The sequence below is a fragment of the Mizuhopecten yessoensis genome, unplaced genomic scaffold (genome assembly GCF_002113885.1).
Source record: "Mizuhopecten yessoensis strain PY_sf001 unplaced genomic scaffold, ASM211388v2 scaffold10237, whole genome shotgun sequence".
NCBI lineage: Eukaryota > Metazoa > Mollusca > Bivalvia > Pectinida > Pectinidae > Mizuhopecten > Mizuhopecten yessoensis.
In genome coordinates, this window is record NW_018408446.1 from 71,223 (window position 1) to 133,737 (window position 62,515).

Below are 62,515 nucleotides of genomic sequence, written 5' to 3' on the forward strand. Positions count from 1 at the left end.
GCGGCACATGGAGCCGAAACGCAATTTCTCACCCTTATCAAAGGCGCAGCTGACTGGTTTATCCCCTTTTAGAAAATGTTGATCCTTGTTAGTGGGAGTTACCCCCCTTTGACCTTTAGAATACTGGCCATGGGACCTTTGACTTTGATTATATGACTGATTCTGACTTGCGGACACAAACATTAGCCAAAGTTCATGATCCAAGACCCCCAAAGATGTGTGAGGGTGCCTAACTTTCCAGAGTCTGTATTGCTCGTCATACTTTGCCCACCCGAGACCAGAACCACGGTCAGCGGCAAGACGGATATCATGCATGTACTTGATACGTCCTTGAGCTTTATCTGGCCATTTTTCTAGCACAATGCTCATACAGAAAATAAAGGCTTTTGGCCAGTTATGAATATTAGTTATAAGTTTGCCTTTTTGTTTGACAACGGTTAAACAACTTACTTTTACCACCAAATCGCCATCATAATCAGACGCGTGCTGTACCAATTCATCCCCGGTTTTTACTAGCAGCCAAAAATCAATGTATTTACCGTTCCAAATGTTTTCCTTAATTTTGTGTGGCACGTGACCACCGACTGGGTTAAACATACTGGCCACTTCAACCGGATATGGCTGTATTTGAATGACCCAACACTCAATCCAACACTTGAGCCAGAGTTCAATTTCCCCGCCTTACCACCAGTAGACAAAGCTGATTTCCTGAGTTGTTCTAGCCCAGTCCGGACAGACACTGTTGAACTTTCCGGGAATATTATTGGGTCGCCCCTGTCATCCACGAGGTTCGCCGCATGGTTGTCTGCGCCGGCATAATCAGATAGGCCCAACTCGACTTGATCTGGAACAGACGACTGTCGACGCTGCTTTTTTCCCCCATCCTTCTTCTGTGCCTTCCTTGAAGGTTTTCCTTTTTTTTCTTGGGTGGCATACCCAGTGGAGAAAAAGGATGATTGTTGATTTTAAAATCAGTTCTAAATTGCTGCTAAATTGTTCAACAGGCTTCGAGCAGCCACATCCGGGACAGAGATATTCAGGGACATGGATACGCTTAAAATTCATAAGCGCAAAATTAGTAAATAAAGCGTCTAGCTGATGTTGACCGCAGAGGAAAGACCTGCACAAGACCAAAATGACAATTACCTAAACTCATTCAAGATTTTCACTTTAACTAAACTGGTGTTATCATACAATTTATAGACCTTATTAAATCTGTCAGTAGCAGATTTTGAGAGAATAAATAAATTATCATCAGTAGAAAGATAAGCATTACTAGATGTAAGTAGATCAACAGATGAATATCCAAAATGATTAGTGATGTCAGTTATGAAATGTCTATAGTCAGTATAAACAGAAGAAGAAATAGTGTTCAGCATTTTCACAAGTTGCGCCACAAGAGCAAGATGGATCAACTATCAAGTGATCATTGAAATTATCAAAATTTAAGTTGCTAGCATTATTACGTAATTGACACAATAATATATTTAATTTTCTTTGATTACAGGTGATGAATTCTTCAGAAATGTTCCTGTGAGGTGTTTGAATTTTGAATCAAATAAATGTGCTGAATAATTCCGGATTAGAGTAAATAAATCTTGATAAACAGGAAAATGCCAAATATTGTCCTAAAATAAACTTGATTAAAACTCATAATTGATTCTGAAAAATAAATAACAAAGGCATTCCAACAAACATTGCAGTCTGTTATTTCAGTAATAAGAAATGTAGCATATTAAACAGATAGAATGCTAATATGACCGCGTGGTGGCGTGAAAATGTTAAAATTATTTGGTTCTTTGCATCGACAGATTCCTTATAGCCGCTTCCTACTTTTGTATCTAGTAATTATTTAGCCGTCAGTTATAGATAGGCGAACAGCATTTCTACCGAAATCGGATTCGATGTTGTTCTACAGAAGACAGATAAACGCAAGATTTTTTATGAGAGTCAGTGAACGTTTCCGGCAGACATTCCTTAATATTTAACGAATTATACATGTTCATATTCATTATACCTTATTTAAATTCAAGGCAATTTTGACTTGTAATCGAGTTCTTGTATTGCAATTATGCTGTTTGAAGAGGTATTAACATATTTGGATTCATGTTTGATTTGAGTAGATGCATGCTTGTACCAACTAACGTAGGGGCTTATTTTGCGGTCACTTGCAATGTTAATTTCGCATCAAACGTCTACTTCTTATCAGATTATCTACGAGACAATGAAGCAATGATATCATAATATAGATAACTTGATCACCGGACACTATCTGACCACTGTATATCAGTTGAGAGTAAATAAAATGTCGAGTTAGACTGACCCCGCTATCTAACATTACTTAGCCTCCAAATGGTTAATGTCTCACTAAATCATGCTTTTTTATTCTCGGGAAATTTCTTACATACTGCATTTTGCGTCCAGGTAATGCTTTTGATACAATGTATTCACGAGATGAGATATACTATGCAAGATGAGAAGTGTTGTGGTCACTAAGATCAGCGGACGGTTGATTGACCAAGTGGACATTGACAGCGGCCTGATATTGACTCTGACATTGACTCAGTTAGGTACAAATAAAATGCTCATAAATAGCTCACCAAGATTAACATTTTCCAGCCGCGAGTATATGAAGTGTCTGTTTCAGCGCTCGGGGATCTCGGCTAAAGTATACAGGATTTATTTAGAAAAGATAACAGTTTGTTTCCATCATGTTAACTTCTCTTGGTGATGTGTTATACGAATTGGTCATCATTATGCTACCTATTCCGGAACAATGACTTAAGTGAAGAGCTTCCACTTTCAAGATAAAAGGATCAGCTACCTAGCATTCAAACAAGTAAGTCATATTTTACTGAAGTTTTAACAGATTTCTTTAATAAGAAAATTACATTTATATGAGAAAACAGCATTTCTTTTGACTTGTAAGATTACAGTGTAGTAGTTGACATGTTAAGTTTTCCTATAAAGGCTCATTTGCTGGTTTATTTAACCTAATTTGACCTAATTTTTAAAATTCGGAGAGAAGAACTAGAAATCGTTTTCGTCAATTCTAGAAATTTACAATAATCTTTATTGGCTATCTTACCTCAACAATTACAATTAAATCACTCGGTCAAAAACATTGTTAGAACATTTGTACCAATTTCATTTAAAATCGACGTACAGAAAACCAAAGTTAACCGCGAATTCCTCTGGCAGTTACAGATCAGCCATCCTCAATATCCAGGGGTGACGCTCACTTTCGCTCTCTGCACCCCTGGAATATGTCATAGCAAAATCGAAGGCTCGGTGTGCGCCACCTTGTTGATGAGACAAGAAGACTAGTTCGATCCTTTGATGTACATCAAAAGAATTCGCGGGCACGTAACGGTAAAAATTGACAGGCTTTGATGTCGGGCGTCTCTCCTTTGTAATCTTCAAAGGTCAAGTATCAGCCTAGCGATTGGTCAGTTTATTTTTACCTGAGACCAGAGGTGGAGAGAGCGACAGTGAGCGTAACCCCTGGATATAGAGGATGCAGATCAGCGTGACATCTCATACTTTGTAAGTTTGTGTACAAAAATACTTCATAATAAAAGCAATGTATCCAAGGAAATTTCAAATGTTATCAACCTAGTAAAATATTTTTGTGCGTTTTCTTAAGGTCCAATTCTATTACACCGAGTCTCGAAGTCTAACATATCCATGAACCGTCTCATATCTAGGTGTTACCCTTAACGTATATCTGATACAAATAACAAACACCAATCGTTCTATTGATCCTTCACTAGAGGGTGGTCGGGAGGCGCAGTGGATAACGAACTCGCCTTTCACCCAAGCGGCCGAGGTTCGATGCACGTATACTCATTTACTAATTTTTCTAACGAAGCCTCATTTATATATATGTAAATAAAATATTGTAAATAAATGTGTTATGCTTTCTACAAAACAACCATATGATAGGTAAATTGAGCCAATACTGAGTACGGGGGAAAAGAGTAGCAGGATATACTTCACGCATAAAATATGCTGACTATTTAAAAAAAAAATATGCCTGGCTTACTTTGAATAAAGCTATCGTAAGTATTTATATCTGTTTTCGCAGATTACAGTTTGGTCCTCTTAGACTGTAAAAAACTCAAATAGCGTTATTAACAGTTTACCATACACAGGGTTGGTCAATGTGGTTGTTATTGAAATCATGAAGACGTTACTAGTGAGGAATAAACTTCTGGCAATAACATATTCAACAGAAATACAAAATAAGGAAATACCCGTTAGAAACATTGAACGACAAGGAACCCATACAGAAAAATGAATAAATAAATAACCTGAAGACATGGCCATGTCTCAAGAGTTCCAAACCGAAAAAAATAGAGAAATGTACGATGGCCGACAAGAGCCTGACAAAAAGATATGAATTTTCATATCTTTTTGTACCATGGGACACAAAGATATGAAAGCAGAAATAAAATAAACCCGTTGCTTTTGTATCTTTCTGTGCCAAAATAACGGCCGAAAACAGCCATGGTACAGGAACATGTGAAACCATCAGACGTAAAGGTTACCAAGTATGACAAAGTATACCCTGATATGCTGTCATCACATACAATGAAATGTTATCGCACGGAATGTCTGTTATTTTGATTACACCAAATGAGCTACCAAACTATTACCTTCTCTTTTAAATTGAAATCAACTGTTCAATATCCTTTACCGAATTTTATAAAAGTTTTACGTTAAAAAAAAAAGTCATTATGGATTATTTTTCTAATACTTACATTTACAACGCCGACGGGTCCGTATGGGACAAGGGGTAAAGGGGACAATCAATTTAATTACTTCGAATGATAAATAGTGTACCCTTTTATATTTTTTGGGGGGAAATACGATGAGCTAGTTGTACGATTCTTTTATGAACTGGACATCTATCAAACCAGGGAAATGACAAAAATATACAGATGTTCTTTTTCCCTTTTGGAGACTTTCAAGGCCACAATACTTACACAATTGCAACTAACTCTGTTTTTCATCAGCAGTGATTAATGAACTTCACGACTTGTTTCGACGTTGTAATTAGGGCTTCACTATTCGGGGTCAGTTCTGGTTATAGTGTCCGATAACAACATTCCGATGCTCTGGTGGTACACTTTTTTCATATCTATTTGTATCGTAGGTGGTACAAAAAGAAATGAAAAAAGTGTAACACGGTACTAAAAGGAGAGAAGCTTTCATATCGTTTTGTACAGGGCAAAAGTGTACCACGGTACAGAAAGATGTGAAGAAAGTGTAACGCGTGATTTCATGGTACACTTTTTTCATATCTATTCGTACCGTAGGTGGTACAAAAAGAAATGAAAAAAGTATACGCTTTACTAAAAGGAGAGAAGCTTTCACATCTTTTTGTACCGGACAAAAGTGTACCACGGTATAGAAAGATATGAAAATTCAAATCATTTTGCCGGCTGATATCGGCTGTTGGTACATATACATGTGAAAGTAAAGAGTTTTTTGTAAAGTTAGTTATAATCTTTATGTATCATGGTGTACTTTTACATGGTACACAAAGATTTGAATTTTCATATCTTTGTGTCTTAATTTCTTAAATGATTAAACTTATGTTTCTAGTAAATGATGTCGGCTATTTGTGTTGTTGTTTATGGATATTGTAGTTGTGTAGCTACATTACAGGAAATCACAAATTATATTATCCACGACGGGGAACTAGAGTTTCCCCAACGAGAGGAGGGGAGGTGGGTTATCGTTTTTATCTCACTCGAGAAGGACGATTTTCAAACTGTATAAAAACACGAGGTTGACAGTTTAATTCTCCCACAACGATCAGATATTATGTCTAGAAAACCATATTTCTCTTGGGAATACATTATAGAGGGTGGTCCGGAGGCGCAGTTGATAACGAACTCGCCTTTCACCCAAGCGGCCGAGGTTCGATGTACGTATACTCATTTACTAATTTTTCTATTATTTCATATTTACTTGACGTCATAATTAGAATATTGACCAACGAAATAACGTCCAGGGTGTTACCGACTAGGGGTAACCACACATGTGTATTCATTCCAAACAGCTTTATTCAATAAGTCGGGACTGAGGAAACCTTTATAAATGGGAGAAATTACTTATTACTATATATTTGCATATACCTATATACCTTTTCAGTCAAATACTGCCAATCAGCTTTATTCACTATCAATCATTTTTATTATCTAAACGTTACATTGTACATGATATAAAACAGTACCTTTATTTCGACCTTACTTTTGATAAACATGAAATAACGACAAGTAAGCGGTGTACATCAGCGGTGTACATCACATGGCCTCGTATTAGTTTGGAATTGACAAATAGGTGGTGTATTTCTTTAAGACATGACTTCGTTATCACATGTCAGGGTACAATCTGTCAGTATCTTCCTACACTAAGTTCATCGTTCGTCATCAGTGGACTCTATTATTACGTTAACTAGGTGTCTGGAAAAGTGAACCGTCGAAAATAAGCTGGCATTGGAGTGGACATTTTATAGTTAATCGTCGTTATTCTGCATCAGTTTCAATACTAGTAAGTCACTTGACATTATACTGAACTTAAATTATCGCATGTAAAGATGATTATAGTCATTTGTTTTAATGTTAAAACGCTATTATAAGTATATGTCGTTTCAATATTGGCGCAGTCTTTTGTCATTCAAATATGTGCTAAAATGGTACCTTACAATTTCCCCCCGTTTGTAGTCTTACCAGTATCATAAACCCAGTCTTTAACTGTGTTATATCATACGTACATGTACATAGCATACTTAGCTATTATTCCTTACACTGAAGTTTAATTCTTGGCTACTGTACCTCATGTGTCATCTTAATGCTTAGCTACAGAGGTACTGATGAAGAGACAGGTGTACCTCAGGGATCAATAGCGGGACCACTCTTATTTGTCCTATATGTGAATGATTTACCCTTATATGTCAACTCATGTGATATGCACCTATACGCAGATGATAAATCAATGCACAAAGCTGACAAGGATATTTCTAAAATTGAAACGGCCTTAAATGACGATTTGGTGAATGTCTCGACTTGGTGCAAGGAAAATAAAATGGTTTTAAATGCGGAAAAAACAAAAGCTATGGTAATTTGTACAAGACAGAAAAGGAAAGCATGTGCTAACAAATTTAACGTTATTTTTAATGATACCACTCTGGAAAATGTAAAATCAGAAAAGCTTCTTGGAGTGTGCATTGATGAACATCTGTCGTAGGATATGCAAGTTCGAGAACTTATTAAGAAAGTTGTTTTTAAACTAAAACTTTAAACTTGATGCAGATTTTTTTTCACCATCTGAACGTTTATTTAAAAAGTGAAATTGGTTGCCCCTTCCTAAAAGAGTGGCATATAATGAATGTATATTAATGTACAAGGGTATCAATGATTATTTTACTCCCGCATATCTCAAAACACACACTTTAGTCCAGGAAAGTCACAACAGAATCACACGCACCGCAACAGCAGGAAATTACCGTATACCAAAACACAAAACAGAACTTTTCAAGCGGTCATTTTTATATCAAGGACCACATCTTTGGAACAGCCTATCCACTCAAACCAAATCCTCCAAATAACTTGCAGTATTTAAAACCAACTGCAGAAACGATTTTAAACTACTAGTATAAAGCAAAAAAAACCCACCTCTCTTTCGGCCTGAACTGGACATTACGACTTTCCCATTAAGCAATATTCACGATGTGTAATTATGTTTCAGCAGCGTGTGTTACTATAACAGAATGGTTGACATATGTGTTGTAATGAAATGTAGTTATATAATTAATTACTCAATTGAAAAGCAGTATAGCTTTATATATGTATACAATATATCTTTATAATGTATGTGTTTTGCATTATCTCTTATATTTGTAACGTATTATCCATGTTGTACATACTTGTATATATGTTCTCGGCCATGTGTGAGAAGAGTCTGTGACTCAACATGTTATTATCGAGTATAAATAAAGTCTATTATTATTATTATTATATTAGCTACTATACCTCACGATAAAGCTTAATTCTAAGTTACCATATTTCACACTTAAGTTTGATGCTTAGCTACTGTACATCATACTGATAGTGATACACCTCTTTTTAATGTGATACAAACTACTCCACTTGATGCAGCCAACAGTCTATCCAGTGATCTTAAAAATGTATATGAATGGTCTAAGAAATGGGACATTAATTTTAATCCTACTAAAACAGAATCTTTAACGTTTAGTCAGAAAAATTTCTCGTGATGTCATTTTTCAAAATGAAACTGTAGCAAATGTGTCAACTCATAAACATCTTGGTGTATTTTTTTCTCAAGACGGTATGTGGCATCACCATATCAACTCTATTTATAATAAAGAGTATAAACCTTGCTGCAAGTCGGAAAAACACAGACTTATTCTTCTAAACAAAATTCTTACAGGAACTGCCCCCACTTATTTAACTGAATTAATTGAACCCTTTTTCAACAATATGAACTCATATCTATAAAGAAATGAAAGACTCTTTTCAATTTCTGTGTGAAGAACAAATACTTATGCCAAAAGCTTTATTCCGTCTACACTTAAAGATTATAATGAACTTGCAGCAAGGTTTGACCTGACTAACATTACATCACTATATCAATTTAAACAACTTTTAAGAAGAGCTGTAGTTGACATCATGTTACTAGACACAAGTAGAATCTCTACCTATGTCAACGCAGGTGATAGAAAATACAACATCCTACTCTGCCAACTTAGAAATTATTCAAGTAACCTTAATTTTGATCTACACAGAGATCATCTTACTGAATCACCAACTTGTACCTGTGGTGATGCCCATGAAACAGTACATACATTTTTTCTCATTTGTAACAAGTAGGATGAACCACGTAAAACCCTGNTTCTATCTTGCTGTGGTGATTGTGATGAACAAACCAATGTAAATATATTTGAATGTACTGCTGAGTTTGTCAGAGCTACACATAGATTTCCACATATATAATACATTATATATTTCTTATTTGATATTATGTCTCATAAATATGAAGACGATCAGTTACGACTGTGCTTCTACATAATGAACATTGTGTGTCATCATCACCCTTTCCTTTTCCTATGGCCGCCTTCCTCCTTTTGATCTGATAGGCATATATTTTGTATGTTTTGTATGCTATGTATCATTCATTATAATTATTGCGTAGTATTTTGTTTTATGTGATTGAATATTTACTAAGAAAGGACAATCTTATAATGGTGGACCAATTCAAAACCTCAGTTTGCATCTTTCTGTTTATTCATTTTTGTCATTCATATAGTATAAAATTTTCTAAAGAGAATGTAAAATCCTTGATTTACATACTAATTAAAAAATCCCTACAAAATGCATGTTTAAAAAAAATTGATTTGAATCCACCAACACTTCAAAATCTGCTAAAGTCTTTCTTTCTTAATTATCTTAACTGTAAAAATCAGAATGCAGTATCCATGACTGGCCCCAAAACTCGTGGGTGGATACCAGTTGCTGATAAGGCAATGTGGACATTTTTGGTCTGTATCCCATGCGTAGAGGGAATCCTGTCATGGATGCTGGATTCGAGGCTCTCAAAAATCATACATTTTGGAAAACATAGTGAATACACTATCTTATATATCATAACAACTCTTAGATATTGTCCTTACTTCCAAACTCATATCTCATATTTAAACATTTTATGTTTCATACTTAAAATAATCAACTTTGAAATTTTAAAATAACAACATACTATTTTATATAGCGATAAATAGTTTTAAATGTCCATGTGACGGTAAAAATATAAATAAAACAAAACACGAAGACTAGTATGATTGGCTAGCGCTTTCGCCCATCTATATTATATCTATATATATATATTTATATACTTATTATTAACATTATTAGGAGATAACTCATATAGGCTATGCCTGTTTTTCAATCCTTTTTTCTAAATGAAATAAATTTTGTTTAAATTGAAATCATACTAGTATTTTACGCTTAGTTATTGAACCTCAAACTGATGCTTAGTACTTTACCATGTTACACTATACCATACACATACATGTAGTTTTACGAGACAGTTACTGTACTACAAACATTCTTTTGATGCTTAGCAACTGAATCATACACACAGACTTATACTTAGCTACCATTCGATACTGAGGTTTGATGCTCATTGACTTTACCTTACACATAACTGCTGTACAAGAGAATGAAGTTTAATGCTGATCTACTCTACCTCACACTTACGATTTATACTTAGCTAATTTACCCCACACTGAAGTTTAATGTTTAGATGCTATACATTACACGTACATATAATAATCAGCTAGTTTTCAATACACATATATAAAGGTTTAACACTAAGTTACTTACATTTAATGCTTAGTTAAGGTACCAAATATACGTGAAGGTTTAACGCACAGTTACTGTACCACAAAACTAAGTTTAATGTTTAATACTTAGCTAATGTAACTCACAATTATGTTTCATGCTTAACGACTGAACAACATATTTCAGTTTAACGTTAAGTATCTACTATATCTACAACTTATATTGAACACTTAGCTACTGTACCTTACCCTTAGACTTAACTCTCACATACTGTAAACAAATAACGGTTAGCTACAGTATCTCATACTTTGATTTTCTGCTTAGTTACTATATCTTAAACTTAGATGTAACGCTTAGCTACTTTACCTCACACATATATTTAACGCTTGGCTGCTGTATCTCATACCTAAATTGAACGCTACACTACTGTATTCCATACTTTGGTTGGACACTAAATCTGTTTGCACTTTAAATATGTAGAGTTGCAATCAGTAGTTATTTGTTTTGTATAATAACTCTTCTGAATTTTCATTGTAGAAATACCATTAGCAGTTTAAGCAAAACTCAATCATGGAGAAGCGTCAATCTCAGTATGGCACCTTGAGATGGTCTCACGGAATCCTTGGAATAGTGATTATGTTTCTATTATTTGGCATAATATTAACATCACTGGTGACATCACAATATACTTTTCATTACATGCTGACGCACATGTATCCGAATTCAAATCTTTCAACCTCGTACGGATCCTCCTGCAATGTAAACAGGTCAACAGAGGCTTACCGCGAAAGGACGGCAGCACAGAAGGCTGTCTCACAACTGAATATTTACAAAAAAGTGGCTGATGCTGTACCCGCTCTCATAACCACAGGTGTCATGGGCGGTCTCGGAGACCGGTTTGGAAGGACAAGGATTCTAATTTTTACCACATCGTTAACATTTCTTTCTATTTGTGTTTCTAGTACTTTCATTTATTTTGAGATAGACGTTTATTATTTCTTAATCAGCAGCACGCTGTATAGTTTAGGGGGTGGTTCATATGGTGCTCTTTCTATTGGTTTTGCCTACATCTTGGATGTAACAAGTCCTGGGAAGCAGCGAACCCTGATGATAACTCTTCTTGAAGCTTCAACTGGAATAGGTGCGGCGATATCTGGGTTAGTTTCCGGTTTCATTATTGAGGGTGTTGGCTACTTCTATTCAAATATATGCGCAGGCGCAGTGGCAGCCGGTTCCGTGTTGGTGGTTGTGTTGTTTCTGCCACCTTCACGTCCTCCTCATATTTCTGTATCAAGAAAATCAAATCTTGAAAATTCACTTGCAGCATTAGCATTTTATTTCAAAGCATCTCCTATTAGATACAAATATGTTATTGGAATAATTTCTTTTATGTTCGCTGCGTTTTCTTTTATAGGCAAACAATCAATAGAAATACTTTACCAGCTAAATGCACCGTTTTGTTGGACATCTGTCAAAGTTGGATATTTCTCGGCAACTACTTCTGTCAGCATTATTTTAGGTATAGCCAATATCAAAGTTCTTCAAATGTGTTTCGTTGAGGACGTCATCGCCATATTCAGCGGTATTTCTGGCGTGGCAGCTAGTATTGTGGAGGCATTTGCCGTGAATGACTTGACCCTGTTTGTAGGTAAGAACGAATTAATTCAGACGACTGAATGTTGTAATAATTACACTGTTACTGATATTTGACGATGAGAAATATGTTAAACGAGAATATGTTCAATCTGTAATACAAAGGAAATCAAAAAGGTCCCAAATCCGCTTACGTTCGCATATCATCACTATTTTAGTGTACACCGCTTTAATCGAGCTATAAACGTACCGGCACGTGCATAATAATTGATCGTATTAATCTTCAATATATATTTCCCTTTTAAAGTTACTGTGCCGTTAACTGCCATAAAACTTTTGTAAAGATTGAAGTCATAACATTGTATACCAAAACCAGGATTGCAGCGATATTTACATCATTGTTATGCGCACGCGAAATCATGAGATGTAATGGGAGCAGAATCCAACGAGTGGCGACTATGTCTTCTCCTGGGTCAGTGATAATGTTTAACCAATGAACGTGCTGAGTGTTAACTAAAAGCTTAACAACTCCATTGGTCAAAGACATCACCAATGTTTACTTTTGCTTGATTGCACTGCTGATTTCTTTTCTCGCCTATTCTGTTTGCCTGATTGGTCGATCACGTTTTAGCATGGACGTCGCCATTACATCGTACATTTCTGCGCAAACGTGACATTATGTAAAATTATTTAATTTTTTAAGGTACGGTGAAAATAATATAAAAATCCTTATTATTTCTTTCACACGTTTTACGTAATAAGTGAAGATAATAACATTTGTTATCTAAGAAAAAGAGGAAATTCCAGTTTTATCCTGCTGATAAGAAAAAAAGATCGAAGGTTAGCGGCACGGTATCTTAAAACAATAAAAGATGTTATCGATCACTTTATTTTTACCAATAGTTGCAATGATTAAACGTCTTATTAATCGTAAACGTCGGTCAAATTTTCAAAATTTACAAAATTAGTCTCGGGTTTTTTTGTAGCCGGTTTTTATGAGCGTATCGAAGTAAGAATCAGTGCCCGGTACACTGGAGCTCGCATGTAGCTACATTATTTTATAAATGCCCTTTCATTTTATTTTCTATGTTTGCATTTGTTACATTTTAATGCAACATTTCTTAAATATTCTAAACAACAAATTTGTTGTTCTGATATTTCCCATTAAGACGCTATTTTAGCCCTTGCACTGATTGCTCTGTTCATATTGACCTGGGGATTTGTGACAGAAGGTGTGTTTTGACTTTTTCTAACGTGCAGAGTTAAATACTAGACATATTCCATAGAGTTTTTAGGTGCTCCAGCAAGAATAGGCAAAAGGTGATACACTCAGATCTGCAATTTAAATTACAAGAAAGTTAGGTTGGGTCGACTTTTGACATCAATTCGTTCATGCCTTGTTTACAAGACCTAGTCGTTCGTAGCCTTAAGTGATAACTCTAAAAAGCATATATTTAGTTCTTACAGTATGTCCTAACTTTCTTTTATCTTCTCTAGTGTTTCTAATGTCTGTTATTTTTCAGTTCCTGTCATAGGATTCATGAGTGTGTTAGTATTCCCAATGATCAGATCAATGTTATCCAGGCTGACGCCCGCGGACAGACAAGGTATTTGGTTCATGACAATCCTGGATTAGATTGATTTAAACACATTTTATTCCTATTTGCAATGGGATTAGACACAAATTATCGCAACTTATGAAGCCTTCTCCCAGAAATATTTTACACAATGTACCTGGCAACATCAACAATAAAGTTTACACGCGCCATCAATGCGAGTGACAAAGAAGATAGTGAAGAACAAAAAGAGTTGAAGAGAAGAGAGAAGAGAGATAATTTAGAACCTCCCACTGTCTTTAATAAACTTCAGTATTATTTTAAAAACATGAATGTTTTCTCCAAGAGACAAATTTGGAATATCATTTAATAGCAAATCTAAGTTTATAATACCATCTACAGATAACGAACGTAATGCTAATCGACTTTTTCTTTCATATTCATTACACACGAAAAAAAGTGAAGTGAAGTGGCCAAGAAGGTTTATATATAGTTTATCAACTACAATTATATGTTACATAGAAAGAATAGTCGATCCGTCTTCCTCTGCTGGTGAAGATACATAGTGTTTCATTGAAAAGGTAACCATACATAGGGTTCCAATTAAAGCGGGAAAAAACCATCATGAGTTTGTGAACATGTTTCTCCAAAACATTAATATATACACAACTTAATTTTCATCACAGAAGACCACGACGTCAAGATTACTGTTAATCTTGTACGACGTCGCAAAGCATTAGAACTTAGCATTTTTGTGTTGTCAAAATTCATAATACGTTAAGGACTTGTGTATTAACAATAAAATTAATTATGAAATACCACCCAGAATTAGACAGCACAACATGTTTAATGAACACATATTCTTTATAACCAATGTCTCAGGAGCAAGTAGTAGGTAGGCAAAACTCTTTAACACCTTATTTGTCCATATGGATGCATCTCTATCACATTATATACCAGTACAGGTAAAACAAAATATGTATATACATTTCGAAGCAGATCTATTTCATGTCATCGGAAAACATTTATGCCACAAAATATGAAAGTAAATGATAGTAGAATTCTGCCTATCTGATTATTTGTACTAAACGTTCGTCTCTGCATATTTAAACATCACATTATTTGTCATCGTAGGTATCATATCTTTTCCATTCTAGGTGCTCTTTTCGCGGGAATAGCCGTGGTGGAAATAGCATCAAATCTGGGAGCAAGTTTGGGAGCATCGGTCATCTACATAGCTACTGTTGGCACCATGCGGGGTTTCGTCTTCCTGGTAATTGCCGGTCTGTGGTTTCTATCCACATGTCTATTACTGTAAGTATACAGGGTCCCTGTTAATGTTTATTCTATACCTGCTTTTCCTTTAACCAACTTCAATGTTGTCTCATGTTCTTGTTACATTTTGTATTTGTAAGTATGGTAGTTTTGCTTGACCAAATTCTATCATGTAGGTTTTTCAATCTATGGTATCGTTTCGGTATCGTATCTTGATAAATTCCATAAATTCCATTTAATTCCATCAAGTGTCGATATGAGTTTTTCCTGTTCTCTCGATAGTCTAATATACAATAATCTTGAAGTGAGTTCCTTTTAAACATGGTATCTGTTCTTCTTAAATTAAAAGTGTGCCGTGTTCATGTTTTATTTTTTCAAATTCAACTACGACAGAGGAAAGCATTATGAAGTTCTATATAAATCTGGTCGAAGCCAAACACTGTATTTATCAAATTGATATTAAGCGCGGATCAAAATTCAGTGCTTAGTTCAATTGGAATGTGATCTTCTAAATTTCCATCCCATTCATATAGTTGGTAAGTAATAAGCCGAAATATGAAATCAGCTGAAATATACATTATTTTACAGTATTCTTCCTTGCCTAATATTAAGTTCAATATTCTGTCACATTTACTGGAAAGTTGGTTTGAGTAAATACTCCAGGTTTGTTCATGGGGACTGATTTATTATTACGCTGCCAACAATTCTGTAAGGGTTTGCTGAACAATGGTACCAACCATTACGCGTCATCTATAACTCAGAAAATCATGTAGGTATCGTGGAATAGTTACAGATTTTGAGCATCAATCTTTGTGGCGTGCCCAGTGTTTCAAGTCCTAACAAATCACCTCGATATGACACACTTGGGATAACTGTCGTATTCCCTAACTGTTCCTGGAACTGTTCTGTGTGTACTATACAGTGAGAAGAATTTCACATTTTAAATATTCGTAAAATGGGCAACACGCAAAAATGTATCCATTTAACAACAAGGCGATTTTTTTATTATTGTATTCCAGCGTTTATCGTATAACATCTGGAATGTCGAAGACAGCACCGTTAGCTGAGGTGACCAAAGACATAACTGGTACCCAGGTAGTCGAAGCGGACGTGAAAAACTGAGGATAGTATTATTAAGTGGAAGCACATGTAGCATCAACATTAATCTAGCAGTTCATATTAGTTATGTTCTCAAAATGGAAACCCAGATTATGAAACGACATGACTGACTGGCACACACAGACAGTGGACACGGACGTGACGAAGGAGACTTGAAATTTATAATCAGGGCTGGTGTCTTCCTGTCTGTGATATAACCTCATACTGTAGCTTTTCCTATGTCGATGTCATATTAGATTGTTCTTGAAAGGTAATATATAACACAGTATGAAACGCAGTCAAGGTCGTTAAATAAAACATTGGTGATGTGTTTAGTGTATGTTTAATATACATTTAAATAAAAACATTCAACATTAAGCAGTGACTGTTGTTATCATTAAACACTTCTGCAAAAATTACAGGGTTCTGTTTATAATTATCATTTTTTTGGTCGTTTTTTATTTATGAATTTAAATTTGTCCATGTAAAAAATAACACAAAAACTGTGTAATTTATGAAAATCATAGCGATGTTGTTTTTAGGTGACAGGGTCATCTGATGTATTAATTTGTGGCTATTTTTAGCAGCTTATTTAAGAAGGTGCAAACTGACCTCAGGTCAATGGCCTGCGGAAAATATTGCGGTTTTTGTTTTTGTTTTAATTTTTAATTTAAAAAACAACAAAATGTGGAGAAAAAGTCTCTAAGTTTTGTATAATGTGACAAGATTGTTTCCAAAATTTAATTTGTAAGTCACAGACAAATGAAGTTGTGATTTGATATAGCTTTGTGAAACGCCTTGATGCCCGTCCCCAGGTTCATGAAGAAATTTTGGATTTGATCGTGACCATCCGAATTTTGGTCAGGTACGAGGTTTTCAGGACTCTGTGACATAATAAGGACCGATATGTTAAAACTGATATAATTCGGACATGAATGGCATCATTAGGACAGGTATGCTATACTTGGTATATTTGGTATGATATTTTAGAGAAGTATGACATACTAGGACAATTCTGACCTATTTAGGACAGCTGTGGCATACTGAAGAAACATCACATGGGTAACATATACGTTAAAAGACGGGCATAACTTTGTCGTTTGTCAAGTTGTCCATCCATTAGAGACATTTACTGCTAAGATATTGACGGAACAGAAATCAGATTAATGTAAGGCCCTGATTTATTCTAAATATACAAAAAGTCTTGAGGGCACAATGGGATGTTTATTTATTTTTTGACTTTCTACACCGAAAAACTCATTTTGAAATGGATGCGCCCTTACTTCATATTTGCAGTAAATGTGTTTACGTAACAAGGTCAGTTGTTACTGCTGGTAGACTATCTGGCTCGATATTGGCCATAACCTTGCACATGGAATTTATTCTGGCACGGAGCACATGGAACCCTAGTTTTAGAATAAGTTATCAATTGTAGCCAAAACCTTTACATTTTTAATGTTAAAAATAGATTTACTTTTACATTTGTTTTAGAACGCCCGAAGTACCAATTATGAGTTCTATTTGTACGAAATGGCCATATGGTGGAGGAAAATGTTTATTTTGTAATTCTGCATCCAATACTTAAATTTTAAATGCGTGTTTCCTTACTTCGCATTTCTAGTAATCGATAACGGTTATCACAATGTAATATCCAATGTCAAGTCCATAGTCACAGTGTCACAGTATATATATATCTTAATTAATGACGTCATAACAAGTATCAATGTGTAGCTATGTGTAAAGCGTTTGAAGATTGATGAGGAAAGCGCTAATACTGTACAGATCTACCCATGGTTTTTTTAAAACTAAATATATTTTAGTATATATATGGTCGATAATAAAGAAGTTCTTTTGAAGGAAATAAAAAATAAAACAAGTTTATCACAGAACTCATGTTATTTTGCAAGTTTTCGATTTCAGAATCAATTGAGATATATCAACATCGAAACTGGGTTGCGGGGATGTTACTCTAAGAAAGGGAGAAAGGGAAAGTTCACAATTGAATACTTGGAAACGTTTCACCTATCGTATAGCTCAGTGGTAACACGTACGTACGAAATAGTATCTTTAAAAGTTAATAATGCCATTTTTGTATATTTTACTCTATGATTCTCGGATATACTGACGTGTTTAACAGACTTGACGAAGTGGAGTTGAATTATGGCAAAACGACAATTCAGGATCGAGAGTATAACGCTTCACTTATTCCAGCTTTACTTACAACCAGATATGCACATTTGAAGATGTCTTCAAATTCTCCCTCAAAAAAGGGGAAATTCTTTAGAAATTTGTAAACAGGGTCTATTGGCATTGGTTCAAAATAGTATCCTGCTACACCAAGAATGTTATCAAGGCAGAGGTTTGTATTCTAAAAGAAGAGCTAACAACACTTGATATTGAATCGACTGACATTTCATCGCTGAATATAAAAATCTAATAATTCTATGCATGAATAATGATGAAAAGGAGGACTTATCCATAAGGTATGTCCCCGGAACACTTTTCGCACATAATGTTAATTGATATTTTTAACAGCAAAAACATACAAAAAGAAACAACTTTCATAGCTATATTGCTTCAACTAAAACATGAGGGGAAGGGAAGGAACACTATTTCTATATGAATCATATGCGTTGTACCATCATTCCACCAGTACACTTACAGGACTACAAATCAGCGGTTCTTTTTTTACCGCAAGTTTTACTTTACAATCATTTAATGGAAAATCATCACTAATCTTAAATCTGATATTCTGTTCGATTGAGGGAATATAAGAAATACATTATAATCCGCACTTTTATCACAAAACACAAACAAAAACTTGAAACACTCTAAAGGAGAGCGTCAAGTGCGCAGTCCTTATGGAGTTATGAACAGTCTGCAACGATCAAAGAAATTTGATTTCAACAAATTTTATTGGACAAAAAATTGTACAATTGGATGAGACAACATGCTTAGCCTATATAAGTCTTCTCCTATCCGGTATAGATGGACAAAAGCATACATTTAATACATAGCTCAACAAGACGCACTCATATACACTTACAAACATAACTGTGGAACTCTTTTATGCATGACCACGCTTTGTGACCAATTTTCCGGTTTGCACTGTCGTCTGTTTAGGTGTACAAATCATTAAACGGACTCGCAGTAAGTACAGATTACTGTTGATCAAAACTGATGCAGTTTGTTTTTTATTATGAATAACATGGTTTTGACAGTCCGTAAACTTTACAGTCCTAAGCTTTATCGTAAATTCTTTTTTACTGATTTCATGCTAGTCTACTTACGAAAGATGTTCATGAACACGGAATGGCGAAATGTCGTACTTTTGCGTTTTATTTGTATCAAATAATTAACAAGTGACAAAATGAAATTAGAATACTATGTTGGATTAACGATATTGAAACCAATATTTTAGTTCGAGGTATCCGAGTTTTTCGACTTTTCAGGGTTCGAATTATCAGAGTTTTATTTACTAAGATAAAGAACAGATTTGGCCGGGACCGGAGAAACACTTAGAGATAAACGGGGTCTTCGAGTTAAAAGAGTTCGAGATAACGAGGTTCGACTGTAGGCTAGAACATTTAACCAAGTTACAAATATAAGAAACAAAAGAAACATTATTTGATGACATTTGGAAACTTATAATATACTTTCTTTGCAAATCATATATATATTCGTACATTAGGACCACACTCCATAACACACATACACCCTCACATATACACAAAATAAATATGCATTAACACCCACACCCACAAGCCCTTACTCAAAAGCATATTAATTAAATAACTTATAAAAAAAATATAAAATAAATAGGAAGATAAGCATTACTAAATGTAAGTAGATCAACAGATAAATTTCCAAAATGATTAGTGATGTCAGTTATGAAATGTCTATAGTTAGCATAAAGTGGACAGAAGAAGAAATAGTGTTTAGCATTTTCACAAGATGCGCATCAAGAGCAAAAGATGAACTATCAAATGATCATTGAAATTATCAAAATTTAAGTTGCTAGCATTATTACGTAATTGACACAATAATATACTTAGTTTTCTTGGATTACAGGTGATGAATTCTTCCGAAATGTTCCTGTGAGGTGTTTGAATTTTAAATCAAAGAAATGTGCTGAATAATTCCCGATTAGAGTAAATAAATCTTAATAAACAGGAAAATGCCAAATATTGTCCTAAAATAAACTTGATTAAAATTCATAATTAATTCTGAAAAAATAGATAACAAAGGTTTTCCAACAAACATTGCAGTCTATTATTTCAGTAATAAGAAATGTAGCATATTAAACAGATAGAATGCTAATATGACCGCGTGGTGGCGTGAAAATGTCAAAATTATTTGGTTCTTTGCATCGACAGATTCCTTATAGCCGCTTCCTACTTTTGTATCTAGTAATTATTTAGCCGTCAGTTATAGATAGACGAACAGCATTTTGTCGAAATTGGATTCGATGTTGTTCTACGGAAGACAGATAAACGCAAGATTTGTATGCGAGTCAGTGAAAGTTTCCGGCAGACATTCCTTAATATTTCACGAATTATACATGCTCATATTAATTATACCGTATTTTAGTTTAAAACAATTTTGACTTGTAATTGAGTTCTTCTATTGCAATTATGCTGTTTGAAGAGGTATTAAAATATTTGGATTCATGTTTGATTTGAGTAGATGCATGCTTGTACCAACTAACGTAGGGGCTTATTTTGCGGTCACTTGCAATGTTAATTTCGCATCAACGTCTACTTCTTATCAGATTATCTACGAGACAATGTAGCAATGATATCATAATATAGATAACTTAATCGCCATCCACTATCTGACCACTGTATATCAGTTGAGAGTAAATAAAATGTCGAGTTTGACTGACCCCGCTATCTAACATATATCAGCCTCCAAATGGTTTGAAACAATGTATTTACGATATGACATATACTATGCAAGATGAGAAGTGTTGTGGTCACAAAGATCAGTGGACGGTTGATGGACTAAGTTGACCTTGACAGCGGCCTGATATTGACCCTGACATTGACTCAGTTAGGTACAAATATAATGCTCATAAATAGCTCACAAAGATTAACATTATCATTGAGAACTTAAGTTTTAACTGAATGTCTTTTTGAAATAAGAAAATTACAAATATATGAGAAAACAGCATTTCTTCTGACTTATAAGCTTACAGCGTTTTATTGCACATGTAAGGTTTTCTAATAAAGGTTTCTTTGCCGGTTTATTTGACCTAATTTATGAAATTCGGAGAGAAGAACTAGAAATCGTTTTCGACAATTTTAGAAATTTACGATAATCTTAAATGGCTATCTATCCTCAACAATTACAATTAAATCACTCGGTCAAAAACATTGTTTGTTGTAACATTTGTACCAATTTCGTTTAAAATCGACATACAGAAATTCAAAGTTAACCGGAAATTCCTCTGGCACTTACAGGGCAGCCATCCTCGATATGTAGGGGTTACGCTCACTTTCGCTCTCTGCACCCTTGGAATGTTATATGTCATAGCAAAATTGGGCTCGGTGTGCGCCACCTTGCTGATGAAACAAGGTGACGAGATCGATCCTTTTATATATATCAAAATCTCGCGGTAACGTAACGTAAAAATTGACAGGCTTTGAAGTCGGGCGTCTCTCCTTTGTAATAGAGGATACAGATCAGCGTGACATCTCATACTTTGGATGTTTGTGTATAAAAATACTTCCTTCATAATAAAATCAATGCATCCAATGTTATCAACCTAGTAAAATATTTTTTGTACATTTTCTTAATGTAAAATTCTAGTCTAACATATCCATGAACCGTCTCGTATCTAGGTGTTACCCTCAATGTATATCTGATACAAATAATTAACACCAATCGTTGTATTGATCCTTCACTAGAGGGTGGTCGGGTGGCGCAGTGGATAACGAACTCGCCTTTCACCCAAGCGGCCGAGGTTCGATTCCCCGATCGGGCGTGAAAAGGTATTGGGTCGCCTGCTCGACTACGTGGGTTTTATCCGGGTACTCCAGTTTCCTCCCACATTAAGACCCAGCACAATAACATCCGGGCCAACAAGGGTGAAAGATATAAGTTGATATTATAACTTGTTTCATAAATATTGAAAAATAAATAAAGTTTATAATAAATTTAATCTTATATGACTTTTAGGGCGCTGACAGCTATTAGATACATATCTCTAACCCACTGGATATTAGGAAAATCCTAAACTGAACATTAACATAATCTCAATTACTCTTCAGTGTATATGGACTATCTTGTATAATAAGACGGACACTATTTTGTCTAATGAGTTATAAACAAGACCGCTTTAAATTACTTCCCTGTTTATTTTGTTTTAATCTTGCTCCAGGTATCGATTTCGAGAAAAAAACAAACATGAAAAATCCGGGTGTTCTGAGGTGGTCACATGAGTTAATTGGAGTAATGATAGTTACATTTGTGTTTGGTCTCGCTCTAACGTCACTGATCACGAGTCAATAGTCAGCCTACTACCTACAGACTCACTTGTTTCCTAATTCAACCGACCCTACCACGCAAAACGGGTCCAGCTGCAGGATTAACAAGTCGACAGAGGAGTACCACGAGAGGACGGTGGCACAGACGGCGGCGTCACAGCTCGATATATATGCCGCAGTGACAGAAACCGGTCCTGCTCTCCTAACTCTTGGTATCATGGGCACCCTCAGTGACCGGTTCGGAGGGAACAACATTCTGATAGTGAACATATCATGTTGTTTACTTGCCTTCTGCGTTTCTAGTACTATAATTTATTTTGAGGACGACGTTTATTATTTCTTAATTAGCAGCACGCTATTTAGTATAGGGGGTGGTCTATATGGTGCTCTGTCTATTGGCTTTGCCTACATTTCGCACATTGCGCACCCTGATAATAACCCTTCTTGAAGCGTCCATAGGAATAGGTGGAGCGGTATCTGACATTGCCTCTGGGTTCATCATTAAGAATGTCGGTGTCTTCTACGGAACATATCAGTGCATCATTTGCTTTTTACTTTAAAGCATCTCCTAAAAGATACAAATATGTCCTTGGAATCACGTTATTCACGGTTGCAGCACTTTCAATATTAGGCAAACCTCCTTTCGAGGTTCTCTTCCAGCAGAATGTACCGTTTTATTGGTCACCTGTCAATGAGGGGTATTTCTCGGGAATTTCATTAGCATCGAAGATGATCTTAGGTGTAGCCCTCATCAAAGTTATGCAGCTCTTCTTCGCTGAGGAAGCCATCGCTATCCTGAGCGGTATTTCTGGCATGACATCTAGCATTGCGGGAGCATTTGCCGTGAATGACACTACGCTATTTACAGGTCAGCATTAATAATTTTGACGATTCTGTTTTGTTTACTTTCACCATCGATCTTTTTTTATGTTTTAATTTAGGTTGATAAGTTTTGAAAACATCCTATTCTATCAATGGAGAAATTAATTGTTTGTTACATACACGATTATGAATGAAAATGGTAATGTTTATATATGATTTGATGAGTAAATAGATGGGCGTGAATGCAAGGAAATGTATAAGTACTTGTCTATAATCCTGTCATCGAACATAAGTCTATACATTTTTAAATGAATGATGTTTATGAAATGTAAGGTTATAAGAATTCCTGATTAACGTTAGAGTATCCCACCACTTTTCTACTGTACACAGGCGTTAAAAAGTAATATTCGAGTCTTTTTCTCGACAGCCATACAAAGACAAATTTAGAAGGCGAACCTTTTAGGGAGTTAGAGCATTTTGAAATTATCCACAGTAGAATTGCAGAACATTATTGCAACAAACATCATAACCAGTAGCGAAATGGTTAAACTTCCTGCCTTATCATCAAAAGGATTGGGTAGCGGAGCCATGCTGTTTTTGAAAAAGGAAATTATGATTAATTAATTACTATATTATTATATACATGTATTACTCTTTGCTATAGTAGAACAAAAATATTCTACGTTGGAGAAGCAATACAAGGCATTGGGACGCTCTGCCTTAACCAAGATACAATATCCCTAAATAATCCATACATTTAGCATGGCATATTATAGACCAAGGTTGTAAATGTTTACTTATCGATAGCGTTGTGAAAAATTGTCTTTGTGTAAAACTTGTATACCTATATACCATCCATTCACGATAAAACAATTGTTATGATTGATATTTAATTCCTTTTCAAATGTTTAGATTTTATTTGATATAATTACATTTGTTTATCAATAATTAACGTCACATGTTGCAAGATTTCACTTTAGCCGTATAAGAATGTTAACTGTCTTGAATTTTTAACAGGGACCTCAAATTCACATTTATCATTATATATTTCAATATTTCAGTTCCCGTCATAGGTTGCCTAGGCACATTAATTCTCCCCGACGCCAGGGCAATTATGTCTCAACTGATGCCTGCACACAACCAGAGTAAGCGTCTTTTTCATAATACTGCATTTATAATTTTAATAACTTAAATATTTTCTTTAGTTTTTCAATCTCCCATCATACGCCAGTGAAGAATAATAGTATATATGTGAACTATTATCCTTCATATAACATGACAATATATTGAACTATTAATCTCTCCCATAATTCATTCCGGTGTATAAATGTCCTGATATTTGCCAATGTAGACTATGGCATAGGTATATCACTTATAAATCAGTTGCCTGTGAAGGTACATCTCTATCTACTTAACTATTACCATTGTAGGTATCATATTATCAACCATTTTAAGTGCCGTGTTATTTATCGTTGTAGGTGCCTTATCATTTAGAACTGTAGTTGCCCTGTAGTTGCCACAATTGTAAGTGAACTTTTATTCACCATTGTATGTGCCATATTATTCCCAATTGTTGATGCTCTATTATACCATTGCATGTGCCCTATCATTTACCATTGCATGTGCCCTATTATCCACAATTGTAAGTGAACTTTTATTTATCATTGTATGTGCCATATTATTCACAATTGTTGATGCTCTATTATATCATTGTATGTGCCCTATTATTTACCATTGCATGTGCCCTATTATTCACAATTGTAAGTGAACTTTTATTTATCATTGTATGTGCCCTATTATTCACAATTATTCACCATTGCATGTGCACAATTATTCACAATTGTAAGTGAACTTTTATTCACCATTGTATGTGCCGTACTATTCACAATTGTCAGTGAACTTTTATTTACCATTGTATGTGCCCTATTATTCACAATTATTCACCATTGTATGTGCCCTATTATTCACAATTGTAAGTGAACTTTTATTTACCATTGCATGTGCCCTATTACTCACCATTGTAAGTGAACTTTTATTTACCATTGTATGTGCCCTATTATTCACAATTGTAAGTGAACTATTATTTATCATTGTATGTGCCCTTGTATTCACAATTGTAAGTGAAGTTTTATTCACCATTGCATGTGCCCAATTATCCACAATTGTAAGTGACCTTTTATTTCCCTTTGATTGTGCCTATTATTCACAATGGTAAGTGAACTTTTATTCACCATTGCATGTGCCGTATTATTCACAATTGTAAGTGAACTTTTATTTACCATTGTATGTGTTCTATTATTCACAATTGTGAGTGAACTTTTATTTACCATTGTTTGTGCCCTATTATTCACAATTGTAAGTGAACATTTTTACCATTGCATGTGCCCTATTATTTACAATTGTTGATGCTCTATTATACCATTAGCAGTGCCCTATCATTTATCATTGCATTTGACCTATTATTCACAATTGTAAGTGAACTTTTTTACGATTGCATTTGACCTATTATTCACAATTGTAAGTCCCCTCTCATTTATCATTGTATTTGCCCGATAATGTGCCTTATCATTAACCGTTGTAGGTGCCCTATTCGCGGGAATAGCCGTGGTGGATATTGCATCAAACCTTGGAAGCAATGTTGGAGCGTCGGCCATTTACATGGCAACCGTTGGCACCATGCGTGGATTCACTTTCCTGATATTATCATAAATACAATATCAGATCTAGTGTATTGTCAGACGCTACGCTGACGACCTAACACTGAATAAGTTCAATATTTTAGTTGTCATTTTTATCAAATAACTGGTTAAAACAAGTGCTTATACTGCCAGGCTTCAAACGTTTTAATCGTGGTGTTGTGACGACATCACTTGGCAACATCTTCTTTAAAGGCATATTTTTCCATCCTGTTTCGATACTATAATTCTATCTTTTTAAAACATTTTGCTGTTATTTTCGCCCCAGTCGTACTTCTTGTATCTTCATGTATGTTTGAAGAAGAAAAGCACAAGCCTGCGATGGACATCGGATGGTTTCTTGGTATAACCTTCAAAAACAATATTTATAATTATACTTCCGAATTTATCGTATCAAAGTAGGAGGATCGAAGACAGTACATATAGCAGATGTGACTAGAAACATCCCAGACACACAGGTAGTGGCTGTGGATGTAGTGGCAGAGGAGTGACGGGCCAAGGACGGGATGGAATGATTCTACGTAGTAATGTCATACAATAACACAGATATGTGTGTGTGTGTGTGTGTTTGAGAGTGAGGGTGTCGGCGAGGGTGATGGCAAAGGAGTGAAGTGACGGACCAAGGACGGGATGCAAATGATTCTACGTAGTAATGTCATACAATAACACAGATATGTGTGTGTGTGTGTGTGTTTGAGAGTGAGGGTGTCGGCGAGGGTGATGGCATTGGAGTGAAGTGACGGACCAAGGGCGGGATGCAAATGATTCTACGTAGTAATGTCATACAATAACACAGATACGTGTGTGTGTGTGTGTGTTTGAGAGTGAGGGTGGCGGCGAGGGTGATGGCAAAGGAGTGAAGTGACGGGCCAAGGACGGGATGGAAATGATTCTACGTAGCAATGTCATACAATAACACAGATATGTGTGTGTGTGTGTGTTTGAGAGTGAGGGTGTCGGCGAGGGTGATGGCAAAGGGGTGAAGTGACGGACGCAGGACGGGATGGAAATGATTCTACGTAGTAATACAATAACACAGATATATGTGTGTGTGTGAGTGAGGGTGTCGGCGAGGGTGATGGCAGAGGGGTGAAGTGACGGACCAAGGACGGGATGGAAATGATTCTACGTAGTAATACAATAACACAGATATATGTGTGTGTGTGAGTGGGGGTGTCGGCGAGGGTGATGGCAGAGGGGTTAAGTGACGGACTAAGGACGGGATGGAAATGATTCTACGTAGTAATGGCATACAATAACACAGATATATGTGTGTTTGTGAGTGAGGGTGTCGGCGAGGGTGATGGCAGAGGAGTGAAGTGACGGACCAAGGACGGGATGGAATGATTCTACGTAGTAATGTCATACAATAACACAGATATATTTGTATGTGTGAGCGTGAGTGGTTGTTTGAGAGTGTCGACGTGCGTGAGGTTTGTGGGTTTGGGCAAGGTCGAGGGTGTGGTCATTAATTTATTCAGATTCAACGTAAAAAATTGAAACGAGTCATTCGGTTTTGTATAGCTTTCATTCTGCACAATTGATTGAATGCTTGTAATACATGTTAAAACCTTTTTTGTTATGATCTTTTAATAAAATATCATCTAAAATCAAAACACACTTAATCTATACAGCAGTAAAAAGCGAATATGTATAACGACTGTATACAATATACCTGTATAAAGGCCTTATTACTGTAGCCAAGCACCACAACTTAATACCTGTATATAGACCATAATGAATACCAGTATACCGACTATAAACATTATATCTGTATATAGACCCTACTGTATACCAGTATAACCACTATATACATTATATCTGTATATAGACCCTACTGTATACCAGTATAACGACTATATACATTATACCTGTATATAGACCCTACTGTATATCAGTATAACGACTAAATACATTATACCTGTATATAGACCCTATTGTATATCAGTATAACGACTATATACATTATACCTGTATATAGACCCTACTGTATATCAGTGTAACGACTAAATACATTATACCTATAAAAAGACCCTATTGTATATCATTATAACGACTATATACATTATAGCTGTATATAGACCCTACTGCATACCAGTATAACCACTATATACATTATACCTGCATATAGACCCTACTGTATATCAGTTTAACGACTATATACAATCTACCTGTATAAAGGCCTTATTACTGTAGCCCGGCACCACAACTTAATACCTGTATAAAGACCATAATGAATACCAGTATAACGACTATATACGTTATACCTGTATATAGACCCTACTGTATACCAGTATAACCACTATATACATTATATCTGTGTATAGACCCTATTGTATACCAGTATAACGACTATATACATTATACCTGTATATAGACCCTACTGTATACCAGTATAATGACTATATACATTATACCTGTATATAGACCCTACTGTATATCAGTATAACGACTAAATACATTATACCTATAAAAAGACCCTATTGTATATCATTATAACGACTATATACATTATACCTGTATATAGACCCTACTGTATACCAGTATAACCACTATATACATTATACCTGTATAAAGACCCTACTGTATACCAGTATAACCACTATATACATTATACCTGTATAAAGACCCTACTGTATACCAGTATAACCACTATACATTATACCTGTATATAGACCCTACTGAATACCAATGTAACGATTATATACATTATACCTGTATATAGATCCTACTGTATACCAGTATAATGACTATATACATTATACCTGTATCTAGACCCTACTGTATACCAGTATAACGACAATATACATTATACCTGTATATAGACACTACTGTATATCAGTATAACGACTATATACAATATACCTGTATAAAGGCCTTACTGTAGCCAAGCACCACAACTTAATACCTGTATATAGACCATAATGAATACCAGTATACCGACTATAAACATTATACCTGTATAAAGACCCTACTGTATACCAGTATAACCACTATATACATTATATCTGTGTATAGACCCTACTGTATACCAGTATAATGACTATATACATTATACCTGTATCTAGACCCTACTGTATACCAGTATAACGACTATACATTATACCTGTATATAGACCCTACTGTATATCAGTATAACGACTATATACATTATACCTGTATATAGACCCTACTGTATACCAGGATAACGACTATAAACATTATACCTGTATATAGACCCTACTGTATACCAGTATAACGACGATTAACATTATACTTGTATATATACCCTACTGTATACCTGTATAACGACTATATACAATATACCTGTATAAAGGCCTTACTGTAGCCAAGCACCACAACTTAATACCTGTATATAGACCCTACTGAAAACCAATATAACGATTATATACATTTTACCTGTATATAGACCCTACTGTATACCAGTATAACGACTATATACTGTATACCTGTATAGAGACCCTACTGTATACCAGGATAACGACTATAAACATTATACCTGTATATAGACCCTACTGTATACCAGTATAACGACTTTATACAGTATAACTGCATATAGACTCTACTGTGTACCAGTATAACGACTTTATACATTGTACCTGTATCTAGACCCTACTGTATACCAGTATAACGACTATACATTATACCTGTATATAGACCCTACTCTATACCAGTATAACGATTATATACTTTACAACTGTATATCTTTGCATATTGACGCATACATGTACCTGTATATTAGCACTTTTTGTATACATTTTTGTTGACACACACTTTACGTATATAGTGACATTTCTTAATACTTGTATAGTTACAATATGTAATACCTGTATATTTTACACCTTATACCCTGTGTAGAGCGGCAATGGTACAGACACCACAATACAACGTTTTTATTATTATTACTTCCCTTACCAACACATAACAGGATTGAGTTGCTTCCTGTACTGTTTTACTTATTACAAACAGGTGTTGTTTGCTAGAGGAGCATGCACGATCATTACGTGTTGGGGAGGAATATAAACAATAAACAACTAATTAGGCTCCATAATGTATACAACACCACAGGTCTCTTGGTACCTCTTACACATTCAAAAACCTTAACAGCTTTCAAATGTATAATAATCAGAAAATTGTATGCATTGTATACAATACATATAAACTTAAATATCTTAAAATTAAATCCAAACATTTTGCCCATACACTATAGAGTAAGGGTAAGTGTTTATAGTACACATTTCAGCCGGGTACAAAAGGAGATTTATATAAAACGCTTGTGTGTTAATCCAGGTGACGAGAATATGTAAGTAAATATCTAAACACGCTGCTGAACGTGATAGGTTTTTGACAGTCGCCTGGTCCCCTTCATCGATCAGTGGGCTCTCGTATGGGCCCGGACCCTCGCGACACGGTAACGCGGCAGCTTGTCCGTACTGTCAGGATTTAAGATCCGAGACGATATCTGGAAACGACGGGAAACATTACCAGTATCTAAGGAATCGAAGGCCGAACAAGTCTTGATTTCTCTAAACAATTAAATTCTAAGTACGAAATACTTTGTTTTATGAAGGGCCACAGTTCCTGGTTATTGAAATCAGCGGAAAGAAACTCCATTTGGGAGCGACTACTTCTGGAAACAACGGTACACGAATCCGGAGAAAAGTTCTCCAGAAACAACGCTAAAGAGGTAAGATTCACGAAAGTGATACAAAATACTGTTTTATCAAATCAATCGATACGTGTTACACTGCTTTCATTCCTTTTAAATATACAAATCAATATACTGATAAGTGATCATGGAGATTTAAAACTCCTCTACATTGTCAAATATATTTGGAAAATGGCATATACGATGAAAGATCCTTACTTATGTAATGAGTAGCCTCTAGTCTTTCAAAGTACCCCTCGATATATATAGTCTGGCCTCGGGTCCGCAGGTCAATTAGGCATTCCCCTTACTCCAATAATTCGCATTAAAAATATACTTAAGGCGTTATAGTGCATGTATCTTAAAAAAAATCATTTACAGTCACAGTAAACGATATTTTATTCGACTCCTATTTATAGTAAGTTTCGTGGTTAAATAAGTACTGTAAAACGAAGTACGGAAGTAGTATGTCGATAAAGAGAGCCAACCAAAATAAACGTTCTCCTGCTCCATAATGTCAGGAAGGACTCATCACTGGACTAAAACTCAAAAGAATGTTAACCCAAGTCTACAGAATTCCGAAACATATACCAGAATATACCAACCTCGGGGATCCACAAGTCAATATTAATATATTACTGCTGGTCATCTACAGTTATTCTAATGCCGTGCTTCTATTGGTCAAGTATTTTGTCTAACATCGTATTACTATTGCGTCCATTGGCCTATCTAACTATATATGTGGCCACCACGTTTCTAATTTATTAATGTTGGCCACCTATTGCTAATTCTTAGAAGCAGTTGCAAATAATGGTTTCTTTGTTTCACTTGTAACTAAAGTTTCTTTTAGAATTAAAAAGAAAAGTTCAAAATCATCAATGTAGTTTTCATTTTATCAACACGGTCATCATTAGGTAAGGGGCGTGTTCCGTAGGTGCTTGCGTTTTCAGTCGCACACAATAGGAAATTATTAGGCATCTAAGGCATCTAAACTCAGCAAGAGAGGCTACCGTAAAAAGGCCACAAAGACCTCGTTGGAGTTCGCATTGAAATTTACTACAGATTAAGGTCCCCTTTATAACAAAGATAAATACAATATAATTATATCAGCGCTGACCAGAACTTCTGTTGTTTAATTGAAACCATTTCGTTGTCGGTCGAGTGGTCTATCTAGCGTTAAATTAATCACCTGGTGGCCTGTATAAGAGTTGGTGCCTACTGTCGTAGAACCCGAGTTTAGGTAAACACGGCAAGCCAAATGGCAGTCCCTTGATAACACCTTTTGTACAACTGTTTGGCCAACTAAATCACTGCCTCTTTCAGACTTATCAACATAATTTTAATTTTGACATCTGAAAGCGACTTTCAGCGATAATTGTAATCCTTAGATACACTCTATATAGTGTAATTCATGGTATTTGCTAAGCCCGGGTCAGTCATCACATGTATTATACCGGTACACTGACAACATAGGATGTCAGGTCACTGGTGTACTGGGTAGTCCATCAAATCTTGCTTCTTAGGCCGGGACAAGGATGGTACCAGTTGGTGCGTGCATGTGACAACGATGGTGTGTATACCTTCTTGTCTCACGACACTGGGTCCTGGACACGATATTGTATGTGTTCGTCAGCAACGAGTTGTATAATGGTACTTTTTCACGATAACGAAGGTTGAAACATAGCTTAACAAAGGACCAGTCTGTCTTGCAACGTACGAAACGTTTGATACGGACATTGTTTTTGTTTATATTTAGGAAGAGGGCAGTATGTTGAGATGTTCATCAGTTTTAGTATTTGTATGCACTACTTGTCTGTTATATTTGTGTGTACTATTTGCTATTGTATTTGTACGGAGTCTTTGCATGCACTACTTGTCTGTTATATTTGTGTGTACTATTTGCTATTGTATTTGTACATAGTATTTGTATGCAGTACTTGACTGCTGTGTTTGTGTGTACTATTTGCTATTGTAATTGTACATAGTATTTGTATGCAGTACTTGACTGTTATATTTGTGTGTACTATTTGCTATTATATTTGTACGGAGTATTTGTATGCACTTCTTGTCTGTTATATTTGTGTGTACTATTTGTTATTGCATTTGTACGAAGTATTTGTATGCAGTACTTGCCTGTTGTGTTTGTGTGTACTATTTGCTATTGTATTTGTACATAGTATTTGTATACAATTCTTGCCCGTTGTATTCGTGTGTACTATTTGCTATTGTATTTGTGCGTAGTATTTTTATGCAGTACTTGCCCGTTGTATTTGTGTGTACTATTTGTTATTGTATTTGTACATAGTATTTGTATGCACTACTTGTCTGATAAATTTGTGTGTACTATTTGCTATTGTGTTTGTACGTAGTATTTGTATGCAGTACTTGACTGTAGTGTTTGTGTGTACTATGTGCTATTGTATTTGTATGTAGTATTTGTATGCATTACTTGTCTGTTATATTTGTGTGTACTATTTGCTATTGTATTTGTATGAAGTATTTGTATACAATTCTTGCCTGTTGTATTTGTGTGTAGTATTTGCTATTGTATTTGTACGTAGTATTTGTATGCACTACTAGTCTGTTATATTTGTGTGTACTATTTGCTATTGTATTTGTACGTAGTATTTGTATGCAGTACTTGCCTGTTATATTTGTGTGTACTATTTACTGTTGTATTTGTACGAAGTATTTGTATGCAGTACTTGCCTGTTGTATTTGTGTGTACAATTTGCTATTGTATTTGTAAATAGAATTCTTGCCTGTTATATTTGTGTGTACTATTTGCTATTGTATTTGTAAATATAATTCTTGCCTGTTGTATTTGTGTGTACTATGTGCTATTGTAATTGTACATAGTATTTGTATACAATTCTTGCCCGTTGTATTCGTGTGTACTATTTGCTATTGTATTTGGGCGTAGTATTTGTATGCACTACTTGCCTGTTGTATTTGTGTGTACTATTTGCTATTGTATTTGTACGTAGTATTTGTATACAATTCTTGCCTGTTGTATTTGTGTGTACTATTTGCTATTGTATTTGTACATAGTATTGGTATACAATTCTTGCCTGTTGTATTCGTGTGTACTATTTGCTATTGTATTTGTACGTAGTATTTGTATGTAGTACTTGACTGTTGTGTTTGTGTGTACTATTTGCTATTGTATTTGTATGTGGTATTTGTATAGAATACTTGCCAGTTGTATTTGTTTGTAATAGTTACTATTGTATCTGTAAGTCGCATCTGTATGCAGTACTTGCTTGCTACTTGGTACTTATCCATACAAATTTCTAACGCTAGGCATATATACATCAAGGCATTGTACAAACTAACTTGAATGAAAGCGATTCTTAACGCAGCAACTACTGACAAAAAAGTTACAAACATCTCGCAGAAACATTGCCGGTGAAGCAAGGTTCAACAGTGGCGGACATTACATCGAATTATACTCCTCTATAATGAGATTTCTTTATTCGTAATTCTATTATACAAGTGAAAAAATACGAAACAATGCGGACTTGAGATCGGATCAGCATTGTACTCGAGTCATTTATACCCTAAATAGGCTAGGATTAGCATGGTTCGTAAGTCACCGGTAAATTCGGCCATGTCCTTACGTGTATTAAACCCGTTTTTGACACTTATTGGATATCTCCCGTCATAATCCTATAAGTCATGGAAATGAAAAAGTCGTTTCCTTCCTAGGTTTCTAGTGACCTGTTAATACTCTGTTGTTTTCTGTTTATGTTCATTGTGACTGCTATACCACAACGGTGTTTACTTCCAAACTTCCTAATGACCTATAACGACCAATGTTAGTCCCTTCCTTATTATTATGTTCAATAGGACATCTGCATGTACTCTAGTGAGCTCTAATTATCAAGTTAAATCATGTTATCCATGTTGTTGCTACCGAAGCTCAGCTTCCATCCAGTAAATAAATTGCCTTAATCCTACTTCAAGAAATGTAAGCGTTGTATCCGTTTGTTTTCAGTAACCATGCGAGCTTCGTGTAAAACTATTTGTTGCAAATTACAAGCATAACATATATGCCTCATGCATACTTTTACGTATTTGATTCTGTTGGTATTCCTGCAGACATGTATATTTCATATGTGTAATAATATTGGTTGCCTGTTTCAGACCCTGAGCTGCACGCCCTACGATGCCTATGGTAAAACTTGTTTCAGCCCAACCCATGGCTTTCGGTAAGAATGCGCTACTACAGAAACGCTATGAGAACCAATGCAATCACTTAGGGCACGACCATCGCACCACCCAGCGGAAGATTCAGGGCGTGGCAGAGCAATGCGTGGTTTCCGCCTACAACCTACTGATGGAGGCAGAGAAGCATGAGCGAGAGAAAATAGAGCGAGGGGACATCAAGTATGATAGCTCCAATGGCCGATACTCAAGCAAGCCTTCACAGAGCAAGACACGTCGACACCTACAGAAGGTGCGTCCTATGACGGCTGGTCCCGGAACCAGTACTCCACGAGTCGGGCATGACAGGAAGAGGCCTTCCTCTGCCACTGCGAGCCTCGGCAAACATAGTTCCTCCGTTATTTCTATGATAGAGGTTGACAACGATCAGACGGAGGAAAGTCAAATGTCTGTGGAACGAAGAAAGTCAGCATTAGTGAACTCTCAGTCATCAGACATTCAACAATCACCAACTAAAAATATAAACCAAGTAGAACCGCAATCTAATTCTCATTCAAAGCGGACCTCTGATCTACATGTTATCATCCCTAAAAAGCCAACATCAACACAAAATAGGGTACGGCTTCAACTAAATCCTTCGCCCCTAAAGTCCCAAGATCGGGACGGTAGACTCTTAACTGATCGTTCTACATCACGTGCGTCCTCTACGCTATCCCCTGTACTGGAAGTAAAAGAAAATAATAAGAACTTACATAATGGGAAAACCCGTCGTCCACGGACGGCAGACGACTTCCGCCGGAAGTGTGATGAGGACGATATGACAACATACTGGAACAAGCGCGTCACAAAGCTGCTAAAAAGGTGGAATCTAGAGGATATGTCTGATCCTTTTCTTACCAATGACGTTGTTTCTCAAAGTGACGATAATGTTACCCCTCGGATGCCTTCCTCCCCGGTTCTCGAGCCCCCTACTCGTCCACAAGAGCCGCAGACGGATGCTTCCCTTAAAACAAAGAAATTCATTCATACATATGGAAGCCATTTCCGTTCATTGCTTCGGCCAAATTCGGCACCTCCTGTGACCGAGAGCAAAGTTAGGCGCCGACCAGTTAAGGCGACTCGCCAGGAAATGGCCAGCATCAAGGCCGACATATCGCGCAGACGCAAACAGACAAATGCAATACTGAAAAAGAGTAAACATATTCGAAACCACATACAAGCACTTGCAGACTGGAAGTACGAAGGGTGACATCAGGACTGGATACATAATTTTGAGATTATCAAACACATCAGATATTAAAAGAAAGACTTTTTTATAGTCTAGTCGTCGGTTTTGTATCCATTAGTGTAATTGTGACAGCAGATCCTCCCCCCCCCCCCCCCCCCCAATAAGTATTGATAATGGTTTAAAGAGGGCCAACAATTTATATGTACCTTATCTAAATTAAATTTAAACGATCTTCGCGTTTTCAAAGGATACATGAACTTCCGGTTCCCGATACAACTCGGCAGGACGTAACGAAATACAATCACCGATCTGAAATTGTTCCCTTTATTGTTTTATTGAGGACGTTTATGAAAGTGATTGTTTCACCATAAGAGTTTTCTACTGTATGATAGGAAAGGCCCACCCGGTCACATGTGTATGAAGTAAAGGTCCGTACCAACGCCACGTTGATAGAGATTATGAAGGATGTTCATGTCAATCACGGGGTTTGTGTATTGATAGGTATATTTAACAGACGGATATACGAAACGTATCTAGATATTGGTGGTAAAACAGGGACCCGGAAAATCGTTAAATTCATAGATAGCTAATATCCCGATATCGATGATGGAATTAAGGGTATTCTGTGTCTTTGATGACGTCTGTTGCTCCGCTAACGTATCTATTCGACGGTTCCCTTGTCCCTCAGGGTCACAGTGGATACTAACATTATCCTGTTGTCATGGTCACGTGTCTAGAGTTTGGACTCAGAGTTATGTCATGAAGATGATTCGATTCTTTATCCTGTGTCATTGCTGACAAGCGTGCGTCGCGTGGACCGTTGTGTCTGTTGATTATTCGTGAAGATAATCCGAACTCCGGCGCAAACTACCATTAGGATTAAGAATAAAACACATATCCAAATATTGATACATCCAAGCTAACAATATTCTGACAGATATAAAAAGGCTCCTCGACTTTTTACAATTATTCGCGTGACAGGCTATTTAACAACAAAGGCTACATTACATTGAAGACGTTTAAAGGCCTACTGGCCAACACGACGGGATCAACAAAGTAAACAGCCAGTATTGATCAGAAGGTAGACTTATAGTATCAAATATGGATATCGACAGGCAGGTTAAATCAGCAGATTTCTAATCGGAGAAACACCCCGACCGTCCTGACAGTGATCCGCCACATACCTCACTACAATAGTACCGATAGAATGTTTGGTTTATTTAACATTATACTATTCCGCTCAACATTATATCACCATAATATGTAGACCTCTTTGATACCGCGGATCGCAAAATTCAATAAGTACAAATGATGTGCCAATGAAAAATAAAACCCGGCTAGTCAAAGTAAGATTTTAAGAATTTCTAAATAGTCGAGGTTCCTTACACACAAGAGAGATAGACCGTACGGCACCAAAGGAGTCACATAATATCTTTGCTTCAATAGTTTAATAAACAGTCCCGTTGCATTGCACTGGAAGCGAGTACACAATACTAAACCGCTGACAAATATAACGCCTCGGGAGTATGAACTGACGGGAAGTAGATTCCATTGGACCGGAAATTACCTCAAACTAATCTCGAGATCATGAAATATCGCCAGTACGTCAATTAAGACTAAACTATGAGTTAACTAATCGGTTTGCCACAATTGATGAATTGTAACAGTTTTACAAAAGATCGTTCATGACATGTTTTTCAGACGTTTAAAATTCTTGAATGAATCAAAGATATTGCTGAATACGGAAGTTTATATGAATTAGTACCTAAATCAACTTGCATTAATTGACAATCCATTCGTTATATTCTGATACCAAAATTCTATTATCATCTTTGTTTTAGACCTATCTTAAATAATACCACGTGCGTCTTGATTTCCATTGCCGATCGTAGCTCTTGTATATCCAGTAGTATGGATACTGCCAATGACTTGGCGAAAACACACACATCAATTAAAACGATTTAGCATTGATTTGTTGGAGTGTATTATCACCATTGTGGTTGACTCGCTGCATTATTGAAGCACATCCAACAATGTCTAAACAATGGTACTAAAGACCGGTCGTCCTATAACAAATGTTATCACATAACGCTACCACTGAAACATACACGGCAGCCTTTTCCGCCACACTGGGTTTCAATGGATGCACTCGTTGTTCAAGAGCAAATAATGTCTCCAGCAATTGCGGGGCATTGTTTGGGCGCGGCACATATAATCTTAGTTTTCCGTTCTCCATTAATAAGTCATGACTTACGTTCCTTAGATAAAGACCCACGCGTCTTCTTTGTCCCCGAAATGTTGAACGTACAGGATTTATCGTTATATTTTATAATGTTTCCCAAGCACTGTAGCCGAAGACCATGTACACGAATGTCTGTACAAGTATATATATATATACCACAGAGACCGAGCTGATGTAGATGTTCAGTGTTCAGTGTTTAATGAGAGTTTATAACCCGGGATTAATTAGTCGTTTACCTTAACAAATTTGTTGTCAGGAAATGAATTTGAGCTAGTTCAATGCTTCGGTAAAAATCCTCTCGGAATTTATGTGCCTGTGTTCCTGGTAACAGTTACCACCTGACGGAAGAGACCACGGCTATGTGAATAATTTCCGTAAAGGTACAGTTTCCCTTCATTTTATTTCAAATAAACGATTTTAATTAATTCTCCTTCGGTTTACTGACTAATCATCTTTTAAAAATATGAGCAGTTCTATGCAAATCCTATCTGAATACATGGTTATGTGTTTCAGCCTCAGCCCTCCGATATGCCGGTCAAGAATTTGTCTCTGCGCGTGCCGAACCAGGGCGTGCGCAATAGGAACGCAAAGGTTCTGAGGCGATACGAGACTAGCTGTAGGGGTTTTGAGAAGGAGTATTCAACAGCCATGCGAGGCCACAGGGCAATTCTTGCAGACGATCTCCAGTTTGGGTACTATCTCCTAAAACAAATGGAAAAATACGAAGACGAGAAGCTTGTCAAAAGAAACGTAGTGGTCCGATGCACATGCAATGTACCGACCTTGAAAATTGATCTCAGTCGCCCCAACTCAAAACTGGTATCTAGTGCTCCGCAAACGGACAGACCCGCCGAATGTAGTGGTAAGCTCGAGAAAGACGCTCCCCCTGTTCGTCCACTCACGGCCCCTGCGGGAAGATCTCTGACAACCACAGACAAAAAGTACGTCGTCAAGAGGTATGGCAAGGTTAAACAAAAAGATGGCAAGAAAAAGCGCGGAAAACCGTCCCGGTCTCGGTCAGCGCCACTGACCTCCCACCAGGAGGAGAGTGAAGAGGAGGAAGAGCCAATACCTCCTACACCCCTTGCAAGGTTTACACGTACGCACGAGTACAACCGGAAAGTGCTACTATGTCGCAGTCGACAGGAGGAACGCCGACTGGAAAGGATCAGGGAAGCAGAGGAGGATTACGACAATCAGAGCAATTATGATGACGACAAGGAGGAAGAGGACAATTACTTTGCCATAGAGGAAGGAGAATGCCACGAGACGAGGAAACACGACTATTGGATGTTGAAGGTTGACGTTCTGTTTGAAAAATGGCGACGGAACGACAGACAATTGGACGAAGATGATATTTACAGTCTGTACGAGGAGGATTTAGACGAAGAAATATTCGATGAAAACCAAGTTCAATCTTATCTGAAACCAGGATTACGACAGGTGAACACGGCAGGGCGCATCAATCTTGTCAACTTTACCAAGAACAAAGTACTAAAATACCGCTGGGCCTTTGCAGGGGGAGGTTTCAAGAAGAGTGCCGATGACAACCGCAAGAGTAGGCGCAAGTTTGTGACCGCCGAACTCAGTCACCGCGAAAGACAGAAGATACGGGCAGAAGCGGAGACGAAATGTCGGAGAATCAAAAAGATGGTACAGGAGAGTGACTTTCTTCGGAATGAGGTCTACTTGATGGCGCCATTTTATAAAACAAAACAGGCATTAATTGCCAAGGTTGCAGCAAAACAACCAGCGCTGTTTCAGTAATAACAAGATCGACCATCAAAGTTTTTGTTAGTTGAGACAATGTGGACTGGACCATCGGAGTTGTTTTAATGAACACCACGTGGACCATCTGAGTTGTTTTAACGAAGACCACGTGGAACTTCGGAGTTGTTTAAGGGGGAGACCACGTGGAAAATCTGAGTTGTTTAAATGGAGACCACGTGGACCATCGGAGTTGTCTTATCGGAGACCACGTGGACCATCGGAGTTGTTTAAGGGGAGACCACGTGGACCATCGGAGCTGTTTAAATGGAGACCACGTTGACCATCGGAGTTGTTTAAATGGAGACCACGTTGACCATCGGAGTTGTTTAAGGGGGAGACCACGGGGGAAATCTGAGGTGGTTAAATGGAGACCACGTTGACCATCGGAGTTGTTTAAGCGGAGACCATGTGGACTATCGAGTAGTTTAAGTGGAAACCACGAGGACTTTAGGAGTTGTTTAAGGGGGAGACCACGGGGAAAATCTGAGTTGTTTAAATGGAGACCACGTTGACCATCGGAGTTGTTTAAGTGGAAACCACGTGGACTTTAGGAGTTGTTACAGTGGAGATCACGTGGACAATCGGAGTTGTTTATATGGAGACCACGTGCACGTGGACCACCGGAGTTGTTTTGTGCCGGTCAGTCTTTATTTCATCCTCATTTTGTTTTATTTAAAGTTTCAGTGGAGACCACGTGGACTATCGGAGTTGTTTTAGTGGACCATTGGAGTTGTTTCAATAGTGATCACAATAATAATGTGGACCAGATAGTATGTTTGTGTCTCCATTTTCCTTGCATTTAAACGGGTTGAGTATTCTTAAAAGTATTTTTTTTAAGTATTTACACTAATAATGGAACGGATGTAATTGTAATATTTTTGTTTGCTGTCACCAGTCGTGGTACAATCTACAAGTACATAATTGTCTGAAGACTCTCCTAGAAGAGATGAAAGTACTAAAGACTCCTTGTTAAGAATTTTTCTTTATATAATATATATATATATATATATATATTAGATTGTAGGAGAACAAGAGAACAAAAAATACCTACTATATATGCCAATGGTAAAAGACACTTTTATATGCAAAGTATAGATTATACTTGAACAAAGACCTGGATACATTGTAGACCACCCTATGTAGTGTTACAATGACAGTATGGACATCATCAGGCTGGTTGGGTGTTTGTGTTGATATTGGAAAGTCTTTCAGCGTATTTGTTTTAGTAAAAGTCCATCACAACAAGGTATGACTCCAGATCACTACAATAATTCCTGGTGCCCTACATAACTACACTGTTTATAAGAGTTAACTCATAATTGCAATATTCAATGATAATTATGGACAAGATATAAAGGTCGACTATGTTTACAGCTACATCTCTGTACTTTGTAGTATCAAAATAAGTCATACATTTATATAAATAATTGTTTTATTTCATTATAACAATTAACAAATAAATATATAAAAATGATTTCTGATGATGGGTTACTGAGTCAGCTGTTAAAAGTGCTACTCTTAAAAAGAAACCAAGAACAAATACATGTAAAAGTAAGATGGACATATTGCATCTTTACATTGTAGGATTCTTTCAGACATCTGAAAATTAGCATAATTGATTTATAAGTATAAAGTCACTATTGATCCTTTTTTCAACATAATAATTTAAGTAAATTCTATAATACAAATGTAAATAACTTAAAACACATACAGGAAAATATCAAACTTTAAAATTCCAATACCATTAACAAACTGAGGTAGAAACCACATAGCCAGTGTCAGGTTGTCAGTTTTGGAAAGAAACCTACAAGTTTATTAAAATTTAAATGCATAAAACAAACATATTTTCAATAAAATATTTTAATTCAGGGCATTATCATAACTTTCTGTGCATAGCATCATGGCAGTAGCATGACTGTGATACTATTTAGTTTTAGTTTGGTTTTATAGGGTTATCGTCCTATCGACAGCTAAGGTCATTTACCGGGAATATGTTGGGTCTTAACGACTAAATCATATCATATCATGTATAGACAAAGCTCTTTTAAAATATTTACCAAAGACATATGTCCACAAAAATTTAATTCAAATTAGAATAAAACATAAAATACTAGCACTGACACCATATCTTGAAATAAGTACAGTGTCTACCTCATGACTCTCAGGTCTACTAACAATATGTACTGCTGTCAAAGACTGTCCTTCGTAAGCACGATTGTAGGTTAAGGAAATTCCAACCACTCAGTTTTTAAACTTGGTAAAACCTGAGGCTTGTCCAGGGTTTTGCACTTTTTGAAAATCCAAAGGTTAACATTTCCTTATTCTACACCCCTGGGCATGAAAAGGTCACTTTCTCTTATTCTACACCCCAGGGCATGAAAAGGTCACTTTCTCTTATTCTACACCCCTTGGCATGAAAAGGTCACTTTCTCTTATTCTATCTACACCCCTGGGCATGAAAAAGTCACTTACTCTTATTCTAATCACCAGAATTAGCTCAGAAACCACAAGAAGGTGTCACAGTTTCCACATGGCACCATTGGAATGTTTTGAATTTTATCACATCGTTGTTGTCTCATTGTGATTACGGTGTAACTACCTATACACTGTGACGCAGTTGAATCCACCAAATTTTCCAACAGAAAAACATATCAAAACAAAAACACTGCTTGTTGCACCCCCTGTGTCCCCCTACAAAGGCGGAGCCCTGGACCCACTCCTAAACCAATCCACTCTGAACAAGGGCTAGCTATAACACAGGTAATGTCACTCACATCTAACAGGGTGTAAGATAGATATTCCTTACAATCCTTTCTTGCCCTGGACAGTTCTGTCATATACACACAGAAATGAGATCAAAAGATGTCTGTCATCATGACTTGACAGTTCTGTCATATACACACAGAAATGAGATCAAAAGATGTCTGTCATCACGACTTGTGTGATAAAACAGGTTGAACATTGTAGTAAGTGAATTGGCAGTAAAACTATGGGTAAATCATTAACTCAATCAATTAAGACTTTACAATGTACACTTCACTGATTAGTACAAGCTTTTAGAATTTATATATTTGTTTCTCGCTTGTTTTGTTCTATGTTTTGTTACGTTAATAAAAGTATGATCTAGAAAAACAAAAATTTGTTGAGTTATGAATATTTCAAAGTTTTATGCTGAAAAAAAAAATCTGTTGACTTGAATCTCACCTATTATCAGACCTTTTCCTGACCACCAGGTTCGAGAGAACTGACCAATGCACTGTTAAACTCCCATCACCAGACTGATTTCACCTGTAAGTCAATCAAGACCTGGGTCCAGTTGTTCCAAAGATGATTATCTTAGTGACATTTTTCAACCTCTGATAATTTGGTCAATTTAACAGGTAAAAACTCGTAGTTTTGCATGTAATTTTAGTGAACTGAAATATTTGCTATCTGCAAGTTTTAACTCACTTATTGGTTGTGTTTTAAAGAAACACAAAATCAAACTTTGTGTTACTTACCGGTTAAACTAACTATACTTTGAACAATTGGCCCAGGTGTTTGTGCTGCAATACCTACTATCCAGATTGTGTACTGGTCAACTTTTTCTAGTACTGTTTTATTGTACCCGGTATGTAAAGTTTATTTATTTATAACAAGGTAAGGGCTCTTCAGCTTTGGTCCACCTCCTCATGACTAGATAAAAGTCTTAAACCAATGGCTATGTCAGGACTTAGCTATGTATTGTTTGACTTTGTCAATGAGGACAATGCCTAGTTCTTTGGCCTCTATCCATTTACTCTTTTCAACACTAGTGAGGCCTCTTAGCTTCTCCATGTATTGTAGCACTCCTTTTAAAAACCTGTTAAATAGAAAAAAAATCTCAACAAAGAATTATCACTAAAAAGACTTTGTAATTTTNAGCAATAGGTCACTTGAGCTAAAGCTCAGGTGACCTAAAAAAGCATGTACAATGTATATGAAAATTGACATACCAGGTAAACGTAATTAATTTCTATTATTAACATTACCTTTTTTTGGTATGTTTTCATAAGTTTGAACACAACTTCAATTTAAATATTCAGTATGCCAAATATTGTTGTTTTTTGGTGAATAATGTCATATCTGGTCTATTTATCTTTTGACTCCATGTCTGACCAGATCATCTACTGAATTAATATGTGATTTGTTTTCTATCTCATCTGTTGATCCAATGACCTATTTATCTTTGACTCAATATTTGTGTATCTATTTACTTTTTTTTCAATCTTATGACTTGACATCCTACTTGAAGTGTTTTAAACACACGCTCCTTACCTGACTCGGAGTCTGCTGTCCTGATTGGTAACTGTCACATCCAGGGTGTATAGCTGCCACAGGGCCACAAACACCACAAAATGTACCGACATGTGGATACAAGGACAACTGGAAAACAAATACTCAAATACACAAGGGTGTCCACGGATATCAAATTTACTATCAAATACAACTAATTACCACATTACATTAAACATTTTCTTTCCAAACTTCTTTTCGATTTCAAAAGTTCACACAATCCATGCTAAATTTGAATTATTATTCATTCAGTCAAACTTTATTTTTTGACATGCAACTTGCAAGTTTTGACTATTAAGTGAAAAGATAATGTACTTTTACAATAATAGAGCACACCTGCAAGAAGCATTTTTTGAAGCATATTAAATAAATGTATATATATTTATGCTAAGATAACCAAAATGTCATTGGTGTTATTTTATTTTGGATCCAGAATAGCCTTATTTTATTGGCATTCGACTTTTGAAATGTACCTTGTAGTTTTCTGGGGTAAGTGTTGTTTTTTGCCCTATTAGGGGTAGGTATTTAACACATGTTACAACAGACGTCATTAAGGGCTAGTACCTGTTGATGAGTTTTCTCAGACTGTCTTCCTGTCTGGGCCGGAGTTTGCCCGCCCCCCACATTGTCTGTCGCTCACTCAATGCCTGCTCCACCTGGGTGACTACTGACAAACACTCTCCCAGGATCCTCTGTATCAGACCAACGATCTCACTCTGTCTTCCACACTCCACTCCAGCACTGGCTTTACTGGGTGGTGCTTCATCCATGGTTGGAGTTCTTTCATCACCTGTGGGTGTGGCTCCAGCTATGGTGGGTGTGGTTCTTTCAAGAGTGGGTGTAGCTCTATCTACTGTAAGTGTGGCTCCAACAACAGTGGGTTTGGCTCCAATTATGTTAGGTGTGGCTCCGTCTATGGTAGGTGTGGTTCCACCAACAGAGGGTGTGGCTACAGCTATGTTGGGTGTTGTTTCATCTATGGTGGGTGTGGATCTATCAACAGTGAATGTGGCTTCATCTATGGTGGGTGTGATTTCAACAACAGTGGGTGTGGCTCTATCTACTGTAAGTGTGGCTTCATTAACATTGGGTATGGCTCCAGTTATGTTAGGTGTGGCTCTGTCTATGGTGGGTGTGGTTTCACTTATAGTGGTTGTGGCTCCAGCTATGTTGGATGTTGTTCCATCTATTGTGGGTGTGATTCCAACAACAGTGGGTGTGGCTTCATCAACAGTGGGTGTGGCACCAACTATGTAAGGTGTGGTTTCATGAACAGTGGGTATGGCTCCGTCAAGGGTGGGTGTGGCTTTATTAACATTGGGTGTGGCATTATTTATGATGGGTTTGGTTGCATCTATATATGGTGTAAATCTATCAATGGTGGATTTTGCTCCATCTAAGTTGAGTGAAGATTCATCCTTCACATCCATTGAAGGATTTCGTAATAAATCTGATGTGGACTGTAGGTTAGATTGGAGAGTAGCCTCCCCTGGGATAGGAGAATATATAATGCTGGAAGAAGGCTGTAAGTTACATTTGGGTTCTACTCTGTTGAACCTGTAAAGGGTGCTTATTCTCTTAGTCAAAATCTCGTGCACAAATCTTCGACCGTCCTCCATTGGTTGTAACACCCTGGTAATGACAGGACAAAGATAGTATTAACATATTTATTTTCAGGAAAGAAAATAGAGGGTATTAATGTTAAGTGTGAAACCTAAATGGCAGGAGGAAAAGAGTGTGGAGGAGTTGGAGTTAGTAAGGGAAGGAAAGAGTCATGATGCCTACAAAGGACATGCTTTGAGAGTGACTTTTAGTGACAGATGAATAAGACTGAGAATACACACAAACAACCAAGGGATACATTGGTACCTACCCTCCAATATCAAGCTCTGTAGTGACCCTGAAGTCTGTATATATACATTTGTACCTACCCTCCAATAACCAGCTCTGTAGTGACCCTACAGTCTGTATATATACATTTGTACCTACCCTCCAATAACCTGTTCTGTAGTGACCCTACAGTCTGTATATGTACATTTGTACCTACCCTCCAATGACCAGCTCTGTAGTGACCCTACAGTCTGTATATGTACATTTGTACCTTCCCTCCAATAACCAGCTCTGTAGTGACCCTAAAGTCTGTATATGTACATTTGTACCTACCCTCCAATAACCTGTTCTGTAGTGACCCTACCATCTGACCATCTCTGACACACAGACTGTACTAGACTTTCTATCTCCGTTGTCATGGTAACCAGGAGTGGATGTTCCTCTCTACACAGCTCTGTGTAATGGAATGTTGACCTGTAATTAGGATCCACATAGGACAATAAGGAAACACGATCATCACAGAAAAAGTAATTTACCTGTACAACAAGAAATAGTAATTTACCTGTACAACAGAAATAGTAATTAACCTGTACAATGGAAATAGTAATTTACCTGAACAACAAAAACAGTAATTTATATATATTACCTGTTCAACATAAATCTGGTATTTCATATGTCACATCTCTCATCAAACATATCATTTCTCTTCTTTTTGAATAAAGGGAAATTTTAATGACAGGTTTACCCCACAACTGGAGATTACTTCCAAATTGTCACAAAAATTATCTTACACTTCTCACTGAAAAGTTTGTGGGGTTTCAATGTACAGTGCACTGTGCATATTTCCATTGTCTGTTTCAAAAGAAACATTATCAAGGTCATTGAGAAATATAGTTCCTATAAAATATGAGTAACTCAAAAATTGTTTTCCCCCCAAGAATACAACACCCCATCTCCAGATTATGATTAACTCTAGAATAAATTTCTCCTTCAATATGCATGGTACATATCACAATAAGCTTGTTTCTCCTGGAGAGCAGGGAGTACCTTGGTTCCAGATGGAATGTGTAATGTATCTGTCTATTTAACTTGGCCACTTTGTCAGTGACATTGATGATCTGAAATTAGACAGAAAATTACAATAGCATTGTTGATTATCGAGTGTACTCCAATAATCAGACCCCATAAGTCTAATTTTTTCTTTTCATACCATCATGAAAACAGAACTACATTAAGTTATGTGTATATCAAATGAAAAGTTAAAAGGCACTGCAATTAATACTATAGCAATGTTGCAGGTCTGTGACATGGTAGCAACCCAACTTAAAAACATAATACAAGGTTTATGCAGAGACGTATATAACATGGCTTTATACGTCTCTGGTTTATGTTTTATTCAATGTGGACGTTAAATACATAAGGTGACATTCACCAGGATGAATTCTGAGTGTTATAGGCTACAGTGGACCAATCTCCACATATTTATTTTCAGGCAAATCACGTTAATATCCAGGCACATTTTGTATCTTTATGTTATATCAACATCTCTTAATTTATTTCAAATATATATATATGTAGTTGGACAATGTGCTTCTAAGGAGATAATGTGTTTGAATGGAAGAGATATAAGTCCTATAAGTATGATCCACACGAAAAACAATAGCTCAACAAAAGTTTCAAAGAAAAACGTACATAACTGGAAATATAAAGAACCAGAGAAAAATGTTAAGTAAGGGACATAACTCGTATAATATGTGTTGCAACATATTCAAGAGTACCACATGCACATATTTCTGTATTATAAATAAACAAAGTTTAAACAAAATAATTTGATACAAAGCTAGACAATAAGTGCTGTTGGAAGAACAAATGGATTGATTATCAGGTAAGCTGTGGAAAAAACCTTCATTTTCTCTATGCGATAGGTACATGTATTTACCAGTGCTCCATGCCCCTTGATTCATCCCCCAAAAAAGTTTGAACAAACTTGTTAGTTTTTCATTAAGTTTGTATTTAGCTTCCATATACATTTCGTATTTAAATATACACATGAATATGTTCTTATTCAACTTTCTCATACATGTATTGTCTTTTGTATTGAATTTTTACAAATACACTTTTGGCTGGCATACAACTATTTAAATTAAAATAAGACTGGTTTTCTTTTATCTAACACATAGTTATGATTACCTTTTGTTTGACTAAGGCCACAGGATGAAATAGAGACTGATAATCATGCAGTAGTCCTAAGTACTTGGTAAAAGACGTCTGAAAAAAACAAATTTTAGATACAAGGAAAATACCATAACTCTTCAAAATTCATTTATTGACGTACATGACCAATATCATACAAAGACTCCTTTCACTAATATTTCTGAAAGCTTAATATCAATATTTTCTATATAATCTTTGGACACCTAAGACAAGTCAAATTGTGAAACACCCTCTTCATGATCAGTAAATACCAACATGATATGAGCAAACCTAAGACATATTTTCTGTAGCTATTAACAACTGGAGCCCAATTAAATAAAGCTTGTCATTCATAAACTTTGTAACAAAGTAGTTTCAGTTTCTTGAATACTTGGATAATACATACACATCATTTAAATGGTCTTGTTTCTAGAGCCTACAATTTTTTTTCAACTGATAGCTGTCTCCTAAGTTTAAAAGGATGAATATTCCTTCCCTCAACTTTTTCCAGCAATCAGATCTGTGTGCCTATAAGCTTATTATATATGATAATAAAATGTACTTACTGGGGCAGCCTCCTCTCTGGTTATAACGTACAATGCTGTACCCAGAATCACTTCTGCCAATGTTTGAGGAAATGAGCTCAGGTCCACCGCCCCGTGGCCGAGTCTGTCCCGCACCCTGGGGCCTGCTGGGTATTCCAATAAATCCAGTAAAAGGTCCTGTTGTAGAAACAGCGCAGTACCACTGGTTACATAATACTAGTTCTCTTTAAACTAGAAAATGTTTGTAAAATGAACACATCTTCCACTCTGATAGAAATGGACGTAAATAAAAGGTCTTACCAAAGGTATGGAGCTAATCTCAAAGTCTAACCAAAGTTAAAAATATAGGTCACAGTCACCTACATCTTGACCTAAAGTATTACTGGTGGAGTAATTTTGATAAAGAACCATATGCATTCATGAAGAGAATTTGATACTCAGTAGGATTTCCAGGTTTGAAAAGATGCTTTGAAATTTTAGCAAACCTGGTACTTGACCCCTTTAATTTGCCCCCCCCCCCCCCCTTTTCAGTCCTTGGGATGGGTGAGGGTCTTAATTGACATACCATAAAACTGTCATCCAATGATAATAATTCCAATCAAGTTTAAACTTTTTACTATTGTCACTCTGGTAAAATACCAGCTGCTTCCTATCGACTCGGCTTGGGAGAATTTCTCTTTAGCTCATTCGGTAGAGTGTAAGACTAGTAAGCCAGAGGTCCCGGGTTCGACTCCTGGAGAAGGCATTGAAAGAATAATGACCTCTGTTAAACTATTGAAAATAAACTAAATATACTCAAAGGTGTTATGTCCCTTTATTAACTGTAATCAAATATTTTACCTCGGACCTTCACCAGGGGGATTGGGGGATCCTAGAGTAATGAAATTAACAATTTCAATTTAATACTTTAGGAATTTTCTGAACTAGTACTTGTCTGCATACTCATGTGATAAACTACAAAATATTGTGTTAACTTTTACCCTTTCATTTCATTTTTAAACCTTCTGAATGCTGACCTGTACATAACTTACCATACAATTCTCTCCTAGCTGACCTGCAACCTTGTTCCTTAGACCAGTAGGTAAAAAGGGGTCTAAGATCTGAAAATAAGGTAAGGATCTTATCATATATACGTAACAACCTTGCTCCTTATACCAGCTGGTAAACATAAGTCTAAAATCTGAAATAGTGATTACATATGTAGCTTCTCATTTACTCGTTTCAGTTAATGTAGATTGTTCGTTTTTCATCTCATCAAATTATATAAAATGTCAATTACCTCATCAAATGTTGTGTAAAGTGTTGTTGCCTACAAGAAGAGTAAAACAAGTTGTCATAACCAGTGTCGTTATCAACAACATAACACTACATACAATGTTGATATGCACTTTCTATTTAACTCATTCACCCCTGAGATTTCATAATGAACTATTCCAACCTTTGAATTGGAAGAGTTCGAATGTGTCTTCAGGGGTGAATGAGTTAAACTAGTTTAAACTATTTTTCTTTTTAATCTCTAAGATGCCACATTATAATTAAGGTCACAGTTTTGCATAATATGCCTATATTTTAACATGGATATTTATCGTTTTCTCATACAAGATTCTGAGGTCCTCTTCATTAGACTCAAAGAACAATGCTCCACATTTTGATGGGGGCTAAAAAGACCTCATACAGGACTTGCTGATTTGACCCCTGTCTGACTGGCCTGTCTAGGTCCGACTGTTTTCCTCTGATCATGCCTCAGTCTGCTATGACTTGTGCCATTCTTACATTTCTTGTAATTTACCTCGGCTGTGAGCACTCTCTCTGGACATCGGTTGACTACCGAAAACAGAACCCTCATGGCATGTTCCAGTTGGGGTAGTATCAACACAGCAAAGTATCCATACCTTAAAATACATCATGGTCATCTGATACAACTCTATTATCAGAACATTATTATTAGAAATTGTTGTCATAGTTACTTTATTAAATCTGAATTTTATTTTCCATACCAGGCATGTTTATACACATGTTTTTGCAGACTTATTGAATGTGTGCATACTAGTAGTGTATACACATGTTTTTTAAACTTATAGTATGTTTGATTGTAGGATGGGAAATAACTCCAAAACAGCTATAAACATTTCAAATAGACACTTCAGCAATGAAGTTTCCCTAAAGCTATAAAGATGTTATTGCAGACTCTGTATAATTTTTGAAGATAATATACATGAATGAATGTTTTATGTTCGTAATACGTACTTTCCTTTATAGAACAAGTCCAGTGCAGCAGACCACACTGGTAGCAAGGACCTAGAAATGAGGGCCGAGTTATCAAACAGCTCCAATATCTCTGATCTGGCTGGTGTTTTGAATTCTATAAAACACAGAAGACTCTTTTCAATAATTACGCTACCTACAGAATTCTCTAATAAATATTCAGTACTGATACAAGCAGGTTAACTGCTCTTGCTGTTAATGTACCATTCATTTTGGGAATATTTAAAATATCAGTACTGTACTATGAAATTTATTATTGTAATTTTACCCCATATTACGACCCTTTCCACTTTCAAGGTATAATGTACCATTTCAAACAAACTTGAATATTCAATCTTACGTGTAGAACACTCTAAATATCATGGAGAAGTCTGGAAATAACAATTTTGAAGATGACGTTCAAATCTAACTTCAATTATGTTGAGTTTTGATCATTTGGTACAGTATATTTTTATCCAGCAAAATTCTAAATTTAACACATTTGATATCTCTGTGTTCAGTTATATGAATTATACTAAGATATCTGATATTATTTTACCTGTAAGCTTTGGGTGATACACCGCTAGTTGTGGGAAGTCTGTGTACGGTCTGTGTATAATGGCAGTAACTTGTCCCAGTACACATCCTAAACTAGGCACCAGTAGTAGCAGGAACCAGGTGTACCTAGAAGTAACAGAATGATATAATACTACACACTTGTAGGACATTATTGGATTGGAGTGCTGATAGAATTTTAATGCCAATGTGGCTTATGTGCACAGTTTTCATATTCTTTTCCACACTACCTCCGTACTAGAAGACACTACCTCGATCTGTACAAGAAGCTAGTGTGAAAAATGGCGCAAGAGATTTTCTTGACATATGTGTACTGAATTTAGACTAAATTGATGTCCAAAGTGTTATATCACTACACAGCAATGCATTTCCTTAATAATTTTGATAACAGATCTCTTCACATTTGTGTTAGTTACACGGTTCTCTATGATATATTATTTTGAGAACTGTACCACTGTAGCTTACCGAAATATATATTAAGACTTCACAACCTTATACAAGAATTTGTTTCAAAACATTTTTTTCCATGCCTTAAGAATGGTTGGGAATTAGAGAGTAGCAGGATGGAGCCTCTACATTTGTATTCAATAAATCTGTCATATTGCTTTCAATCTCAATCTTCATATAGGTACCAAATGTATAACAAAGACAATGTAAACCAATGATCATCAATAACTATGCCTGTCACATGATAACAGTCAGAGTATCATTATTAACTCCTTTAGCTTTTACACTATAAACATGTACTGGTTTCAGGCAGCAATATTTCTTATACAATCATTCTGTGCAGGACATACATTTGTAAACAACATCAGAATCACCTGTGTGGTATTTCCCCTGGGGTAGGAAAGCCATGCCATGTAACATTTCGTAAGTTGAGAGATGTGGGGGGTCCTAACACTACACGTAGTGTTCGCATCTACGAGAAATAAAGTACATATAGGTTTGTGAGATTTAACAACAGTGGGATAGCAGCAAACATTTTTGGAAGGTTCACATAAATTCATTGAAACAGTTAGAATCAAGTATATTTAATGAGTGTTCTTATAATTAAATGATGTTTTCATTTAGTTTGTTACCAATTATTCAAATTCACATAAAATCTAACAATTTACAAGAAAAAAACATGAAAATATCATTGAGTGTTTAGTTGATGGTCATACTTACCGCAGCTGATCCAAAGATCTGTGTCAGCTCGGGAGTAAGTAACAGATCCTTCAGCATAGACGGACACTGAGATCTTTTCGTAAGGTATACCTGGGACATAGATATGTTAATTACCAGTAATATAGCTGGGACATAGATATGTTAATTACCAGTAATATAGCTGGGACATTGATATGTTAATTACCCGTAATATAGCTGGGACATAGATATGTTAATTACCGGTAATATAGCTGGGACTAGATATGTTAATTACCAGTAATATAGCTGGGACATAGATATGTTAATTAGCGGTAATATAGCTGGGACATAGATATGTTAATTACGAGTAATATAGCTGGGACATAGATATGTTAATTACCGGTAATATAGCTGGGACATTGATACAACAACTGGAACATAGATAAACTGTTATACATACCTGGGACAGAGATACCCTGGTATATACATCTGTGGCCTAGATATCCTATTATATACACATGGGGCCTGGGACAGAGATACAGAGATACCCCGATAATTACACTTGGGACAGAGATACCCTGGTATGTACATCTGTGGCCTAGATATCCTATTATATACACATGGGGTTTATATACACTGATATGTACACATGGGGCCTGGGACAGAGATACCCCGATAATTACACCTGGGACAGACATACACACTGTAATTTTTCATTGAACACAAGCAAACACATTAAAGTAAATTTAAATAAGTAATTACTTTTTCTTTTTTCTACTTAATGATGTAAAATGTAGCAAATTGGAATTAAGTTATAAACTGAATTTACACATTCCTAGATATAGTTGTATAACTTTAAACCAAATAAAAGAGAAATTCAAACTGTAATTGTTTGATACTGGCAAAGATGTAAGATAAACATACATTCAATTTCAAATGAAACGCTCTACCACAGGTAAGATTTCCCCCCTCTGCCAGATGTAAGACTCAAAGTATATATCTTACATCTCCAAGGGATCGTTCTAACATAGAGGTCAGAATCAGCATCACCAACATGTGGTCCACATTTGCCCTTTCCTCTGATGCTTGTAAAATTTGAAAACACTCTGTCAGTTCCTGAAAACAATCACCAAATTATAACCTTACCAATCAATTCAGTAAGAACTCAAAGTTTGTTGGCTCTGTTGAGCTACTGGTTGTAAAGTAGTATACAGTATTCAAAATTCTCAACCCTTTCTGTGCCTGACATCATTTTAGGAATCATTAATGCAATGACATCATATGGCGTTCTGTGGACCAGACAGTTGGTGTTATTGAGGTCATATAGCATTAGCTGTATAATACTGACTTACATGGACACACTTGTTACTCTATTAATATTTCACTATTGTCCTATTATTCTTTGATATAAGTTTTCTAAATAAAACCCCTAGACTATGTGCCAGTGTACATATGCAATCATTTAAAACCAAAATTCGAAGTAAAGTGCTTTTGAATGTTGATGCTCTGATTATGATGGTAACATTTTAGAATTTTATGTGATCTTGGGCTTTATGCCTTTTACCTTTGGAACACCCGTCCATGATGTAAGGGGAGATAAGTGGCGATTATACTCTGCTGTTGTTAGTTTGGAAAGGTAGTCCTCAGATTGAAGAAACAGTGGAGTGAGAAGCCCAACACATCTCTCAAAGTACAACTTGTCATCAGTGAATTCTAATGGGTCTGAAAACAAAGAAGGACCAAAGAATGGCTAAAACTAAATGCAAGAAAAATATAAAATTATATACAGTTGATCACCCATTATTGCTGTGAGTTAATTTTAGCAAATAGCTTTAATTGAAATAGTCAAGTTTTTATAAACCAAAGGTTCCACTTGATAAAAGATGTACACTGTACCTACATGAATTTCTAGTATTTACTTAAAGGCTTCAAGATGGCATGAATATTGGTTTAAGCTACTCACATATATGTACATGCGCAATAATTTGGACAGGGATAAAATTACAATCATGATTAATTGCTGATGTTAGAATGAAAGTTCATCTAATGTTGGTCTGATGGTAACTACACCTGTCCTGCTGAGAAAGCCCACATTTTAGGTCAAAATATTTAGGTATTGTAATCTTGTGTTGCAAAAGCTCAAAACACCATCATAATTGCTGATGTAATATGAAATTACTGACTGACCTGGGAGGGTGGTCTTCACAGCCTTCCAGTCCACCAGACCATCACCTGTGAGGAAACCTGGCCCGTCTGCCCGACAACAAACGCCTGTGTTGTTGATGAGATGGTTCACGCCCGGAGACAGGGCAGACATGCTCGCTGTCAGGATAGCTTCCCTGTAACTTCTCTCACACTACATGTTGGCTGACAATACAAATAAAGCAATATTCTTGCAATCAAATGTATAATTCTCTAGATGCAGATTTCCTTCAGTTTTTCTAAATAAAAATCAAAGGGCAAAAACTTAAAATATAATTTGAATGCTCATTACAAATCAAATGCCAAGTATACATGTACTGCATGTATCTAAATGATAAATCCAGGTATCTGTTGTATTTCCCCTGATACATTTTAATGGTTTTGCCTGGCCCTGATTTCAAACTTCCAAAAATACACCGATACATATATATTTTTTTTTTTTTTTGTGACATGAACAGATGAAATGTCATGTTATCAGGTCGGGGAAAACCACTAACTTGTGTATAATACGCAAACTTGCCTATTATACACCAATAGGGGTATGGATTTGTTACTAAAAATAGCCAAAATCACTTTAATCTTATTTTTTTCACATTGTTTGTCCAAGTCGCATTTATTCAGTCATGAAACATAATACAAATGCAAAAATAAACTTTATTTGCATGTGGGAAAGTACCAAAAACAGATGCAATACTTCCGTTAAAGTTACATCAAGTTCCTAAGTAGCAAACGCTTTCAGTAAACATCTTTTAGCAAAATATTATTTACCTTGTCGTAAATTAATGCGATTTTTAATAATATCTTGCAAAGGTTACTGTTAAAGCGATTTGGGTTATTTTTAGTAACAAATCCATACTCCAACTGGCGTATAATAGACGAGTTTACGTATATACGCAAGTTGGTGGTTTTCCCCAACCTGGTTATATCAGAGACATATAATACAGAGATTGGCAACTCATGCTGATCTCGCAAAAACACGCATGATCTATGAGTGTTTGTTTTGACAGCTTATCGATCCTGGTGACGATAGTCTGGTCAGTGAGTTTACCTGTGTGAGAATTTGATCGTGTATTCGTTAGTTCGTGTCAACATGTCACATATCCTAGATATATGGATCATATAAAGAAGCTGGTTAGAAATATAATGTTATATCTGAAAACCTTTTTGAAATTGTCTAAAGAACAAAAACGGAGTTCGTGTTCTCATTTGTCATGATAGAAATAACCCATGGCATAATTATGTTTTGAACAGGACAGGATTATTGAATGCAGCGAACCGTATATCCAATATGGTGCAGGTGAAGCGTAACTCGCGATACCAGTGACCAATGGTAAGGCCAAGAGCAAGTTGCCAATCTCTGTATTATACGTCTCTGGTTATATGTCGAATACAACACCGGCATCATCAATATAACCGGGAAAGAGTACTTTTCATATATTTATATACAAGATGCAGAAGCTGTGCCCTATACATACCCTATAATATAAGTGTATAGAATATATTGACAGACGGGGCTAGTGCCTGTGGTTGGACGTCAGGTTTACTGTGCGGCTGCTACTGGACGTTGTTCATCAGAGCTAGTGTCAACACGTGCATCTTTAATGTAAATATGTTACTGCGGAATCCTGTAACATTTACAACAAATATACGTAACTTACAGCAATTCAGATCTCCCTGTCGTTACACCTGCAGTCCTGTACACCAAACTTTTGATGTTGGCCAGTTATGTTTACGGAAGTCACCAGATGCAGCTAATTTAGGAATACTTCCGTTGTCAAATTCCGGAACAGTGAAATTTTCAGAAATACTAAATAAAAAAAAAATTACTTCATACAATTTGCTTTTTATATCAGATATGTAAAAATATTGATCTGAAAAGTTTAATTTCATTTAATATATTTCAAAAGTGACATACGACAAAATTTACAGTAAGGCAGGGATGTGTAGTGGATACAAGGTTTTTTTTAAATCAAAATTTATTTAGTATTGAACAACGTATTCCATTAGTATTTTTATTTTGGATTCTGGGTCATCTTTGGAACCAATTTCAGCAGCCCTGTGTCTCTGTGTGTCTAACGATTTTTAACTAAAGGTGCGATTGATTCTTAAATTTGCATTGGTTTTGCAGCAGCCATGATTTTGTTATATTATTTTATCCTTTCAGGTAACCTTCTTTAGATTTATTCAAGAAGTTGGCGTTTGACCTCAAAGCGAAATCATCATTTCATCGTTTAATAATCCTTTATCAATATAGTCTCATCTTTCACAATAATCAGACATAAGACTTGGAAAGGATATATATCTTATTTCAACCAACGACAATTAATAAAAACAATATTTACTTGACCTTGGTTTTTGACCTCATGTTAAAAGGATTGTCCAACCAAATTATATATCATTACAGTGTATTGAGTGTTTGGTCATGTGATACATGTCCGTCTCTTCCTTAATACATGTTGAAAACAAGTGTGATTAATTGTAGTGTGAGGTTGTTCATTGTTTGATTTTAAAGTAAGTCTGTCCCTTGTTTGACACACCTGCGGGTCGGGGATCGGGAAAATATCGTAAGAGGCGACTAATATGGGAAACCCTGCATAATTGGAAATTACATGTGGACACAAAAGCAATCAAAATAATTCTGCTGCACCCATTGCAATATTTGGGATATTTACATTTCTTTCTAATTCTACCTACCTTTTTTTCCTAGTGACTTGCTTGGCAAAATCTCACTTTTGACTTAAATGTTGAGCATTCGCCCAGGTGAGGAAGGCAATGGGTTCTGTCCACAGACCGCGAAATATCAAAGTCCTAAAATGGTAGTTGTTATTTCCCTGATTAACATTTAGCATTTAGGGGAATGGCATAATGTGATTGGGCGGAATGCTGTGCTGGGTGCCTTCGACATGACATTTCAATGAAATAGCACTACAAAGTCGGCATCAGATCCGCACCTGTCACAAGGAGACACATACACCACAATACCCTGCCTACTGCACACACACGCGCAGGCACGCATCCACAGCAAACATGGAGGCACGTCCTTAAACGACATTAGATGTTGATAGGACGTAAAACAAAATAAAACAAAACCAAGCCATTGTGTGAATTGAGAACAAGGGCCCACTTGTATAAAACATCTCAAAGTTAAGGAAAATCTCAAGCAATGTATTGTCTATGGGAAATCTTAGACTTGAGGAAATCTCAAGAGTTTAGATGCTTTATACAAGTGGGCCAAGGTTTCTAGTATCAGATTTCCCTTGTTTAAATTGAGTGTAAAGTTGTCCCTTGTTTAAATTGAGTGTAAGATTGTCCCTTGTTTAAATTGAGTATAAGGTTGTCCCTTGTTTTAAATTGAGTATCAGATTTCCCTTGTTTTAATTGAGTATAAGGTTGTCCCTTGTTTTAAATTGAGTATCAGATTTCCCTTGTTTAAATTGAGCATAAGGTTGTCCCTTGTTTTAAATTGAGTATCAGATTTCCCTTGTTTAAATTGAGTATAAGGTTGTCCCTTGTTTTAAATTGAGTATCAGATTTCCCTTGTTTTAATTGAGTATAAGGTTGTCCCTTGTTTTAAATTGAGTATCAGATTTCCCTTGTTTAAATTGAGTATAAGATTGTCCCTTGTTTTAAATTGAGTATAAGGTTGTCCCTTGTTTTAAGTTGAGTATCAGATTTCCCTTGTTTAATTTGAGTATCAGATTTCCCTTGTTTAAATTGAGTATAAGATTGTCCCTTGTTTTAAATTGAGTATAAGGTTGTCCCTTGTTTTAAGTTGAGTATCAGATTTCCCTTGTTTAATTTGAGTATCAGATTTCCCTTGTTTAAATTGAGTATAAGATTGTCCCTTGTTTTAAATTGAGTATAAGGTTGTCCCTTGTTTTAAATTGAGTATCAGATTTCCCTTGTTTAAATTGAGTATAAGGTTGTCCCTTGTTTGAATTACCTTTTAGTAAGTGTTAGGTTGTTCCTCCTTTGATTTGAGTGTTATATGTTCGTCGTTTGATTTTTGTTGCAATGGTATTTCTAGTTTATTTGAAATGTAAGATTGTTTCCAGTTAAATTGTAAGATCCTAACTACGCTCTGGTATATCTGCTATGAATCAGATTTAGTCCCAGAAGTTGGTCAAGTTGTATGTACGCGTTAACGTTTACTTTTATGGTCGTTTCGATTAAAACGATAAAATCAGTTCTCATTATATGTAGTCCTTTACGTGCATGTTTTCGTATAATAACAAAACAAAAATGTTCTGCGTATATATTAGTGATAACCACATCATCGTTTATAGTTACATTACATACATCATTGTATAAGATACCGTGAACGTCTCGCCAGATTTCAGACATGTATTACACGGTGCAAGCACGCTACCACCAATTTGTCTATTGATTCAGCAAAGGTTCAGTTATTGACAATGATCTTTGACACACGAGCAGTGTCTTTAAACTGCTGGTCACGCTAATGGATGTTCTGGGAGAACGTTTTCCAAACCTGCTTGCAAATTATCTTGAAGAAAAGCATTGTCATGGTTACAACATTATCGACATTTTATGCTCTTGTTTTCAGTTTATAATAAATTTTAATTAAGCCAGGCTATAGCGCGCTGTGTATAGTGTCTTGGCTGGTTATTGTGAATGGCTGCTGAGCTGATCCCCCTCCAGATAGCATCTCGTCAGACTCGCAGACCCATCAACATTGGCAAAGGCATGTACGGATTTAACAGATCGGCACATTTTTAATGGAAGACAATTTAATGTAAAAATCATGTTAAGGAAACAACACGACCGCAGAAGCATTACATAACGAACTCCCTTGGGTATTTATCTAAGCATAAAGTATTTATAGCAACTAGTGGGGTCAACAACGTGAGTTACAGGCAAAAGGAAGCGGCAGTCTGCTTGACGAACCTTTCTTTGCCGAGTTGATGATATTCTTGATCTTGACCTCCGTCTTTCCGCTTTACTTACACAATTTGTAATTCACCGGAAGTTAGATACAAAAACCATATTTAAAAACAAGAAAACGACAAACTTTGCAATCTCGCCCGTTTAACGAATGTTAGCCAACGTTTCTTAGCGATCAGTGAAAACATGACGAATTATACAACTTTTCATCCGCTTTCTCTCGTAAAAACATATCAATTCATTTAGGGACGATAACGAGAAAACGTAACTTTTTTTATTACAACGATTTTCTTCGCTTTGTGCCAGTTTTGTAGAAACGAAACTCTTGTGGCCTGAATGGAGACGGACTTATTTTAGAGCAAATCAATGAATTCTTAGACTGTGTTCCATGGTTGAAATGTGCAAAATATTTTAGTCTCTCCCAGCCCTCATTAATATCAGAAATAATTTTGTAACATGTAACATACTTTTAGTCTTTCACTGTCCACGACAGTGTCGGTAAAGATTTATATGAGTTCTATGGGTGATGTAACATACTTTAATATTCCCCTGTCCTCGACAGTGTCGGTAAAGATTTATATGAGTTCTATGGGTGATGTAAAATACTTTAATTTTCCCTGTCTTCGACAGTGTCGGTAAAGATTTATATGAGTTCTATGGGTGATGTAACATACTTTAATCTTCCCTGTCCTCGACAGTGGCGGTAATGTTTTCTATGTGTTCTTTGGGCGATGTAACATACTTAAATCTTCCCCTGTCCTCGACAGTGTCGGTAAAGATTTCTATGTGTTATATGGGCGATGTAATATTAACATACTTGATCTTCCCTGTCAGTATGTTACATTGCCCATGTCGAGGACATGCTGTCAGTAATGGTTTCTATGAGTTCTATGGGCGATGTAACATACTTTGATCTTTCCCTGTCCTCGACAGTGTCGGTTAAGATTTCTATGTGTTATATTTGCGATGTAACATACTTAAATCTTTCCTGTCCTTGACAGCGTCGGTAATGATTTATATGAGTTCTATGGATGATGTAACATTCTTTAGTATTCCCCTGTCCTCGACAGTGTCGGTAATGATTTATATGAGTTCTATGGATGATGTAACATTCTTTAGTATTCCCCTGTCCTCGACAGTGTCGGTAAAGATTTCTATGTGTTATATGGGCGATGTAATATTGACATACTTGATCTTCCCTGTCAGTATGTTACATTGCCCATGTCGAGGACATGCTGTCAGTAATGGTTTTTATGAGTTTTATGGGCGATGTAGCATACTTTGATTTTTCCTTGTCCTCGACAGTGTCGGTAAAGATTTCTATGTGTTATATGGGCGATGTAATATTGACATACTTGATCTTCCCTGTCAGTATGTTACATTGCCCATGTCGAGGACATGCTGTCCGCACCAGTGTCAGTGATGGTTTCTATGTGTTCTTTGGCCGAAGTAACATACTTTAATCATCCCCTGTCCTCGACAGTGTCGGTAATGATTTATATGAGTTCTATGGATGATGTCACATTCTTTAATATTCCCCTGTCCTCTAAAGTGTCGGTAAGGATTTTTATGAGTTCTATGGATGATGTAACCTACTTTAATATTCCTCTGTCCTCGACAGCGTCGGTAATGATTTCTATGTGTTCTTTGGGCGATGTAACATACTTTAACCATCCCCTATCCTCGACAGCGTCGGTAATGTTTTCTAATGAGGTCTATGGATGATGTAACATACTTTAATATTCCCCTGTCCTCGACAGTGTCGGTAATGTTTCTATGTGTTATATGGGCGATGTAACATACTTCAGTCTTTCCTGTCCCTGACAGTGTCGGTAATGATTTCTATGTGTTCTTTGGGCGATGTAACATACTCTAGTCTCCCCCTGTCCTCGACAGTGTCGGTAATGATTTCTATGAGATCTATAGTTGATGTCACCTACTTTAATCTTCCCCTGTCCACGACAGCGTCGGTAATGATTTCTTTGTGTTCTATGGGCGATGTATCATACTTTAATCTTCCCCTGTCCTTGACAGTGTCGGTAATGTTTTCTAATGAGTTCTATGGATGATGTAACATACTTTAATCATTCCCTGTCCTCGACAGTGTCGGTAATGTTTCTATGTGTTCTATTTGCGATGTAACATACTTAAATCTTTCCTGTCCTCGACAGCGTCGGTAATGATTTCTATGTGTTCTATGGACGATGTAACATACTTTAATCTTTCCCTGTCCTCGACAGCGTCGGTAATGATTTCTATGAGTTCTATGGATGATGTAACCTACTTTAATATTCCTCTGTCCTCGACAGCGTCGGTAATACTTTCTATGTGTTATATGGGCGATGTAATATTAACATACTTGATCTTCCCTGTCAGTATGTTACATTGCCCATGTCGAGGACATGCTGTCCGCACCAGTGTCAGTGATGGTTTCTATGTGTTCTTTGGGCGATGTAACATACTTTAATCATCCCCTGTCCTCGACAGCGTCGGTAATGTTTTCTAATGAGTTCTATGGATGATGTAACATACTTTAATATTCCCCTGTCCTCGACAGTGTCGGTAATGTTTCTATGTGTTATATGGGCGATGTAACATACTTCAGTCTTTCCTGTCCCTGACAGTGTCGGTAAT

The 62,515-nt window shown here is 36.2% G+C and overlaps 3 protein-coding genes and 1 long non-coding RNA gene across 5 annotated transcripts; 3 read left to right on the forward strand and 1 right to left on the reverse strand.

Annotated features, from left to right (window-relative positions):
* The first annotated feature begins 11,078 nt into the window (after window positions 1–11,078).
* Window positions 11,079–16,209, forward strand: LOC110459845 (solute carrier family 46 member 3-like). Its single transcript, XM_021512303.1, has 5 exons — window positions 11,079–11,263; window positions 11,375–12,015; window positions 13,484–13,567; window positions 14,674–14,830; window positions 15,811–16,209. The coding sequence occupies exons 1-5, from the start codon at window positions 11,079–11,081 to the stop codon at window positions 15,911–15,913; spliced, it is 1,170 nt and encodes a 389-aa protein (XP_021367978.1). The 3' UTR covers window positions 15,914–16,209.
* Window positions 16,210–24,257: 8,048 nt separating this feature from the next.
* On the forward strand, window positions 24,258–26,613 carry LOC110459846. Its single transcript, XR_002463936.1, has 3 exons — window positions 24,258–24,344; window positions 24,678–24,723; window positions 25,781–26,613. It is a non-coding gene; the product is annotated as an uncharacterized LOC110459846 (long non-coding RNA).
* Window positions 26,614–30,263: 3,650 nt separating this feature from the next.
* LOC110459849 lies at window positions 30,264–36,019 on the forward strand. Of its 2 annotated transcripts, none has more exons than XM_021512307.1 (2): window positions 30,264–30,582; window positions 34,690–36,019. In XM_021512307.1, exon 2 carries the CDS (start codon window positions 34,712–34,714, stop codon window positions 35,957–35,959), a length of 1,248 nt encoding a protein of 415 aa, XP_021367982.1. In that variant the 5' UTR covers window positions 30,264–30,582; window positions 34,690–34,711; the 3' UTR covers window positions 35,960–36,019. The 2 variants fall into 2 exon arrangements, with proteins under 2 accessions (XP_021367982.1, XP_021367983.1); XM_021512308.1 differs by lacking the exon at window positions 30,264–30,582 and adding an exon at window positions 32,029–32,113.
* Window positions 36,020–41,014: 4,995 nt separating this feature from the next.
* On the reverse strand, window positions 41,015–56,711 carry LOC110459851 (endoplasmic reticulum membrane-associated RNA degradation protein-like). The gene is made up of 18 exons (XM_021512310.1): window positions 56,455–56,711; window positions 54,965–55,144; window positions 54,342–54,499; window positions 53,783–53,893; window positions 52,820–52,909; window positions 52,474–52,571; window positions 51,636–51,760; window positions 51,080–51,194; window positions 50,622–50,724; window positions 50,112–50,141; window positions 49,864–49,932; window positions 48,854–49,009; window positions 48,285–48,362; window positions 47,142–47,212; window positions 46,428–46,568; window positions 44,829–45,896; window positions 44,247–44,354; window positions 41,015–43,791 (listed from the first exon to the last, which is right to left on the reverse strand). Exons 2-18 carry the CDS (start codon window positions 55,092–55,094, stop codon window positions 43,656–43,658), a joined length of 2,787 nt encoding a protein of 928 aa, XP_021367985.1. The 5' UTR covers window positions 55,095–55,144; window positions 56,455–56,711; the 3' UTR covers window positions 41,015–43,655.
* Window positions 56,712–62,515: the final 5,804 nt, after the last annotated feature.

Coding starts and splice junctions, on each gene's coding strand:
- LOC110459845 (XM_021512303.1), top strand. CDS start 11,079: ATGTATCCGAATTCAAATCTTTCAACCTCGTACGGATCCTCCTGCAAT. Junction 11,264..11,374: donor ATGGGCGGTCTCGGAGACCG/GTTTGGAAGGAC, acceptor TTTCTTAATCAG/CAGCACGCTGTATAGTTTAG. Junction 14,831..15,810: donor CTATCCACATGTCTATTACT/GTAAGTATACAG, acceptor ATTGTATTCCAG/CGTTTATCGTATAACATCTG.
- LOC110459849 (XM_021512307.1), top strand. CDS start 34,712: ATGCCTATGGTAAAACTTGTTTCAGCCCAACCCATGGCTTTCGGTAAG.
- LOC110459851 (XM_021512310.1), bottom strand. CDS start 55,094: ATGTCTGCCCTGTCTCCGGGCGTGAACCATCTCATCAACAACACAGGC. Junction 54,500..54,964: donor TGTGAAGACCACCCTCCCAG/GTCAGTCAGTAA, acceptor CTTTGTTTTCAG/ACCCATTAGAATTCACTGAT. Junction 51,761..52,473: donor CCAGGGGAAATACCACACAG/GTGATTCTGATG, acceptor TGTTACTTCTAG/GTACACCTGGTTCCTGCTAC.